Source organism: Peromyscus eremicus, chromosome 4 (assembly GCF_949786415.1).
Source record: "Peromyscus eremicus chromosome 4, PerEre_H2_v1, whole genome shotgun sequence".
Lineage (NCBI taxonomy): Eukaryota > Metazoa > Chordata > Mammalia > Rodentia > Cricetidae > Peromyscus > Peromyscus eremicus.
Window position 1 is genome coordinate 112,301,633 of NC_081419.1, and position 72,089 is coordinate 112,373,721.

General features: G+C 41.1%; 1 protein-coding gene across 1 annotated transcript; it reads left to right on the forward strand.

The window, feature by feature from the left end:
- The first annotated feature begins 31,272 nt into the window (after positions 1–31,272).
- Positions 31,273–37,691, forward strand: Btbd3 (BTB domain containing 3). The gene is made up of 4 exons (XM_059261509.1): positions 31,273–32,020; positions 32,509–32,599; positions 33,135–33,253; positions 36,225–37,691. Exons 1-4 carry the CDS (start codon positions 31,662–31,664, stop codon positions 37,255–37,257), a joined length of 1,602 nt encoding a protein of 533 aa, XP_059117492.1. The 5' UTR covers positions 31,273–31,661; the 3' UTR covers positions 37,258–37,691.
- The last annotated feature ends 34,398 nt before the right edge of the window (positions 37,692–72,089 follow it).

Here is a 72,089-nt window from a genome sequence, read left to right on the forward strand (position 1 = left end):
TCATTTTTATTATTTATCCACGTAATCATTTTAAGAAGAGGGTTTTTTAAGTATAAAAATGACTAAAATACAAAGAAAAATCCTTTTTTAAAGGGATACAAATAAAATTTGAAGGAGAGATGTAATTTTAAAAAATTGACATTGCAATAGTTATAGTAACATCACAGAGGGAGAGCAATGGAAAGGAACATGACAGAACTAATTAAAAATACACCATTCATATATACTGTACCTGTAGCCAGGATGCACTGATACCTGACTCCACACCCTTTGGATAGGCTCTTACTGGAATGCTGGTGTCACCCATGGACTAACTTTGGCCATGAATACAGTGGCAACTTGATGCAGAGTCTTTAATGTGTGCTTGTTCCTTTGTCTTAGATGGCCTCTTATTGTTAGCACTGTAGCCTAGCTGTGTTCTTGGTTCTGTGCTTGGATTTTAAGATAGACCACCCAGAGCAGAGCTGAGTGGTCTCATTTAAGGCTTTGCTAGAATCCCTGACCCCCAGCAACCCACCATCCAAGAGAAGTTGTTTGAAAAAGTCCAGAAGCTAGTGGCACCGGACTGACCAACAGACTAGGAAGTTAATAAAAGTTGAGAAAAGACTTCAAATGTTATAGCAATGAGGTCATAAATTCTTTAGCCTTGGGATAAATTGAAACATGGGGCCATGGTCACTCAGGTCATCCTGACCCAACAGAGTATGCATCTATGAACTCTGTGATGCCATAAAGATAATAAAGAACTTCGATGTGAAAGTCTTTTCCTGTTCATTACATTTCTAACCTGGAATGTGTAGCCTAAGTGACCAAGGATGTCCTGTGCTGTTCTTGCTGACCAATGCTCCTGTACTAAGTGTTTTTGCTGTACCATTCCTCCTCCTCCTCCTCCTCCTCCTCCTCCTCCTCCTCCTCTTCCTTTTCTTTCTCCTCCTCCCCCTCCTTCTTCTTTTAATCTATAAGATCCGGGAGCCTTTGGAGCCATTTTGGGAGCACTTATTCTAGACAATGAAAATATTGTTTTCTTCCTGATGGCATTTCTCATTTTTGCATGAATAAACGTTGTTCTTAGACTTGGTATTTTGGTATGTCTTAACTTGCTTATTAGGTTGACAGTGACTGATTTAAAACAAAAGAGTTTTGCCTTCATGAAGATATGAAAAAGACCACCTTCTTCTCTGTAAACAAAATAGTATCACAAACCTGTATTTCTTATTGGCCAGGCACAGTAACACATAGCTGTTATCCCAGTTATTTGAGAGGCTGACACAGAAGCATCACTTGAGCCCAAGAGTACAGCCTGGGAAACATGGCAGGACCCTGCCTCAATAATTAAATACTAATTAAAATAAGATTAAGAATAAATTGTGGTAGAGAAAGAGATTTTCCTTCTGGCCAGATCATCTACAGAAGTAGCACTGATCATCAGTTTACATCAAGTGCTAGGATTAAATTGCAACCTAGAATAGACCATGTTACATTTGAACCTGGCTGTGGGAGCCCGTTCTCAGGTTCCTCGTGGCTTTACCCAGCAGGTCCGCATAGAGGATGATTAGACCACGGGCCTGAGTGCAGGTGTCTGAGATGGTCTGCACTTGGCTGTGCTGGGGGAGGAGGTCTTTTGCTCCACCCCTTGGCGTCTCTATAAAAACCCTGGGGCAGAGACAGTAGGGGCCCGTTGGAATAGGTTCCAGGCCCTCTAGAGGCTATCCTTTATTTTCTATCTGTTTATCTCCGCGAGATTCTCCGCAATAAATCCTTCTATCTAATATTTCCTGCTGCTCGCACTCAAGAAAACTCTGGGGAACTGTGGGGGTGGTTGGGTAAACGCCCCACACCTGGCCACATAAACCAAGCATCGGACTTTATTAGCAAGTATTCTTAAAATATACTAGTGATGCTCATTTACAAAGGGTAATAAACATACTATATTCTTAATATATTTCAGCAATGTTTTATAATCTGATATTTTTGAATAAATATAAGTAAACTTAAGAACAATTGCTATGCATTTCATACTAATTAAAAATTTAAATTGCTTTCAAAATGCATGTAAATGAGATTTTTCTCAATTTTTTTCATATATTAATCACATGAAGAGTTTTTAAAGATCTAAATTCCCAGGTGACATCCAGACCAAATATCCATAATTGTGGGATTATGACACAGACATAAGAAAAATTTTAAATTTTTCAGCTGATAGCAATATGCTTCTGAAAATAGGAACAAAGAACTTAAGCCTGGATCTGTGTTGTGCAATATGATAGCCAAAAGTAACTAGGAAGAACTAGAGATATGGCTAACCTGAATTTAACTGAGCTGTTAAGGAAAGGAACACACCAGATTTCAAAGACATAATATGAAAAGAAGTAAAAATACATGTTTAAAATATTTCCTGCCTGGCTACTGGCCAATCAGCATTTTATTAAACCGATTTGAGTGACAAATCTTTACAGTGAACAAGAGGATTATTCCACAGCAGGTTAATTTTTTTAAAGGAACTGTAGCTCAATATATAACCTTTTCATTTTATCATTGCTCATACAAAGTAATTCACAAGAATTTAATTTTCATGATTATACTAAATTTAATATTTTAAATATGACACTGATACAAAGTAGCTTGGTTCAGGTTTCTATTGCTGTGAAGAGACACCATGGCAACTCTTATAAAGGAAAACATTTAACTGAGGCTGGCTTACAGTTCAGAGATTTAGTTCATTGTCATCATGACAGCACATAGGCAGACATGGTGCTGGAGAAGGAGTTGAGAGCTCTACATCTGGATTTGCAGGTGGCAAGAAGAGAGGGTGACACTAGGCCTGACTTGAGCTTCTGAAAACTCAAAGCCCAATCTCTCAGTGACATACTTCCTCCAATGAGGCCACATCTCCAACGAGGCCACACCTCCAATAATGCTACTCCCTGAGTCTATGGTGGCCATTTTCATTCAAACCACCACACGAATTTTAAGTGAAATTTGAGATACAGAAATAATTAAGACATACAAAAATCATCTTGCTGCTTTTGGGGTATTTTGTTTGTTTTTTTTGGGGGGGGGCTTGTTTTTCATTTTTTTGAGATGGAGGTTCTGCTATGTAGTCAAGTCTTGACTTTAAGTCTGGATCCTGTTTTCTCAGCCTCCCAAGTGGTGGGATTATAGGCATGTGTCCCCAATCCTGGTGTCACCTTGTTAAAATACTGCTTCAGTCACATTTATTTGTCAGTAGGATAAAATATTAAAAGAAAAGAGGAAGACTGAATTTGTAATTAATTATTACTACCATGTTAAATTCTTACCTTTTATTAAATTTTAATCATTTCAAGATCAAATACTCTCACATGAAGAAGCCTCTACAGTATCTTTGTCTGTTAAGTAAAAAGACAACATTTTACTGTAATATGGACCTAGATAATATATTATTTTAATAGAATTAAAATAAAGAAAGGCTGCATGGGAAAGAGATGCATTGGGAGCTAGCACATTGTCTAACTGTGTAAGATGCCATTCCAAGGTTCAAAATCTTTGAAAAACTCTGGCTTAGGATATTTATCTCCATCTATCTATCTGTCTATCTATCTATCTATATATCTATCTATCTATCTAATTTCATATATATTGTTTATATTTATTGTATATTATATATAATATTTCACAACTTCTATTATCATCAGCATTATTTATCAAATGAAAGTTTTCATCTATATTTTGAGGGCATTCCCATCAATTTTATTAAAACTCTTCCATTTTTTGGATAGATTGCCCAGATTAATTTATTTCACAGTTCCTATAATAAGCTCACAAAATGAAGATATTCACAAATTCTCATAATAAAACACCCCGATGATTTTAAGATTACTAAAATGCCATGTATTTTCTTCCTGATCATTTTTTGTTGTTGTTGTTAATTCTGGTGCTGAAGTACTTCACAATGGAGTATTGTACGCTTTGCCAAAAGGAAAAGAGTGTTATATCAGAATGGGGCTGGTCATAGAACTGAAACAGCAGTCATCATGCTGTTTCACATGCCAATAGCTTCCAACTTCTTGTCCCATTAGCAGCCCAAACCAAAAAATTTTGCTATGGAAGTTTTTATGTACTTTTGTTATAAATTTCCATTATTTCAGGAGAATTATTATTTTATATTTTTGTTGCACAAATCCTAATTGATCTTAATAAAAACCCAGAGTCAGATATCAGGGTGAAAGCTGAAAGATCAGAGAAGCAGAGCAAGCCACAGCCACCATCTCTTACCTCACCAACTCCTCAGCCAGCAAGAGCCAAAGTTCCTGTCTCCTCCCACCTCATATTCCTTTCTCTGCCCAGCCATATCACTTCCTGTTTTAACCTTCCTAGTGCAAGGATTAAAGATGTGTGATCCTAAGTGCTGGAATTAAAGGTGTGTACCACCACCTGGCTGTTTCTCTTTTAGATTGGAGTAATCTCATGTAGCCCACTGCGGCCTTGAACTCACAGAAATCCAGTTGGATCTCTGCTTCTGCTTCCTGAATGCTAGGATTAAAGGTGTGTGCCACCACTGCCTGACCTCTATGACTAACTCTGTGACTGGCTCTGTCCTCTGATCTTCAAGCAAGCTTTATTTCTTAGATTACAAATATATCGCCACATATTTTAATTTAAATTCTCCTTTAAATAAAATAACCAAGACAACGAAAAAAATAAGTAAGAGATTTAGGCCTAAAGGAACTGTACTTCTGACATGCCTCACCTTCCAGTGTCCTGTCATCCGAGAATCCAAGGATCAGTGGAATGAGAATGTTAAGTTATCTAATACTTACTAACCTCAAATGAAACCTATTTAAATGTTCTGTCATACCTCATTGGCTTTTACCAAACCAAAATGGAAAGTTAGGAACCATGGTGAGGCCACCATGAGGAAAGAAAGCCGCTGGCATTAACTATCTGATGAAGTATAATGGGCCAAATCATTCATTTCCTCTTAAGGTGCCTGTCACATTCTTCTAAATTATAGTCAGGATTCTTTTTCTTGGATGGTTTAATAAATTCCCTCAAGAGCGAGGCATTGCCTAGAATAACATATTGTGATATTTGTAGAATAAATGGAATATTTTAATCATTTTTGCATACTCCCCTCAGCTATTGGGTTCTCCAATAAAAGAAAGGAATCAAGAAAAATGCTAATATAGACTGAATGCTGCAGCATGCAGCTACTCTGGGAGGTTTAGATTTTTGTCAGAAGTAAGATCCTAGATTCCTCACATCCTGACAGCAAAGAGAATAAATAGAACCAGAACAGAAATTAGAATAAAATGTGCAGATGTGGTCTTGTATGTCTGCCTTTGTAAGTTTGGTGTTTTAGCATACACCTAGTATCTATTCCAAATTAATTTCTATTTAAGACATTTATTTATAAACAACTAAAATACATACATATGCCACCTTTTCTGTGTTGTAGCTATGGACATCAATTTTTTTCCTTTTACCTCATAAATCTGGTTTTTACATATTTATTACCCAGTGAACTGAGAAAAGTGCTTTCAAGGCACAAATATCACCCCTCCCTCTTTCTATTTTGCCTTTGGTATTCATTCACAGGTGATAATATTTGACATTTATGCAGTTTCTATTATGTACTGGAGATTTTCATACTTGAATTAGATTTTTTTGAAGGTAGCAAGTTAAAGATTATGTTGGGTTTTCCAATTGAGAATTAATTTACATTATATTCACAAAGTTACAAGGTATAGTAGTCAGAGTTGTTCCAAGAAACAAAACCAATAGGATGAATATTTTATATACAAACAAAAATTACATATATAAGTCCAAGCACAAAACTTCAAATGAATGTAAGATTCCATTGGCTCTTGTTAGTGGTCCATGTACTGAGATGTATCTAGTCTATGAAACAGAAAGTAGCTCCTATGAGTTAAATAGGGAGGGCAAGTTTTACAGAATAAATCGAGGAAAGAAGGGCCAAGGAACAAATACAGCTTAGTTGTTTTAAGATTACTTTCACTATGATATATATGTGGTGGTTTGAAAGAAAATGGCCCCCAAAGGGACTGGCACTAAGAGGAGGTGTGGCCTTGTTGGAGTAGGTATGGTCTTGTTGGAGGAAGTATGTCCCTGTGGAGGCCTGCTTTGAGGTCTTGTATATGCTCAAGTCATGCCCAGTGTCTCATACTACTTCTTGTTGCTTGTATATCAACATGTAGCAGCTCCTTCTCCAGCACCATGTCAGCCTGCATGCCACCTTGTTCCCTGCCATGATGATAATGGACTAAACCTCTGAAAGTTTAAGTGGCTACCTGTAGCTGATTGATTTCCTGTGCCCACCTAGCTCCCACGTCCTCACAGTCCAGCAGCTGCTCAGACCCAAATGAACACACAGAGGCTTATATTAATTATGAACTGTATGGCCTATTGGCTCAGGTTTCTTGCTAGCTAGACCTTACATCTTAAATTAACCCATTTCTATAAATCTATACTTTGCCACATGGCTCATGGCTTACCAGTATCTTTACATCTTGCTTCTCATGGCAGTGGCTGTCAGCATCCTGACTCAGCCTTCTGCTTCCCAGAATTCTCCTTGTCTGTTTATCCTGCCTATACTTCCTGCCTGGCTACTGGCCAATCAGCTTTTTATTTATCAACCAATCAGAGCAACACATTCACAGCATCCAGAACATCCCACAGCAGCCACCTCAGTTAAATGCTTTCCTTTATATGAGTTGCCATGGTCATGCATCTCTTCACAGCAATAAAACCCTAACTAAGATAACATATAACATTATTACATTTTTGTTAGTTTACTAGGATTTGGCCATTATTTTTATCCCTGTTTCTCAAAAGACGTGATCTTATATTTAAAGAACTCTATCTACTTTTGATTTAGTGATGTGGAATTTTTTATGAATAATTAAACTTTGAATATCCTGTTTTTCTTTAATGTATATGTATTCATCAATGTTACCTATGCAGCATATATATGTTCATGCTAAATAATGCACATATATACACACATACATATACTCAAGAGTATGATACAGAACAAAAGGAGAAAGAGAGAGAGAGAGGGATACTAAGCAGGGTTGTGGTGTCAGTCTGGAAGGTTCGAGAACTTGGGAAGAGTTGCCTAAGGCAGACTGATGGCAAAATTCTTTTTATCTATAGGAACTCAGACTACTTGCATTTATGTTTTCAGCTGATTGGGTAAGACTCACCAACATTGCAAAGTGCTCTTCTCAGAGTTACAGATGTGTTAATGACATCTCAAACATACCTTACCTGAACCATCTAGAATAAAAATCACCAACTAGAAATTATGCCAAGAAAGTCCACATTAAAACTAACCCCTTTCCAGGTAAATATTATGATTCTATATCACAGATGGGCATGGTAAGGCTCAGAGACATTAAGTGGGGCACTAGCAGGTTATTTATTATGGAACATGTTTATTGTATCTAAGGGGTTTTGATTTGGAAAGCTGAAGTGTTTTTCTCATATACATCATTTTTTCCTATTAATATTTTTTCAAACACACAGAAACACATTCTCACAGGGCCAAATCTACACTAAAATAAGCATTTAGTGCCTATGGCTGTATGTTTTATTGGTGTCTTTGTCTACTGATGAACTTTTACCAAGGATGATGGTCTAATGCCATGAGGAATATGCCTGCTATGATAAACATCTTTCTACTCCAAAGGAGTACTGAGCAAAGCTGGGAGATATTCTTTCTCTTACAAACTCTGGAATTTCTCAATTCATTCTTTACATTCCTTCTATTTATTTTTAATCCGATATTAATTATACATAATAATAGGCATGATATTTTCATATACATACAGAATGCCTTTTGATTATATTTGCAATCAAAACCCTTTCTTGGTTAATTGCTCCCCTTGACACACTCTTCCTCTTATCTTGTCTTCTACTGCCTGACTTTTTTCTTGTGATCTCTGAAGTTTAGTTAGTTGTTCACAGGAGTATGGGTGAGGGTTGTTATTTACTGGAACAACCTTGTACTGGTGACTAGATTGCTGAAGGAAAGATCTCTCCATTTCCTAGCAACCATAATTGCATTCATAACCTCAGGGAGGAGTAAGTCCTGTTGAGCCCTTTCCTGCTCTAAGACAGAAAGTTGATGGCCCCAATCTTGAGCAGGCCTTGTGCTGGTAATCATAGCAACTAGCAGTTCAAGAATGCAAGACTATGCCACATGCTGAAGGAAGGGTTCCACAAGTAATTTACTCCTTCCTCTTCCTCTTTCTGGCTTTACTTCACAATGTTCCCCAAGTCCTGTAGGGGATGATAGATGTTCCATTTAGAGCTCAGCTTTCAACAGTTATTCTCAATGCTTTGAACAGCCGAGTCTCTGCAGTAACTGCTACTCACTGAACAAAACGAACCCTTTGGACTAAAGCTGACAACAGCACTCATCTAGGGACATAAAGAAAGAATATTTAGAAAGCAACTTGACAGGTACATCATATCCAGTTAGCAAAATGACAGCTGTAGCTATCCCCTAAGGCCCATGACCTTCTAGCCATAGGTTTATGACTCGGTCTATAGTACCAGATGAAGATTTCTTCCTGGGAAGCAAGCCTCAATTTTTTTTTTTAAAAAAGGGTTGGTTATACCCATAACAGATTTGGCATTATTGCACCAGTAAGCTCCTCTTGCCTGGGCAATTAGTAATGTAGCATGCAGGGTCCACAACCAAGACTGTTGATAACAGTTCTCCCCCAGTAGCCTAAACAGCACCTTCTGGTATTGCACAACTTGATTTCTCTATGTTTTACAACCAAGGCAGGTGTGGTTTCTTTAGCAATAATGTCCCTAGTGAGAAAGCAACAGCAACAGCAATAGTCTGTACTGTTTTGTGGGCCACAGGGACCTCTCTGACCAGTATTCCATGGGCGTTGGCTCAACCCAAACTCTCTTAATATTCTTGGGGACTCTACTATTTCTTTCATAGCAGATAGCTAAGCATTTCAGATGTTGTGCCTCAAAAGGCCAACGTGGGATTCCTCTTTCTCCCGTTTTAAGCACTTCCCATTTGTTCACTAAATAGAGCTGGAACCTTGAGGAAAGCATGAAAGATTATTTACAGATGAGTTTCAACTACATTTCCAGCTGCCGTTTTAACCCTCCAAACAGCAACCAGGATATTCTTGCCTCTGAGCATTCAGGAGCTCATAGAATCCCTGAGAGCTTTGCTCTTGTGTTTTTCTTCTCCAACAGGTGAGTTTGTCTTCTGACTTCTGCTCTGCCTGGTTTTCCATTTCTCAACTAAGCTTTCATTAGCACTCCAGCCATTCTCCTTTCCTCTGTCACTGAAGAGTGTAATTAATGTTTGCTCTTTCAAATGCAGAATGATCTCTTATTTATGCATTCCTCTATCAGTCCAAAGGGAGTTCCAAAATCAAAGGCAAAATGTCTACTACCTCAGAAGGTTGCTCTGTATGTAGTCTGCAACATAGATGCTCAATAAATGTTTAATATCTGATGTAATGCGTGAACTAGAGCAGGAAGCCCCAGGTTCTGGGACAAGGACACAGAGGCTCACAGTCATACTCTACTCCTGGAGTTCCTCATCAGTCTTCCCAGCTTATCGTCCAGAATCCCCGCCCACTCCTCACGGGCCTGGGGAAGGGGAGGGCTCTGCGCATGCCCCGTATCCAGGGCAGCCTCCGGGAGCGCCTCCCGGCCCCTCCTGGCGCTCGGGCGTGCGTTCACAGTCCCGGGGAGCGTGCCCTGCGTGCGGGTGCTCGCCTAGCCCGCCGGGCTCTGGATCCTTGAGTGCCCCGGCCGGGCCTGCGGAGCGGGCGCCTGGTCGTAGCCGCGAGCGGCGGTAGCGTCGGAAGCCACGCAAAACGCGGACGGTGAGTGCAGGCGAGTGGCGGTGGCTGCGCGCGTGCGCGGCGTGGGCCCAGGCTGGGACTCGCGCCCGGAGGCGGGAGTGGCCGAGCTGGGGGCGCGGGCGGTGGCGGGCGCGGGGGGGGCCGCGAGCTCACGGAGCTCACGGAGCTCGGGGCGGGGTGCCTGGCCGAGGGCCAGGACCAGGGCGGCGGAGGCGACCCCGCTGAGGGCGAGGCGAGCCGGGCCGCGACCGGGCAGACGCCGTGGGCCACACGACCTCGGTGGGGGCGGAGGTCCGGGACAGGGTGGCGGCCACCTTGCACAGTGCATGGCCGAGTCTGCTCTGAGCGTACCGAGAGCACCGAGGGGCCCGAGCAAACTTCCCCCAAGAAACTTATTGGGGCGTGGCCGACGGGTCCCGGGCTAGGGATTCTGGGGGACCCACGCCTTGCCTTTTCGCCTTGGTCCCCTCAGGTGTGTCTTCGAAGGGGGTCCTGTCGCTGCTGCAGTGCGTCCTCCAAGTTTCGAGTGCCTTGCAGGGCCCATTTGTTCTAACGTAGATGTTGAAGTTTGGTGGCTTGGTTGTTTGCTGTCTTGGGAAGAAAAGACTCTTACTGCCTTTATCTCAAATAAAGTATTGCTAGGGTGTGCTGCATATTCTGTGTGTCAAGCAATCTATTGTTCCATGTGCTGGTGCAGAAGATTAGCTAATTCTTTTTTTTTCTTTTTTTTCTCTTTTTTTTTAAAGAAGGGCAATGGTATAATTAGGCGTTTTCTTTTTGAAATACTCCCGCCACCTCTGTAACTCCTGCTCTAGGACAGTTCTCAAACTTGTCTGTGCGGGAGATTGGCTGGCGAGTTTTAAAACTCTCCGTGCTCTCGTTGCACTCCAGACAAATTCAGACACAAGGCATTTATTTGTAAAAGGTCCGCATGTAATTCTAAGAGCTGTAGAATTCAGAGACACTCGGATAAGAGAAGGTCAAGACTGGTTTTAGAAAGTAGTAGCATTCGGTTTGTACTTCCTGGGCTGAAGCTCTGGTTTATTCTTCCTTGTCCGGAACACAAAACAGTGGTTTGTTTCCCACTGGAAAGTGGGGAAAGCGTCCCTAACGGTCAAACTTGAGCTAAACTTTATGACTCTGGTGTTTTGAATTCCTGTTGGAACTGCTATTGCACCCCTTTGGCTCCTTGTTACAGCCGTGAGTCTATCTCGTTTTAACCGTTCCTCTTCCAGGGCCCCATATTTAATGTACCTCAGTGTCTGGGAGAATATCCCTTGGGCTTACTGGTGTTGAACCTAAAGGGTTACTGTGGGTTCCCATAGCATTGGGTCCCCCAGGGGAAGTGGGCGGGACCTCTTACCCTCGGGTCTAAACAGGACTCTTCCGAAGGAAGATTTTAATTTACTTTTGTCAGTTCTTTGACCTCAGTGCAGGTGCAGGTTATCCTATTCTAGGCTTTCTTTCTAGGATAATTACAGATTGGCATAGAAGGATACATCTCAGGGCTACGTTTTCGTCACGCAGTACTCTAGCCCTCATTCCTTCCCCAAATCCTCCTCTGCCTACACTTGATTTGTTTAGCAAAGTTCCATGTTCCTGACTTTTTTCCTTCCACACACACAAATCTGTGAATTGTAAACCATGGTTTTTTTTTTAAAGAACTAAGACATTTAATGTTTAGCAGTTTATAAACATGAAATATCCTACAGCCATGCAAAGCAAAAAGGAAACGAAAAAAAGAAAAATAAATCAACATATTGTGAGGGGAAAAAATGCCGCTGTCAGCGTTTTAAGTTGTTTGATTCCTAGAAGGTATTTTCCCAGACTAGTTTCAAAAACTCAAACCCCTTGAGTAATGTCATCCTTTAGAAATGACAAAGGGAGAGACACAGAACTCCTTCCTTCTCCAACATTCAAAGGTCAATTAAAAAACAAACAAACAAAAAACCGTGTGAATACAGCAGGACAGAAATATGCTGCTTATGCTCTCTAGACTTGGTGTTTTGAAATCTTTTAAGCTTCATGGTAAGTAATGAGTGTAGTGGTTCCCAGTGTGTCATGAGGCTTGTATTGATTCTGAACATGAATTGGGCATCTTCTCTTGTTTCTGTGTGCAAATTCAGTTTCTGGTAACTTGCCTTCAACCCAATTCTGCAAATTCACCATTGAACTGTGAGAAGGAGTGATGTGAGGAATCTGTAATCTGGACCTGGGAACCTCATGGTGCTGAAACAAGAGGGTTCTTTTGTTTTTTTCTTTTTACCCATCACATCTTTTTTTCACCACACAGTGAAAACTACCACCCTAAGTTCAGTCTAGTTGTCCAGTAAAAGATCCTTGAGGATGGGTAGATGGGTATTCATGTGCTGTTATTGATAGATCCTTTTGAAAAGTTTTTTTTTGCAGCTATAGCTGAGAATTTCTGTTGTTTCCAGGGCTTTTTAAGCATCTTAAAGCAAACAACAGCATTTACCTTTATTTCAGATTTCTGGGGATTACTGCAACAAATATAAGGAAATTAAAATCATAGTCACATCCCCGGGCGGTCACCATCTGTTAATTGCTTTTCCCTTCCATTTGGCTTTTTATGTTTCCCTGCAGAAACAAAGTTGGCTTTTCAATGTTTCTGTTTGTCTGTGGAAATGGTCTCACTACATAGGCCAGGCCTGCCTGGAACTCATTGTGTATTTCAACTATCCTCCTGCCTCAGCTTCCTGAGTACTGAGATTATAGGCATGCACCATCATACCGGGCTTAAGTACTTTTAATTAGCATTATATCTCAAATGTCTCCTCTGCCATTAAATCATTTGAAAATAAGATTTTTATGATGGATTGCCCATTTGCTTGAGTTTTTTATTTGTTTTTAAATACTAAACTATTTTCATCATTGAGAATATGCTGTTAGATTCTCAGGTTGCAAAGCCTAGATTGCCCTTGCTAGGTGGCCTTAATTAGTGTTTAAATCTGCTTCCTTGGGATAAGGATAACTGTATTGTAGAGCTGCAGGAGATGGAATGGACCAAATAGAAGAAGGCCAGCAGGGTGGCAGAGGTCGTGGGCTCAGCAGTCCTAGGAAACAGGCACAGCGGAGGTCCAGGCCCTGTGTGAGAAAGTCTTAGTGGCTGTGATTGCTTGGGCTAGATTTACACCCAGGAAACAGGCGCACTCTTCCACGGTTGCCGAGGCTCGTTAGCTTGTTCCTTCTTTACCCACTCTGTGGTCAGGTGTTCCAGCACTCCAGTGTTTAATCCTCCCTGGGTTTTTGTAAAGATTTATTAAGTTGTAATATTGAAAATAGTAACTTATTGCTGTGGGAGTTGTCCATGCTAGTACCATTTCTACTTTACTTTTAAATGGTAATTTTCTTAAAAGTGAGCCAAATACATGTTTTTTAAAACTGCTGTGAGACTTTCATATGTATAGTTTTTAAATTGTTTTTTGTTTGGTTTGGATTGTTGAAGCCGAGGTGGTATTTATTAAGAACTGCGTATGTATTTTCAGAACGAGGTTTAAGAGCAGGGGTGCGCAAGATGGAAAGTTCTGTTTGGAAGTGTAAGTGTGAGCTCCTCACAGAAGGGTCACCTCAGTACTCATTAGTGATTTATGCTACAGTGTTTTCCCGACAACAAAATACTTCCATTTTTTTTTTAAGTAGATTTAACCCATTTTACTATATATTATATCGTACTGCACATTATTATCACAATTTTATATTTCCATGTTTTTAAGGCCAGTTGTCTCTCTTGTCCTTTGTGGTTGATTTTTCCGTATAAACAGTTGTGTTTGACAGGCCCAGCGGTGATGTACATAAAACAAAAATGTTGAAGATTCGAATGTTAGCTCTTCTTTATCTACACACCAATCCCAAAGCTTAATGCCACAGTCTTAGATTTAGAAGACATAGAAAAGTGATAGATCAGGTCACATGATTTAAGAAATGGTTTTATTTACCTGTCCTTTCAGATAAAGATGTTAGATTTAAGTTAATCTGTACAAATTTTTAAATGTCTCCCAGACGTGTAATGTCAGTGGCCTCTTATCCCAGTCCCCTTGTTTGTTTCCCGAGTGGTAACTGATGAAAATGAGGACATGACTGCTCCTAGGTGTCCTTGAGAAGGTTTATTGTAGATGTGAGGGAGAGCACAGCCTGGGACATCAGGAAGGGTCCACACTGAACGGGGCCATGAGAGGAGTGGGAGGGGAGAGTGAGAGAGGAAGAGAACAGAGAAGACCAGGAAAGCACATGGAGACCAAGAGTGCCAAGAAACGGTGTGGCTAAAATGGCTGAGGCTATATAGGGATCAGAGGCTAGGGGGAGTTGCCACAGTACTGAGTGAGACTTGTCCCAGATCTCTTTGAGACCTAGCATTAACCAGTGGGGGCTGTTGTTGTTCTCCTGTGGATTTCACTGACTACTTGTCAGGGTTTCTTCTTGGACTGGCAAAAATGGTCTTTCAATGTCCTCCACTGAGGGAGGGTCCGGAATTCACGGAGGAATTTGACTGGGTCTCATCATACTCTTTGTGTAGTTACTTGAACTTAGGTGTTTGGTTTACTTGTCCCTGGGTTCTGGAACTGTCAGTGTCATACAGTAAGAAGGTGGAGAGGGCATCTAGGGAGTTCAGGGTTTCTTAATCAGTCTTCAACTATTTGTCAGAGTGAATCACAGCACTTCTTGATGTTCCTCATTGCTGGTCCCTCTTAGGTTGGCTAAGATGGTTGGTTGTCCTGTCTCCATCTGCCTTCCACTGTGTTGATTTCATTTTTGGTCTCTGCTGCAGCCATTTTAAGTCTGTGGGTCTCTGTGCCATGTAGAAAGGTCTCTCTACTGTTACTTTAGTGGAATATATGGAAAGTTTGTGAATGGATATTAAAGACTGTGAACATAACTCTTAAGAATCACTGCTGCGTTTGGCAAGCACTACTCTCTTGTAGGGTGGTCAGTGTTCCTGTTGGGAGAGAGGAAATGTTCTTCAGACCTCCTGTCTGGCTCAGCAGCACTCACTTCCTTCAGCAAGGCCCTAACTTTGTCTGCTGGGGTTCTTCCTATGGATTTATGTTTTTGTTGCTTTTGTACTTTGTTTATCAGATTGACTTGCCAAGCTGAGGGATGGTGGTTTTGTGTATTTATTTTATGACTGCCTCTTACTCTAAGAGCATTGCAACCTACTGTCTTTGGTTTCCTACTTACATAAGCATTTGCAGATAATGATACTTATATTTACTTCCTTGTAGTAATTACATTTTAAATTTTGGCTTTATGGCAAGTTGCACTAGAGTTAGCTTTGCAATCATGTAAAATGCTTCTGGAACATTATCAATAAGAGTGTTACTGTAAGAACTTGTGTTTTATTTTGATAGACAAAAGAGGAGTACACATTGTCTTTTGGTTTGTCATGGTCCCATGTCAGGACAAGAGAAATTTATCCTTTCATTTACATATAAGACTAAGAATTTTTAATATTTTAGAGGATGATATTTGAATGTTAGCAAATGGCCATTGGCATCTGTCCCTTATCACTGGTCTTAAAGTAGCAAACTGATTTGAGTATCAGTTACCAGTTTGAATCAAGCTTGACTTTGGATAGTTCTTTAGAAGGTTAAATTCACCATAAGACTGAAATATAACATTTTCAATCACAATCTTGTTTTCTTTGATATGGGATATGAGTCAGTCACTGGGGGTTATTTGGAAGAAAACATTCCTAGTTAGTAAATTCTTGCCTTATCTATTGACAGCTTTTGAAACAATTGGTTATCTCTTCTTGAGTCAGTTCTGCAGTTGATTTATGTAGTTACTCCACATCTTCATTTCCTCTTATACCATTGGTCTTTTGGTTTTTCTCATTCAGATTTTTAATGTATGCTAGTTTTTTACTAACCTACTACTTTGGAATGGGCCAAGGCTCATTTCCTACCAGCCTCAATGCAAATACTCATAATGCTTTAATACATTACAGTGCACCTCTATGCCATTTCCAAATGTATGTTGTTTCCTGCTCAGACAGCTCCAAGTACTTTTTTGACTTAATTGCCTTAAATAAGACAGTCTTAACAAGTCCAGTATTAGAAAATCTTTCTCTATAAACCTGTTCTGTCCACATCTCATTTCTCTTCCAGGTCTATTCATTCTAAAACTATTGATGTTGAGTTTTCTTTCCTGCCCTATTCTGGGGTATCTACTGCTACTGTCTTCAAGATTCTGTTCAGAATTCTGCCGTTAACCAAAACCAGAATGGAGCTCCTTTTCTCCCCTCTCCTATCAGCATTTTTTCTCTCTCCTATCAAATCTTTTTTAAAAATTTTATTTTATTTAATTAACGTTTTTTCATTTATTTTACATAGCCACCACAGTTTCTCCTCCCTCTTCTTCTCCTGTCTCCCCCACACAATCCCATCTACCCCTCTCCCCATCCACTCCCCCTCTGTCTCCACTCAGAAAGGGGCAGGCCTCCCATGCACTCAACAAAGCATGACCCATCAAGTTGAGGCAGGATCAAGCTCCTCCCCCTGCATCAAGGCTGGGTGAGGTAATCCAGCATGGGGAACAGGTTCGAACCCAAAGCCAGCTAAGTGCCCAAGACAGGTCCTGATCTCACTGCTAGGAGCCTTACAAACAGCCCAGGCTACACAGCTGTCACATACATGCAGAGGGCTCTTGCTGGTACTATTGCAGTGGCTTTCCAAGGTCAGGTCCCCTTTTGTTAACTTGTCTTTATGAACATAACTACCAGAAGGATTTCTTCTGTCCTCTCTGCCCCTCATCTCCTCTACTTTTCCTCTTTGGTGAAGGTTGTATATAGGGCTTTGTACATGCTAGGAAACCGTTCCACCTCTGATCACAACCTGAACCCCAAAATGGTCTTTTACAAATTTGAATCAGCCTAGGCGTAAAAATCTCCAGAGGCCTCTGTGTCACGTAGGCCAGATTCTCTTATGATTGACGTTGCTTTCACAACCTGGTTCCCACTGACTCTGACCCCTTCTCCCGTTTCTCCTCTCACACTGTCCACTCCAGCTGTTCAGCCTTCTCTGCTAACCCTTGAACACAGTAGGCACATTCCTTTCCCTCTGCCTGTAATACTCTGCGCACCCTTGTCCAGAGGTTCCCAGACACGAGGGCCTTGCTGTCCGCCTTACTTTAGTCACCCTGGTTGTCATTTTAGTTTGTTAGATTGTACCTCAGTTTGGGTTCTCCAAATCTAAGACTGTCGTAAAAACTCTCCCTCTTTCCTTTTTATATGACAAGACAGTGTCCTCTGACCTTCACATTCATACTGTGAAACAAACACACACACACACACACACACACACACACACACACACATTTAATTAAATGTCATATAGATTTTAAATCATGACGTGGTGCTCTCTAGACATACATGAACCCAGTAGCTGTTATATAAATCCAAAGTTAAAGATTTTTTTTCTATTCTTTATTTTTTCCCTCAAGATGTATTTAATTCCTTATATGTATGAAGGCTTAATTTTTCTATGGATTTTATGGGTAAGAGTAATCTGCATATTCAAATAGATAACAAAAATATTTTAGCCATGATTTTTATGTACAGAAACAGCATGCTAGAGCAACATTGTTTTGATGAATTTGCCTTGTCTTTGAAACTCCGACCAGATCTACATTTTGTTATTAGGAAAACTTAACATGGTTACAACTCATTTTATATTGAGTTCTCAGTAGTCAGTACTATTGGCCAAAACGGACAGGAGAGATCTCTCTGATGATGACTCATGTTTCCTGTAGGTTCAGCAGTTAATGGGTCATTCATTTGGAAAATAGTCCTTGTTGTTCCAGGTCTATATTCTGTTAAGGGTCTCCTGCAGGTAATTGCTGCCCTTGTGGACAGTTGTATTTTTGTATTTTTTGGTACGGTGGGTGGGGGTGGGGGTGGGGTGCACTCTGCTACTGAGCACTCTTTTCAGCTTTGTGCACATTGTTGGCATTACTGTTTTTTATCTACTTACTTATTTTATTTTGTCTGTTTTGAATTGCCACCTCATTTCTCTGTATCTGCTGTTTTTGGTTTTTATAAGTAATGTTCTCATTCATTGGCCCTTGGCTGCTATTATATTTTAAATCTCTGCATAGAGAAGGGCTTCTGATGCCAACTACTACCTATTTTTCAAGTTTGTTAGTGGAAAATATAAGCAGTTTAAAGTCAAGATACATTTAATGTGACTTGGGATGATCTACATGCTCAATAGAAATCCATTAAGTTCTTAATTGGGAATACAGTGGACAACTCTCCCCAAAGCTTACTGTCAACATTAGAAATGCTGACAAGGTTCCCGGAAGCACCTTTAAAGAAGGAGGGTTCTCTGCTGGCAGCTGGCCGCATCTCATACAGGGTCCTTCCCGGTTTCCTGCTCTGTCTCTGTAGACTAGGAATTGTGCACAGTGCCTCCTCTTTCACTCACCCTCTCTGATAGCTTAGGGCTGTAAGACTCCTGAGTGCCTGAAGCTGGAGAGTGTGTTGGAAAGTGGACTGTTCTGAACATGGCCAGCAATGGAAAGAGTGTAGTCAAGGCACCCTAACAGTTCCTCCAGATGACACCCACAGATAATTAATAAATGTTTATAGCTCCTTTACTTGAATAGAAGTTCCAGTTAATTTACTACTTACCATTCAGTAAGTTTCTGTGGGATCCATTCTTGTATTCTTGAAGTTTTTAGCTCTTTTCTTTTATGGTGTCATGAAAATCCCCCTGCAGCTTGCATCAGCCCTGAGCTCCCATTAGCAAGTAGCTCAGGCTGGCTCTACCTGACTATGTGAAAGGGTCATTTTTTTTTTTTAATTGCCATGTAGAGTTCCAAAAAGTGTTGATGAACTTTTTGTACCTCTGTCATACTAAGTTATTAGATTTTCTTGTACTTCGGATGAATCTTTTATCAGTGTATGGTTTTGTTGATAGATATCCCTTTTTTAACCTGTACTTGTAGTTAGAAAACTGATTCACTGACTCATGTAAATCTTTTAGATGTTGGCACTTTTTATTATGTACTTTGTTGGCACTTTTTATTATGTACTTTTAAGAAATCAAGCTGGGCGGTGGTGGCGCACGCCTTTAATCCCAGCACTCGGGAGGCAGAGGCAGGTGGATCTTTGTGAGTTCGAGGCCAGCCTGGTCTACAGAGCGAGATCCAGGAAAAGGCGCAAAGCTACACAGAGAGACCCTGTCTCAAAAAAATCAAAAAAAAAAATCAAAAAAAAAAAAGAAATCATATAATACTACAGCTGCTTTCACTGTAATAGTGTTAAGTGCTGGGAAGTTTTCAGACTCTTGGTGCCATAATCATGGTTTCCAAAATTCTGATTTTTGCCCAGAGGCTTGAATTTTACCATCAACAATAAATATTGTCAGTTTTTTTTTCTTGCAATGCCAGGCTTACTTCTTTTGAGAAATTATCTCCCAGAGTCTTGATAAGCATACCTTACTTACTCCCAAGTGACACTGGCTAGCAAATGCTGCAGATTTGACTTACACAAGTTTCACAAATGCTTCACTCAAGGTAACCATTCTGGTTCGGTTTCATCAGCAATGCCTTGTGCAGGCTTTAAAAAGGTATATACTCAACCGTTGGATTTATTAAGTGGACTGTTTTTACCATGGCTTCTCTTGTGTTTCCCCATGAAACGTTACTTTGATGATAGCTAAGGAATGTAGAGTTGTGCTAATGTTCATTCACGCAGGCTGTTCACCAATTGCCCAAATACCCCATTATTGGTGTGGCTCGGGAGAAGGGGGAAGGTAAAGTGATTTACTATGTCCTTCTTCAGTGTATCTTCCCTTTTTCATTTTAGGGTCCACTGGGGTGACCTTCCTCAGGCTTTGCATGATAGTGAAAAGAGTCAGGCTGTAGACCAGTCCTCTTCTTTGGAGTTCTCTGTCCTTTCTGTCTGTGACAGATACTTCTGTGGAGACTTTCAGTTCTGCATCACTACTGCCAGATGTTGCTCTGGGACTCTGTTGCTGGTGGCCACTTCCGACACTTTCCTAAGCAGTGCAGCCCACAAGTCTTTAAGATACTTGGTACTTTTAATAAAACAGGTGCATTCAGAATATATTTACCTTCTACCACCTCCCAGAAATATATTTTTATAGCCAGGAGAACTCTCTGTTGGAAAGTTGAAATAGCATTACATTTCTTTTTTTGCCATACTAAAGTTCCTATTACCCCGGTATTGTGAGGGAATGTGTAGACGGGAGCTGAGCTGCACGCTGGCCTGCCTTCTCTTCCTTTCAAACCCCCTACTGCTTGACACCAGTGCTTAGAGCAAGACCCAGATGGGAGCACTGTCCTTTTCGGCTTGTGTTAGGAGGTCATCTGAGATGAGATCCTGTGAGGGGGCTTCTTTGCTGCGGAGGCCTGAGTTTTTGGACTGCCCTGTTCACACAGCCTATTTTATTGCTTTATTTGAAGATTTGTTTGAAGATTGGGTGTGTCTAATGTAGTGGAAATTCATCCATTCCGTGTTAAATACAGATGAAACACATTTCAGAGCCACAAAAAGTCTTTTTAATTATCATTTTTTGGGATTATTCATATGATTGCTTTCCTCCTTTCATGTGAATCACAGAATTTATCATCCTTTCCAGTTCATTAAATCACTAAAATTCTCTACTGGTGCTATAAATAAATATACTCGACCATGAATTGGGTTTGACTGAAAGCAGCTTGTCCCAGTAAGCGATCTTGCCCCTGGTTAACTCACATTTCTCTGTGAATGTCTACAGTGCATTAAAGTTGGGCTTCCAATGAACCAGAGCCTTACTTTAAGTGCATGTTGGGGCTTGCGTTAGGTTGAGCTTTATTATTTTCAGTTGCATTAGCTACAAGCTGAATGTAGTATTATAAGCTGCATTTGTGCTTGGACATGTTTGGGAGAGCCTCAGGATACATTTAATAGCTCTCTATTCTTTGCCACTGTGCCTAGTTTAAGCTTGCAACACAGACAGTTGGAAACACTTAGACCGAAGTCTGAGGCCATTTTACCGCAAGATCAGTTGCACTGCACCAATTTAATATGGAGTGCTAATTGACTTGGACATGTTAGGCATGAACTTTGCTCTTATGTAACCAGAGAATGCCAGGTGTGTAGGTGTGGCCTCTTAGCTCTAGATAGAGATGTGAGCTGCAGCCCTAGAGAATGAATTCTCTAATCTCAAGAGGGGAAATACCAAGGAGACCTGGACTTGAGGTGTCCTCTGGACCCCAAGGTGAAGGATGGGGTAAGTCTCTGATCTGTTCATAGAAAAATAGGGCTGTGGGGATGACAGGATGTAGCAGTCATTTGTACTGTGAAGAAGGAAAAGAACAAGTCAAAGGAGTTATAATGAGTGAGTCAGAGTTGTGTCATAGAGATCCAGAGCACAGTGCAAGTCGTGCGGCTTTTTCCTGATTGCGAGAAGCAGGATATGGTTTCCTTTGCCTGGCTAGATGCTTGCTGTGTTCTCCTGGTGTGCAGGAGAGTCCTTTCTCACTGTGTCTTTTTATGAAGACCATCTCAGTGCAGCTGAGATTTGGCCACCTGCCATTTAATAAACATCTCGTTTTGTCTCCATTGTTGATGTTATTTTAAATTTTACCAGAGGATATTAGTGTAAGCAAATAGCGAATCCTTAGTAGTTCCATGACGTGCCTACAGCTGCCTGAGCAAAGAGAGCTAGCTGACTTAAGATAGAAATTGTGTTCTGTCTTTAGAGCCTACGCTTGGCTTTGGTCTGATTCCAGTTGTCACTACACTGACATGAATCTCTTATGAGGCCATGCAGCTGTAAACTACGGTAAAATGTTTCTCCGTGTGTTATTAAGAAAAATTAAGAGTTGCCGTCTTTGAAGATGTACATTAACTTCAGTGGCAGTTAAGGGCCACAGTACATGCTTCTGCCTGAGGGTTTTGTCATGTAGATTGGGGAAACCCAGACTTAAGAACAGGTTCTTGACCTTTTACAGTGAGACGTATTTTAAGAGAATTAGATTGTTATCTTTAGCTCTGTGTAGTACAAGCACTGATTCACTTAAATAGTATCCTTATCACAAAAAACAAAACTTATTGAGTATATTATTAGAATTGAACTTTTGTTCCAAATACCTTATTTTCTTGTTCTAATGTATGAAATCGAGTTAAGTATAGAAGAAACTCCTCAGCAGTTTACAACAGCTAGTGAGTTGGGAGCCGTGAAGGGATGCTTTACCAGTGCCACCTTGTTTCCTGTGGCAAATGCAGGGTCTCTGAATGTTTCTTGGTGTTGGTGTCATTAAGGTTACACAAACATTTACAGTACACTGTCCCTTCATAACATACCTTTAACAACACACCTAAGGAATTGCACACTTTAAAGCTAATTAAAAAACCGTCAGGGCAGGGGAGATGCCTTAGCAGTTAAGTGAGGTCATTGCTTTTGCAGCTCTCTGCAACCACATGGTAACTTAGAACTAGCTGTGACTTCAGTTCCAGAAGATTCAGTGCCGCCTTCCGCAGTCTGTGGGTACTTGCATGCGTGTGGTACACATAAACTCATACAGGGGCCTGTGCCTTGCACACACACACACACACACACACACACACACACACACAGAGAGAGAGAGAGAGAGAGAGAGAGAGAGAGAGAGAAATCTTAAAAGTAATTAAAACTATTGTAAGCCACTTTTAATTTGAACTTAGAGGAGATTTTACTTTGAGCTTTTGCTGGAAGTTGGTTACTACAATATCCCCATCATAGGCTTCTTTTGGTAATGCATACATACATCTTCTTTATTTCATTTGAATGTGTGTATTTCAGCGAAGGTATGGTAGAACCATGCACAGGGGTGTAAGCCTCAGATCCTACTACACAGAAGACTGAGGCAAGAGGATTGCTCTGAATTTGAGGCCAACCAGAACCGTAGAGCAAGACACTGTTCATTTAAAAACAAAAACAAAAACACCCGCCCCCCAATAAAAACCAAAAATAAAACCAATAACAGGAAAGAAAACAGCCAAGGCTGTGAGGGTGCTTTTCCATCTCTGTTACTGTTGTTTTCTAGTCGTGTTTCCTGGACTTCCCCGAGTAACTGACATCTCCATTTTGTATCGTTATCATTTACCAGAAATGATATTTTATTCTGATCATATATATTATAAAAATGAAGGGAGAAACATCATTAAGTACTAGTTAATTGACACCATGTGGATGTGTGTGTAGTGGTGATCAAAACACAGAATTTTAACCAGTCCTTCCTATGTGGTTTGCTAAAAAATAAAATTTAAAAGGTCTTCCTGGCATTGTTTCAAATACTGTAAAGTTTAAGATAATTTTTATTGATCAGGTGTTTTTGAGTGACGGGAGAGGGTAAATTGAAGGGTTAGAATGCCCCTTATTTCTGTGCTTGAAGTGAGTAGGGGAACAGCACACATTCAGGTAGCTTTGTTTTTAGGATTCTCCTGTTTTAGGAGTTTTTCACTAAGAGTGAAATTTGTCTATGACAGATTTGGAATCCCACTATTAATCAAGACTAGCCCGAAATAAATATCCAGTGGTTCAGGAATCAGCTGCATTCCTTGTTACCATTCCATATGCTCAGTGGAGCAGGATGACTTTCCCAATGCAGTCAGATGTTCTTTGTTCAGGTTGTGAGTGACGTGGGCTTCAGTCACGATCAGATCTGGTTGTGATGTTCTTGGTGATTCTCCTCCTAATACAGGGTGGAGATTAAGTCAGCCAAAGTAAACAACCATCTTTGCAATATACTTTCCTTTTTTTTTTCTTTCTTTTTTTAATTGACCAAAACACATTATTTTCCTTCTCTGTCATCTAAAGCAAACAGGTGACCCGGAAAAGGCCACGAGTTTTTCCGTTGTGACCATTCCCAGTAGAGTTAGAGTTTTCTATTGGATCAGAGATTTTATAAGAGATCTCAGGCCCTGGAATCTCTTTGGATAAATTGTTTTCAAGTACGTAGTATGAGTTGGAAGGGGGAGGGGTGTATGGTCATTATAATGTTTCTCACTTTTAAATTAACTTGTTAATACAGAGTCTATTTATCTGAATATATACAGCATCTTTTAAGGACTCATTTCACCCCCAGTTTTTACTTTATACAGTTGTTAATCTTCGATTGATAAATATCTCTAGCAATTACTACCCAGTGCGTCATTGGTTTCTACTAATTTCTTACATGCAGGAATGCTTTACCATTCCTGGCGATGGAAGTTCTCACTTCAGGATTCCGTCTACGTTTTCCACTATATCAGCGGTTGTCATAGTAGCAGTCTCAATTGAGAGTTGTGATTATATACTTATCAAATGCCTGCATGATGAAAGCACAATTATTCTAAGCAGGTCAGCCAGAATTCTAAGCCCTCATCCTGTCTGTTTAAGGGCATAGTTAAGCAACCTAGAGAAAAGATTACTTTCTTTCTGTTGAGTTGTATAAATGTTATGTTATTTCACTGACTTCAGGGTACCATGAGTTATAAGATATGTTATTATTTGATCTAGTACAAGAAAAAAGGCCTAGTGGTTATAATCATTAGATGCTGTCTTATAATCATTAGAATCTAGATTAAAGTGTATATATGTTTGTGGAAAAACTTAATAAAACATTGCACATATATTTACACATAATTTTATTGTAATAAATAAGCAAAAAGGAAACTATAGTAAGTAAATAATTTCTGCCATATATAAACTTTTTACTTATGTGCATATCAATCTCTATCTATCTATCTATCTATCTATCTATCTATCTATCTATCTATCTATTTATCTATCTATCTATGCACATGTCTTTATAGGTTCCTGTAGATGCCAGAAATGGGTATCAGATCCCCTGGAACCACTCTAAAGTATGTGCTGGGAATCAAAATCTAGTCCTCTTCAAGAGCACTGCATGCTCTTAGCTGCTAAGCAATTTCTCAATAAGTTGATTTTTTTTTAAATTCTAGAAATCTAGAGAGGAAATTATCTATATAAAATCATTTAGAGTATGTAAAGCTTGGTGATAGATTACCTTTCTATCAAAATATCTTAACATTTACAAAATAATGAATGATGATATTCCTTTAAATAGCTATCTATAGAGTTATCATATAATGCATCTTAAATACTAGTTTTCAAGATTATTTCACTTCATGTATGACTAAGTAATTTCAGATTTAAATGAGTTGTTTAGTATTCTAAAGAAGGGGTGGACTGTGATACAGTATGTTTCAGGGCTGTAATTATCGGGTATGTTAAATGCTGTATAGGATTTTTAAATGAATTGTTTCTGTTTTCTGAGAATTGATGCATTCTAATTTGGATGCTTCCCCTTCAGATTTCAAGGTTAACTGGAGTTCTTTCTGGTAAATGAGGTGACTTAGTAAACTGACCATATGTCTGTCTCACTCTATAATTCTAGACAACTAAGGCATGCATCGTGCAAAGGCTTGTGTTAGGTATCATCTCCCTTGGTGCTGGTGTTCAAAGTGGCTCATTGAAGGAGTCCAGTTTGAGTTGGTTAGCGTGGGCATTGTCAGGTGGCTAATGGCTTCTTGCAGCTTCAGGCTTTGTTGTAGATACAGTAGGGCACTAGCCACCACTTGCCTCCTGAATGTTTGAAGTCCAGCAGACATGTGGCCTGCAGTGTTGGCTCCAGGTGCAGATTTGGCAATAACAGTGCAGGATTCTGACATTGCTGTGGCTCTGTTTAAGCTGCATGGTTCAGAGATTTGAAGAATCAGCAAGCTGCAAAGTAACTTGGGACTTGTGTGGTCCACGGATGGGGGCAGAGCATGCCTGGAGAGGTGCAGTGTCAGCAGCCATGCTGCTGGAAGATGGTGCGAGGATGGGAAGGCAGAGTGCCATTGCCTTTGTGTTTTGGTTGAGTTCGTCATAAATGATGTTTTCTGCTTGAGTCCAATTGCTACTCATAGTGAGAGCTTACCTTTGTAGACCATTTTCAACATTTATCAAAGTGCTCTCACAAACATATAATTTTGACTTCACAGTGAACGTGAGAGGGCTGAGCTGTATGTAATTATTCTGTTTGGCAGATGAGGAAAATGAGGCTCTCAGAAGCTAAGAAACCAACCTTGAAGTCACCTGCCTTTTTCACTATACATGCTGTGCTGTTCACCTCTTCATTTATCTCCAAATTTAGAAAGCATGTAGCGTGTTTTCCAGCAGCTGCTGCTGTCTTTAGGGACTGCCAGCATTTTGTCACCTATCTCTCTACCTCCCAGGTCACAAGCATAACATTTGCTTGATGCTGAAATGAAAAATAAGCAAAACCTAAACAGCATTGTATCCCAGTTCATCAGGTTGAACTGTTTTCCTGTTATGTTCTGTGACTTGGGGTTAGAAGTGACTCTTTCAGTCTACCTTGCTGCCATGGTTTTTTAGGTGTCTTGTAGTAAGCCATATACAAGTCCAGACAAGGAGACTAGAGATAGAACAAGCTAAACAAGAGTTGCCAGCATTGTTGTTGCAGCCACAGAACTCCATGTTAACCAGGAATAGCTGGTTTTCTGACTTCAGATTTACTTGGAGAGCCTCCTGGATTGCAGCAACCTCTCAATGGCTGTTCCTTCCCATCAGAGTACTTTCTAGATCCTGTCCTCTGAGCATTCTTTCCTGAAATGCCTCAGCAGGGGTGTGGACCATGTATGTTCATGGCTGTTGTCTTTGTGAACTCTGCACATATATTTTTCTTTTATAGTAGATTAGAAATATAAATAGAGGATTGTGGGTGGTGTGAGTGTTGTGATTGATACACTAGATTGAGTAGGATGAATAGAACTGGCAAGCAGACCTGCCTCCCAGTTCATGTGTCATCCTGCTGTTTTACTGTGGACTTTTCTTCATAAACCCCTTACGCTTCTGACAAGTAGCCTCGAAATGAGGCTACTGGTTTTCAGACTTCCAGGATTTCCTTCCTCACACTGCCTGTATACGTTGTGATGCAACTTTCTGACAATTATAAAATCAATAGAAACACACTGTTACTAGCTAGCTTTTGGACCGTGGTTCCTGCTCCTCCCTGTTGCATGCCCAGCACCTAGCACACCGCAGGCTCTGCACAGTGTATTTGGGGAATGCTGTCTTTAAAGGTTGAAGGCCTTCTTGGCCCAGTTACCTCATTCAAAAAGCTCTGAAGTTGAGGAAGTCTAGGAGCAAGTGAGAAAATGCTAGTTGGGAGGAGGTTTTAGATGATTTCCCAAACAGTAGGTGCATTGTCTAGATTGGAGAGTGAGTAGATGAGATTCTGTTTATATTTAAATAAAGGGGGAGCATACTGTATTTAATGTAGTAAAGTAGAAACAAAAACAGAGAATAAATACATTAATTACTTAAATTAATACCAGGTTTGTTTATTTTCCATAGTATTTACTCTAAGCAGTTTTCAACCTGTGTAGCAAGACCCTTTTTGGGGGTCAAATGACCCTTTCACAGAGGTCACTCACCTAAGACCCTCAGAAAACACAGATGTTTATTTTACAATTCCTAACAGTAGCAAAATTACTATTATAAAGTAGCAACAAAAAAATGTTATGATTGGGGGTCACCACAACATGAGGAACTGGATTAAAGAGTAGCAGCATTAGGAAGGTTGAGAACCACTGCTTTACTGTGTTCTGGATAATGTATTACTCAGAGAGACAGACGGAAGCTATTGTTACTCTTTCCAGAAACATCATTGCACACTGCCAGTTGTGCATACAATTCGAGGGATTTCATGTGCACTCTGTAAGTAAGGGGGGTCTTACCTTTTCATCTGATAGTCCCTAGTCGAAGTTCTTGATGGAAAAGAACCTTGGATGTTAAACTTTTGGTGCCTTACAAAATAATCAGTTGTTTCTTAAGCTAGTCATCAGTACAATTGACTGTATCAAGAGCAACATCAAAATAAATAGAAAACATCAGCTTGAGCTTTATGTTTATACTTTTCAAAGTCAGACTATAAAATATGATTTTAACTGGATTAAGCGTCAGTTGGAGAAATGCCCTTCCAAACAACTTCACTGTTGCGCCGAGAAAACTGAGTCCCTTAAAGACTGACTTGATTTCAGAGCCCCACCCACCCACCACTTAGTTGAGTGACTTAACTGAAAGGGAACTGATACATGGTTATTGATGTTGACAATGTACTCATCTAGCTTTCTTAGATTGTGGAATTGATTGGTTAAGGTTTGGCTGGTTCATCTGCTTGGTATTTTTGAATCCTTGCTGTTGACTTCTGAGAATCTGGACTAGAGCTGCGTTCCCAGAGAACCACACATCTTAGGCATTTTGATTTGCCTGGCTGCTCACCTGGATCCTAGAATCACACCATTAATCAGAACAGAATTTCAGAACAAGATATAAGAGGTTAAGTTCTTGATCCAAACTAAATTAAATTATCTTGAGTTGTTTGCTCATTCAATTGAATTGAAGGGAACATGTGCTGGTGGATGTTGAACCTGGATCTTTGGGGAAGGAAGTTTTTCTCAAACTTCAATGCCATACACCCTGTGGGAAAGTCCTTGTTAAAATTCTGGTTTGATCCAGTTGAGATTCTGCATTCCCTAAAGGCTCCTGGCGCCTGCTGCTGGCCCAAGGACTTCAGGTTTAGCAGCAGGGTTTGGCCTGCCTTGTCACTAGAGCAGGAAAGGCAGCTGTGTGTGCCTTTCCCATTGTCTGCCTTTTAACAGCCACTTGAGCGGCCTCTGTGCCTGAGTGACAGAATGGCCTTCTGCAGCAAGCGCTGTGCTAGCGAGTCTACACTCAGTCCTCCTTCACTTAGCTTGAATTTTTCAAGCTTTTCTACAAAGCTTGATTTTCCAAATACCTGGGATCTTTAATTTCAAAAAGAGTATTTTCTAAAACGTTACATACTCTCCTTTCTCAAACTGCGATTGCATGCACTTTTCCTCTTCTTGAGGTCAAAGCCGTGGTTTTGGAGGCTTTCTTTGGGATGGATGTTGAGCTAGCTGTATGTACAATGAATAATGACCACAAAGCCTCCCATGTTGTTCTTTTGTTTCGCCTCTTTTCTCTTTTTCAGTTGACAACTAATAATGATCGTCTCAAAGCGGCTGGTTTCTCTTTCCATTTTAATTGATTAGTTCTGACCTGAGAAGCCAGATACTGGGTTTGTTAGAAGTATGTTTGGGCTTTATGCTCAGAAGGACCTGCCCTTCAGAAGGGCTTTCTAGGCAGATGTGAATGAGAAGTTAGTAGCTGCAGTAGAGAAACATTCTTGTTTCAACCTACTCCTGATAGGCAGCTCATGCAGGAGCTACTTGTTTGCCTAGTGCCTTTTCCTTAGTGTCCTGTGAGTGTGTGAGTGTGTCTGTGGGTGCGTGTGTATGTATATTGTGTGGTGAGTATGTATGGTATGAGATACCTGTGTGTCTGTGGTGTGGTGGTTATGGGTATTGGTATGTGTATTCTTTGTATGTTTTGTGATATGTGTGTTGCAAATGTGTATAATGTGTGGGATGTTTTGTGTGTCTGTTGTATGATGTGTATGGTGGGTATGGGTGTTTGTGTGTGTTGTGATGAGTGAGCATGATATATGGAGTGTTGTGTGTTTAGTAGGTGTAGGTGTTTTTGTGTCTATGTATAGTGGGTGTGAGTGTTTGTGTGTGGTATATGTTTGTGTGGTGATATGTGTGTGGTGTATATTATGTGTATGTTTGTTTGTGTGTGTTTATCTGTGTAGGCCAGAGGTTGGCACAGCATGTCTCCTATCGCTCTCTGTCTTATTTTTTGAGAGAGTTTGTTCATTTAACTGTTGCTCACCAATTGGCTAGGCTAGCTGGCTGGTGAGGCCTCACTTAACCCCCTCACCCCACTGCTAGAGCTAGTGATACAGGTGCATGCTATTGTGCATAGCTTTGCTTTTCTTCCCCGCCCCCCGCCTCTGTGTGTGTGTGTGTGTGTGTACGTGTACTGCAGATCCACACTCAGGTGTCCATACATGGCAGGTACTTTTCTCCCCAGCCCTTCTAGATACTTTTCAACAGGTTGTTATATCTCTAACATTATGCTTAAAGTACAGCTGAAATAAGGTACTGACACATGGTGTTTTAGCCCTGATAATACAATAGTTGTGATAAATTAACATCTCTCAGGCTCCACCTAGAATGGGGATAGGTAACCTTGTCTGTCTCTTACACACTGTGCCTGCAGTGGATTTGCAAATGAGTTTTAATAATAATGACAACGCCAAGGATGGTCTTTGGACTGACTTAAGTGATGAGGATGCTAGGGATTGAAAGACCCATTCCTGGTGTGTAATACTATCAGTTACGGTAGCAACTAGTTCTCCTTTGCTGAGCCCTCACCTTGCCCAGGAGTCACTGTGCACGCAGGACTATGGCCCTGAAGCATACTTTATGGAGGGACAGCAAATAGCTGCTGTGCTTTGAGCAAATGAGAGTAATCCTGCAGATAGGAGTGAAAGTCACTCTACTCACTAGTCCCTCTGTACAAATAAGCAAGCGTGTGTAGCAGCTCCAGTAGATGCTGTTTACTAGAAGCTGCTGGGGGAGCCTTCTTCCCGTCTGAAGCAGAGAGCCCTTTTGCCGTTTAACTAGGTAAAAGCAGACTTGGATCATTTTAAATGGCCCTATTACTGGTACTGTGTTAGAGCTTGTGGATTATTTTATTTAAAATTTGTATGACAAGATTAAGTTTAGTTGTAAGAGTTGAGTGGATTTTGAGATCTGAACAGGGCCCCCTCTGACATACTTTTAGTGAATTACAGTGTCTAACTGATTACCAGATATGTCTCATTTGAATGCTATTTCGTATCTAGAATTTGTCCTATGCTTCAGCTCAGCTAAGTGTGCTGGTATAAGCTCGTTGTAATTAACAGTGTTTTGTGACCTGGGACTCCTGTCCAAGATCATGGCAGAGCTAGAAAACGTTGGAAAGTAAGCTAAATGCATGGCCTTAGTAAAACATTCAGAAAGACTGGAAAAAGACCTCCCCATGCCTGCAAAACTATACTTAAATGTGTTTGCTTTGGTTTTAGTACATTGATTCCCGTTGGCTTTAGACACCGGAGGATCCTGTTCAAAATAGTTGCAAGTAAATGCTGCTAGGAGGAAGATTTTTTTGCCAGAAAGAGGGATTAGACATATGTGTTCCCATTCTTTGTTAATGGGTTTTGCTTGTTTGGGCTGAAATGAAAATATTCCCGTACTAAAGAAAAATAAATCCCTCCCTTCCTGTTTGCAAATGTATTTCATTTGCTGTTTGTCTTACTTAAATATACAGTAGGAAAGAGAATGTGACTGCTGTTCCTTTAATATCAGAGCTGTGCATGCTACAATAGGTGTCACTGTTTGGCTTGGTCCAATCCTGATTGGTGGCTTCAGCTATTGGCTCGGAGCGCTGGCTGTCTGACTCCGTCTGCAGGGCTGTAATACCTACTCTCCTCTCTCCGATCCATTCACCACACAACTTCGCCGGCTGAACAGACTCGCTGGGCTCGGCAAATCTTGCTAACCTAATTCAGAAAGCAAGCGCCACAGCACTCTGCCTGCCTCCTTTGCTCAGCATAGCCTTTTCAGGTGAACCAGAAAACGGCTGTTTTTATGAGCAAATAAGAAAAACAGGAATCATGATGGGAATGTATTTAACAGATCCGGTCCTGGATAAAACTTAAAGCCAGTTCCTCTTCAACATAGTGAAAAGGTCACCTTGCCTGGCTGAGAAAAGCAGCAAAATACCAGCGTGTCGGTTTCTGTTAACATCCTAGCCCTGGCTAGCCTCTCTGCCTAGATGTTCGAGCAAATTTGGGATATCTAGCTCTAAAGAGAGACATCCTGTACTCATGGTAGATGATAAAGAAAAGAACATGAAATGTCTCACCTTCTTCTTGATGCTTCCAGAGACAGTAAAGAACAGGTCCAAGAAAGGTTCAAAGAAAACAAACAGCAGCAGCGGCGGCGGCAGCGGCGGTGGCGGTGGTGGCGGTGGCGGCGGCGGCAGTAAGTTGCCCCCAGTTTGTTATGAAATAATTACCTTGAAGACTAAAAAAAAGAAAAAGATGGCTGCTGATATATTCCCCCGCAAGAAACCAGCCAGCTCCAGCAGCACCACTGTCCAGCAACACCATCAGCACAATCTCTGTAACAACAACCTCATCCCGGCCCCCAACTGGCAGGGTCTTTATCCCACCATCAGAGAAAGGTAAGTGCCCCTGGCCAGTATTTACTTTCAAAGTTTGTCAGGCAGTGCTGAAGTTTCCTTTTGCATGACCTTTAATGCATTTGAACGTGAATCTCTGTTTCCTCTTTTCCCAGAAGCTTTACTGGTAATGGAAAGCCACCTTGTATCTTTTCCAAAACAGTCCAGCTGTTTTCCTCTTAGATAAAAAATATTTTTGCAAGCTGTAACGTTTAAGCGGCAGGGTTGTGTCTGTGGAGCCCAGAAGAGAAACCCTTCATTTGTCCTAAGCCATGTGAAAGTTTGGCTAACTTTTAAAACTTTACTGTTTCCCGTGTGTCTGCAGTGATTTCAGACAGTTGTGTAGTTGGACCCTTTATTTGCTCTTTCGCTGTGAAGTCACTGAACTGTTGTTGCTTAGCTTGAATAGCTTCTTTTAAGTTTTGCATGTTGGGGAAGGGGGTGGTAAGAATACAGGCTGCTGTGAATTAATGAATTGCCTCTGTTTGTAGAAATGCAGTGATGTTCAATAATGACTTGATGGCAGATGTCCATTTTGTGGTTGGGCCACCAGGTGGGACTCAGCGGTTGCCAGGACACAAAGTAAGCAACAGCTGCATTACCGGTTTAGTCTTGAGATTTATATAGAGGGACCCTCTCAGCCCGGAGCTTGGTGTGGGCAGCTTGCCGATGGCAGGCAGTGCATGTTTCACCGGATTACAGAGAAAGCAGACCCTTTCCAAGGGCTTTGGCCACACTTAATTTTGTCTTTGTTTCCTTCTACACGCTTGTATGTACCACACAGAAACATGCCCTCTTCACTCCCCAGTGATAGGAAGCATTGTAACAGGTTTGGAAAGTCCACTGTTTACTGTTCTTAAAGAAATCAGATAAATAAGCTTTGGTTTACTTATATCACAGTGGGGGGTGTTAAAGCTTAGTGATATTGATAGAGATCATGTCTTATGTGACAGTCTTATGCTCCCCTGTCAGAGTACACTGTACCCTGGCTGTTTCAAAGAAGCAGGTTAGGTACTTTACATCCCCCTGCCCCTGATTTGCTAGTTGTTTTTCGGGATCGACTTGCTGAAAATGCTTTCAGTTTAGTGCGTGAAATGAGATTTCCCTTTCTCCACAGTACGTCTTAGCTGTTGGGAGCTCAGTGTTCCATGCAATGTTTTATGGAGAACTTGCTGAGGACAAAGATGAAATCCGAATACCAGACGTTGAACCTGCTGCTTTCCTCGCCATGCTGAAGTAAGCATTGTTCGTGTGTTTGGAAAGAGTTCGCTTGTGCTGTATTTGTTTGTGCTCTGCTGGTTTCCAAGTCAGATGTAAGTTCTGTGTCAGAGGAAAGATTCTAAAGAGAGAGGGTGCTGCCTGCCTTGTAAATGGTTTTGGAGGAAATTACTCTTTATCTTTCCTTGGAAGTTGTATGGAATGTTGCAGGCATTCAGAGTCCTGCCTTAGCCTAGAGCCTAGGGGCAAATAGCTTATGTAGTGAGCTCCTTTTTAGCGACATTTCAGAATAAAAATAGCTTCCTTGTATAGGTGTTATTTAATAGGCATGTTCTCCTGAAAGCAGTGTGTGTTAAGAAGGCTTCAGAGAAATGCCCCTTCACTTCACAATTGTAGAAATTATGTACCTTATTTAGTTAGCAACACTGGGAAGACCCATGTCTTCTGAGTTGTCTCGTGCCGCCAGAAGTGGAACTTATCTGATCTTTGCCCACATATATTTCACCCACAAAATTGGACATGCTTATGGTGATGAGGTGATTTTTGATGGTAGTTTCCTATAGATTTATGTAAGCCGTCTTCAGTTAGTAATATAGAAGTGTAAATGGATTAGAGAGGCTAGTTACATAGTTAATGTAAAAAGTTTCTTATCTTATAGGTCCTTTGCAGACTCTGTTGCCTGTTAATCAGGTACCAATGTCTCATGCTAGACAATGGATAGTCTACCACATGATTAAGCCCAGTTACTGTAAGCTGTATTTAGAAGGTTTTTCTTAAACTGTATTTTCAACACTAACCTAGGGGCTCAAGGTTATCTGCTGCTCCAGGGATTTAAGTTCACTGAAATAAATTAAAAAATACTTTTTGAAGAAAAACTGCCCAGTGACAATATTCTCACAAATTGTTAAACAATTATTATTTACTGATTACTGAAAAATAAGTTATAGTCAGTTCTAAAGTTTGTAAGTATTTAATTCCTTGTTCCTGTTATAGCTTTGAAATCTGATTGAACTAGAACTTTTCCAGTGGGAAGCAGGGGGATTAAAGGCAAGTGAGCATGTGAAGTACCATAATATTAACTGCTTCATCACTTTTGAACCTGCAGAATCCATTAGTACAATCATCCAGAAACCTTTCACCTGCTCGAATCCTTGCCCTTCATCACTGCATGTGAAGCCAGCTCTATGTATGTGACAGGGCCATCTGTTGTCGAGTGGAATGCCACCCTAGTTAACATTTTGGCCTCACTGAAGTCAAGGAAGAGTGTTGTATCCTAGACACATGCACAGTCAGGAACATGAGCAAGAATGGCAGAAAGTTACATCCTTCCCAAGTCATTTGAGTTATCATTGGCCAAGTGTCTTCCCTTATAGTTGTATCGCCTAGAGCATACTAGTACAGTTTTTTAAAATGATCCATGGAATCAGGTGGAGTGGTAAGAATAGACTGCGGTGAGGTTCATTTGCCTTGCTGCTGTGCTGTAGTTGAGGCAAGGACTGAGGTTTCCTTCTCCTGCATCCTGGGTGAGTAGCTGTCCATTGAGAAAAGGAGTGTTAGCTCCCAGGAGTTCCAGGGTGAGACTACAAATCCAGCCCATGTTCTGGATGCTTCCCTAGTCCTAGCCTCTGGGCAAAGTGCAACTGTACTACAGCTGTGTTGTTGAGTGGTCTTGCCAGTGTAACCAGCTTAGCCTATTAGAGAAGAGTTTCCTGGAAGCGGAAGGCCCTTCTGTGTGTGACTGTGGAAACTTTGGTTTGCATGTGTGTTTACATCTTTTTCTTGCAAAAGCTATTCTTGATTTCTTAACTTAGGTATGCTTTACAAACAAGGAAAAAAATAACTATAAAAAAAATCAGATAAAGTACTCTGTGCTTTAGCTGGAAAAGTTGAAAGGATAAATTTTTTCGGTGTTGTTCGCTAGTAGAGTTCTCACTGGCTGTTCTTTTGTCCTGGAATACAAGATAGCAGGTGGTTTGCACCTTTCTATACTGTTTGGAGAAATTGCCACCATCCTGTAAACACCATGAAGTATTTCATCTCTTAAGATAGGTACAGCTCACAGAAGCTCAGAATCAATGTGCATTTAAGCTCTTTGCTTTGTCTTTTAATAGATGCATGTGAAAATAATGTACTCTTCAGTTCTGAAAGTAGGAGGAATATGTGGGGGACACATACAAGTTTAGAAATTTAGAACTTCACAAAAGATTTTGTGAAGTTAACTGAAAAGGTGGTGTTGAAGTTTGAATTTGATGATGTACTGAACTTGGAACCACTTCAGAAATATTTAATATCAGGTTTTATTTTACATTTAAAAAAAGTCCAAAATCATTAAAATGTAAGTTTTGACCTTAATGTCAAAAGACATTTGAATATGCAGAAGCTAATTGGAATAAAGCGGTGTGCTGTACTTTCAACATTGCTGGGGCTGAAGAGGGAGCTCGGCGGTTAAGAGTGCTGCTCTTGCTGGGGACCAGAGTTTAGGTTCTAGACCCTGTCGGATAGCTCCCCACTGCCTGTGACTCCAGTTTCAGGGGATCTAGTGCCCTCTTCTGGTCTCCAGAAGTATTCAGGTGCACAAATACACACATGTGCACACACATGAATATATCATAAATACTGTTTTAAACTGTGGGATTGGGAATATCAGTGCTTTAACTTAATAGAGTATAATAGAATTTTGCTGTGTTTTCATAATCTTATCTCTGATATACAGTCATCTTTTAGATAATTGCAGTATGTCCTGTTTTGTTGAAAATGTATAGGATAGAGGATGAATGATAACACAGTTAATCCCTTTAATTATATAAGCTTACTGCTGAGCTGAAATATTAGCACCTCATGAATATATTTCAGATGTTTTTCTGACATGTTTGTAGTAACTGTCACATGAAATTATATTCTTGGACCGGCTTGAAGGCAGTGGCTTCCTTCCTTGCTGCACATGCTCATTTTGTGGAAATCCGCTTACATGTTGGATGCTTTCTTTCAGATACATCTATTGTGATGAAATTGACTTGGCTGCGGACACAGTGCTGGCCACGCTGTATGCTGCCAAAAAGTACATAGTTCCTCACCTTGCCAGAGCCTGTGTCAATTTCCTGGAGACCAGCCTGAGCGCCAAGAACGCCTGTGTGCTCCTGTCTCAGAGCTGCCTGTTTGAGGAGCCGGACCTCACACAGCGTTGCTGGGAGGTGATTGATGCTCAAGCCGAGTTAGCACTCAAGTCCGAGGGGTTCTGCGACATCGACTTCCAGACGCTCGAAAGTATCCTACGCAGGGAAACGCTGAATGCCAAAGAAATAGTGGTTTTTGAGGCAGCCCTGAACTGGGCTGAAGTAGAATGCCAGCGGCAGGATCTGGCCTTGAGCATTGAAAATAAGCGCAAGGTCCTAGGAAAGGCCCTGTACTTGATCCGCATCCCCACCATGGCCCTGGATGACTTTGCAAATGGTGCTGCGCAGTCTGGGGTATTAACTCTCAACGAGACTAATGACATCTTCCTCTGGTACACTGCGTCCAAAAAACCAGAACTGCAGTTTGTGAGTAAAGCCCGAAAGGGCCTAGTCCCCCAGCGCTGTCACCGGTTCCAGTCATGTGCCTATCGGAGCAACCAGTGGCGCTATCGGGGTCGCTGTGACAGCATCCAGTTTGCAGTTGATAAGAGGGTGTTCATCGCAGGCTTTGGGCTGTATGGCTCCAGCTGTGGCTCTGCAGAATACAGTGCCAAGATTGAACTCAAACGGCAGGGCGTTGTCCTGGGCCAGAACTTGAGCAAGTACTTTTCAGACGGATCCAGCAATACCTTCCCTGTGTGGTTTGAATATCCGGTGCAGATTGAGCCAGACACCTTCTATACAGCCAGTGTGGTGCTGGATGGCAATGAACTCAGCTACTTCGGACAAGAAGGCATGACCGAAGTTCAGTGTGGCAAGGTGACTGTCCAGTTTCAGTGCTCCTCGGATAGCACCAATGGCACTGGGGTACAGGGAGGGCAGATCCCAGAACTCATATTCTATGCTTGAACCTTCCTTTGCTTACGCATCATGAGGCACCCACATGGGCCATCCTTGCCTGACGCTTAGCTCGTCTCCAGATATGTGGTCAGCACAGGTAATTTGTAATGAATGAAGCAGTAGGCAGTTTCTAATGTCTTTGAACCTTTTAATTATGTACAGGCTAAAATGCAACATTCCGCTTTTAACTATATGCTTAGAAGAGCCAAGTTCTTACTCAGGCTTTGTGGTTTTAGAGTTGCGTCTGTATGCCTACGGAGATCACGTGCTTTTCCAAGTGCCCACCAACCTCCCACTTTTGTACCTCTGAAGAAGATTTTGAATTGACTTGAATTTCCTTTGATGAATGGAAGTATGTATCCTAAAGTAATATCAAGTTATTTTTCAACGGAACCCCTCCTTTCCTCTCAAAATAAATAAAAACAAAAAACAGGTGAACCTCAGTGTACAATTTTGAAAGAATATTTGCTTTGTAAAAAGTAAACTTAGAAAGTAAACAGTAGGCCAGTCGTCATGTTTGACTCTTCTTTTACATTTGTTGCTTCTGGGCCTTGCTTTTATATTCTTTGTATCTTAAGTTCATATCTGTGTTTACTACTAAACAATTCATACTGTGGTGTAAGGAATTGGATGTTTGTTTATGCCACGACTTCTGCTACAAAGCAGACTTATGTTCTTTCAGTTTAGAAGACAAGATACCAGAGTGCAGATACTTCTTTCAGAATTGGTAAAGTTAGAAAATTTTATTGTCAATAGAAAAAAAGTTGCAAACCTGCTAATTTATACTACAACAGGTAAAAGGGAAGTCTGAAAAATGCCCTATACAATGAATCGTTCAATTTATCAGTGAGAAGCATACACAATTTGGAAAAGCCACTCTTGCTGGTAGTTTTGGACACCCCCGCCCCAACTCTCTCTCTCTGTCTCTCTCTCTCTCTCTTTCTGGCTCTCTCTGCCTCTCTCTTTCTCTCTGCTTGTTCTTAAGTCTTACTGCATAGGACTTGAGTTCCCACCCCACTCCCCTGTTAGCAGAGGACCAAACAGTGGAGGTATGGAGTAATGGTAGCACTACTTGTCAATGTGATAACGTACTTTTTATGCTTTTTTTTTTAATTGAACCATTCTTTATCTGATCTTTGACCATAGACGATCTTATTTGTTGATTATGAACAAGTTTCTGGACTGCTAGAACCTGGCCTCTGGCCATCTTAAAGTGCCAATATATGCCTGCAGGGTTTTTGAAAAATGGTTCGGAGTGACACTGGGTTATACTGAGTATTCACCTCATCAGCATCACATGCAGCTCTCATTTGTCCATGGTAGCATAAGCAAAGAGGGAAAAGCTCACAGACAACTTCTCCTTCCATGATGGCTCGTGTTGGCTTAGTGCCTGTGACCCTGGTAATGTCCAGTGTGGTCACTTGAAACTGAAATATCCATGTGTTTCTGGGCAGCTTTTCTGCCCAGTGTGATCCTGAGATGGCTCCCCGCCACCCAGAGTGTGGTCCCTGGCCGCCTCCTTCTCCTGCTCTGTAAGCCAAAGTTGGCTTCCCTGGAGCAGGGGCTAGTCCTGGGGTGTGTGTGTCTGTGTGCGCAATATGCGCATGAGAGAGTGCTTGCCAACTCAGGAACTGCCTCCTCCCTGCCTGGCTACTGGTGGGTGTGTCAGAAAGGCCTCCCACCCCCCTGCTGGTGCCAGCAAGGCCCACTGAGTGACTGCTTCCACTCACTGTGCTTCTGGGCCACTTCTTCCCCTACAGATATGGGCTTGTGGCCTTTGGCCAGCATCCCTGGTGGAGGAGAGCACTGGATTATGGGAAATGTTTTAATCATTTTGCCATTACTTACATCTGTTAACATAAGTGACCAAAAGCTCTTATTGGTGACTAGAACAACTTTAAAAATAATCTCTCAATTGCTTCTTAATAAAGAAGATGACAGGTTACAGTTTTGGCAAAGCATACATAAAATAAAGGTACATTGTCAATTAAAATTACTTCTGCAAAGGCTTTTGTTTTAAAATTATGGTTAAACATTTCAGTAACTCATAGCTACCATACAAATTGGTAAGCTTGACTAGAAGGCACTTACTTTTAAGCCAGAGGAGAAGGAATTTTGTTTAGCACTGATTGAGTCCTGTCAGATAGTCGGGATGGGTGTGATAGCCTTAAAGGGGCAGCATCCACCCCCTACTCATTCTTATTGTGACTTAGCTGCCCTCTATGTGGCTAGGCAAGTGCAGTTCACTGAGGATGGGATAACATAACTTTATATTAATTATTACTATATTTCAAAAAAAAGATGCACCCACTTTCTGATTGGCCTATACCAAGAACTGTGGGTAAGATTGGAAAGCTGTACCTAAAATAAGAAATTTTATGTTCTGAACCTATTCTCTCTGCATTTTCAGCAAAACAAAAGATAATGTGCTTGCTTTGGTTTCCTTTGGTAGTTTTGAACTTTGTAGCTTGTAAGAATAGAAACCATTGTTCTGACAGGGCTGACAGCTCTAGTGTATAAACACAACTTTATTAAGCAGAAAACGCTGTAGATGCTTTTCCCAGCATACCTGGCAATCTTCATCATTGTTCATACTGGGGATAAGGGTAACTAGGCTAGCAGTTCTAATGCAACATTCTTAATCTTATCGTAAGATAGTATTTAAGTAAATGGTCTCATTTCTACATAATTATTGCACTGAACTGTTTTTTTTTAAGGTGTTTAAATAAGCTCAGCTAATTCAGCACACTGTAGGCAACTATGCATCAGTGTGCTTGACTTTAGCAGCTTACAGCATTATTTATGAAGGAAAATATATAAATATGAAGTACCTCATGTTGAATGTTATTGTACTGTATTTTTAATGTAACAGTGCAGATCTTGTTAGACACATGAATGTGTAATCATGTTAAATGCAAATAAAATAAAACTGGTTCATAGATTTGCTTTCTTAGCATTTTTGTTGCTCCCTTGAAATAGTAACAAGTTAATTCTGTCACTTTTGGTGCCACTGCGTTTTAGAATGATGATTTCACAGGGGCATTTATTTGTGAAGTATTCAGTATCTTTGATTCCTAAAGAAGGTGAAATTTGAGGTAAAAGCCTAAGAGAACAATGAATATGTTAATCATTTGCATTGTTCAAAGCCTGACTGTTCACTTAATGAGAGTGAGTGAATGGATGCATTTATATTCCTGTTATGGAATTTGTGGTTGGCTGGCATTCCAAGCTATAGTTGCCATAGTTGCTTAAATGTCTCCATCTTCCTGTACTAAGTGGATGTTGTACTGAACAGCATCTGGCTTCTAATGGGACCTGTATTGCTGTTTCCCAAGGTCTTAATTGGACCCAGAAATAAAATAAACTGCCAATATAACAACTACACTAAAATTCTTACTTGGCAGAATTTTAGTGTAGTTGTTATATAATCAGTTCATTTCCCATTCTGTTCCCAGTGTTACTTCTTCTTGGTCTTTTGGATAGCAATCAGGTGTATCTCTCAGTGTCACGTACATATTGCACATGACATGCTCATGTACTCATTTATAATTAGGTATACATAGTTATGCATACATACATGATTTTTCTCTGCATCTCTCCAATACTTCTCTACTAGACTTCATTGTGGATGCTTTATATGTCTTTAACCACTTCACCTATCCAGGTTCAGACTCTACTGTTTACTTGCTCAAAAGATTTTTAGAATTACTCCTAAGCTTGAGAACTGGAATCTCCTACCTCTGTCCTCATCAGCTTAACCACAGTTACAACCTGCATTGCAAAGATCTTTAATCCACTGAAGTCTCAGCTTGTGTATCTTCTTGGCTTCTATTTAAAGTTAATCCGCATGTTTGTTTTCATTATCCCAAGACAGTTGGGAATGATCCAACTCCATTGTTGAGACCAAAGATTAACATGTCACTGAAATTATACCTTTCTGGTTGACTGGCTTGCCTGGGAAGACTGTGGACCAAAACTTGAGAGAAAACTGGAAAGTAGAAACTAACTGGGATAAAATGTAGGGGGCCCAAAGAAGTAAGTGAGCTGAAAGTATATGTTGAGTCTTGGAGAAGCTTCAGTAGAATTTCCAGGTGATACGTTCGAACATTTTGTCCACAGTAAGTGCCTTCCTCTTACTAACCAATTGTTTTTCTTGTTCTAAACTTTACTCTCTACTTGCTAGAACATATATTCCAATAAAACCACTTCTGGAGAATTTTCTTTCAAAATAGAGTTTATGCATTTATATCCATAACATTGATGGGTGGAAAGTTTCCCAGTTGAGAATTTGACATGCTCAGGTGAAATGAAATGTTTATAAAAATGGATAGATGCCACTGAGGATGTCACAGTGATGAGCATTCAACTCTGACCGCCATTGTCTGCCTTCTGCGGAACATTTGGCCACAGTTTGTTCATGTCAACCTTTTCTCCTCGATTGTCTTCTCTAACCCTTTCTAGGGCAGTAGAGATGGTTTCCATTCTGCAGGCTCTGTCCTTGTGGTTACTGTTTAGTTGCCAGTCTACTGAAATGTCCAGTGGAAAGCATGTTTGCTAGCAGATACTATTTTATACTCTTCATGTCTATAAAGCCCCTAACCTCAAGATAAGTCCAACAGCTGTGCCACATCTGTAGGACAGTTACTCATTACACACCTCTTTAAGCGCTGGTGACAAGCAGAGTAGTTGTATGTTAAAGGTTTCTGTGAGGCAGTCTTTCTTTACTAAGGCCATAGCAGTATAAAAAATTGCTCAAATAAGGACATACTTTGGTTTTTATTACTTTGGGAGCGGTTTTACATTTAATAGACTGTTTCTTTTATGCCCATTATTTCATTTGTTATTATAGAAGAAAAAGCTAACAAAATAAGTCATATGAGTGACCTTGTTAATTTTAACATGACATTTTGTGTGAAACTAGAATAATCTGAGATGTTTTGGTATGTGGCAATCTTCACTAGGGCTGTAAAGTTTGCATTTTCTTCACTATCAGAAGAATGGTAATGACTATTTAAAAGAGCATGAGTAATATTTCAAAGCTTGAAGTAGAGAGTACCACCTTCTGTTATACTGTAGAATGCATGAAAATGTTCTTTTGAGATGTTCTGTACATCTTAGGGAATTCTCATTTTAGTGCTTCCCAAACTGTAAACTTTAAATTACTTCAGCATCTCTTATTATAGTGTTGAAACTGCATGAACCCTTAACTAATTCAAAATTGAAAGTTGTCATCCATCTTTACTCTTAAAGAAAAATTTCATTTCTTTTTTAAGGAATTTTTTACTCATTTTACATACCGATCACAGATCCCCCTCTCTTCCCTCATCTCTCCGCCCCCAACCCACCCCCCATTATCTCCTCTAAAAAAGGGAAGGCCTCACATGGGGAGTCAGCAGAGCCTGGTACATTCAGTGGAGGCAGGACCAAGCCTCTTCTGCTGCATGTAGATAGTAGTGGACTGGAGATCAATGTCTTTCTGGCTCCAACATGACCCAGAAGGTTTGTTTAATGAGACATTCAAAGGATTAACCCACTGCTCATTCATTCATTGATCTTTTATTGGTGCTTTGCTTCATCGCAAGCATTCAGCGGTGCAGGGAGGCAGGCAAGGAAGGTGTATGCTCTAGTCATGGGAGAATGTGGTCAAGGTCAAGGATGCTCTAATGTTAGGTACAGAAGAATCATAGATGACTTAGCCCTATTCCCCAGAAGTTCTGAGGTAGGTCTTAAATGGAGCCTGAGTGACAGGCTTCCTTGTGATGTCAGTCCTGCTGTTTGCAGATCACACCAAGTACCACTGACCCAGAAAGAGTAGAGGAGGGGCTTTGTGAGAGATAGGAGAGGAAGACTGGAGTTTCTGGCAGATCATTAGCAACACGTAGATCAGCTTCAAGATGGAAGAGGAAGTAATTGCAGGCCTAAATGGGCAAATCATAGTATGGAGCCCCGAAGAAGATCCCAGAACAAATATATTGAGGCATCCCAATGTGGCCACAGTAAAGGGTCCATGTAGAATGAAGCCACATCCTGTGTGCTGGTTTTGGAATAAGACACTGACTTAGCAGGAGCAGGAAGCAAGCATTCCATGTATCAGCCATTTATCCAGCTTTTAGACACAAAATAAGGCAGAAATTTCAAAACAAGACAAATTTGTATTTTAGGCACTGAACTCTGGGCAGGATAGACTGGATCAGGCTGGAGGCCAGGAGAACATTGGAGTGGGAGAATAATGTACATGAAGACTAAAGCAGCTAGGAGGTGGTTAAGAGGATGCAGATTTTAGAAGTTTAGAGAAGAGATCCCCAGGGTATGGTTAAGTTTTGGAATATCCCATTATAAAAGGACTTACCAAAAATGGTAAAACCTCTTGCCTTACTGTTTATTCCTGAGTTTTGCCTGAATTAAGTAGTTGTGTTACAGAAACCCTTCAAAATTCTCCCCTTACATTCTTTAAAAAATAAGCTAAAATAAAATGTAGACATGGTGTAGTGGCTATCAGTTTGGAGCTGGACTGTCATCTACTTTTAAACCTTGGCTCAATCTACATGTGACCTGAAGCAATTTGCTCTACCTCTGAACCGCCCATCTCTCCAGGAAAGTGGTGAAAATGCCTTCCTAGAAGAGTTAGGTGATGACAATTAATATACCAAAGCACCTGTGATGGTGCTTGGTGAACAGAAAATGCACCTATAAGTGCTTAGTGAAACCAGAGATGGAGAGTCACAAAGTAAACCATAAACGTTCCTCACCTATGCATGCACACCTTCAATTTACACATTCTTTTTGCAAGTTGTCAATGTAGACAGTTGGAAAAGGCCCTGGTGCTGTTCTTTTAAATCCTCACACTCAATAGCCATCTAGATTGTAAAGCTACAAAGGCCTGTATTGTTGAGGAATTCTCATACTTTAATTAGATTTCTAATAAGAGCTTTAATTTTATCATGATAATGAGATACAGAAATGATTTATTATGGTGTGGATGTTTCTGGCACATCAGATGCCTACTCTGCTAGGGTTTTTCATGACTGTAAAAGCTGTAGGAGGGTGCAATGCAGGATTCTTCAGACATTTTTCCAACAGAAGTCTATTTTGAAGGTTTTAAGAAATTCTGTTTTATTAATTTCAATGTTAAAGTAACCTCTTATTGTACGGTGGTCTTAGGTGATTTAGGATTGAATGCCTGCAAATACTTTGTGATTAAAACTAGTTGTAGCATTGAAATTGTTCCTGTTGTTGGCAGTACGTTTGACCTTTACTGTGAGTGATGTGAATCGGACGGGGAATTTTTTTTTTTTTTTTTTTTTTTCAAGACAGGGTTTCTCTGTGTAGCTTTGCGCCTTTCCTGAATCTCGCTTTGTAAACCAGGCTGGCCTCGAACTCACAGAGATCCGCCTGCCTCTGCCTCCCGATTGCTGGGATTAAAGGTGTGCGCCACCACTGCCCAACAGGACGGGGAATGTTTGAATGGTGGGTTCCAGCTATTTAAGTAAGCACTGGTGTTTCAGTAGTACTGATGCTTTTGGCCTGGCCCCACAGTTGTTGGCAATCACCTCTGCCTTGCCTGGGAGTGCCTCCATCCTTCTACATCTCACCTGGCCCTCCAGCCAGGGTCAGAACCTTTTTCCCAGGGCTGCTAACATCTGGAAATGAATCCCCCTCCCCCTGTTGTTTCTTGAGGATTAGATTCTCTGCTCTCTTGTAGAAGAACCCTCTGAGGAATTCATTCTCCAGAGATTGACATTTAGGCAGTGGAAAGAGGGAATCTGATTTAGAGGGATCTGAGAGGCGTGGTCAGAATTCCAAAAGCTCCTGACAAGTTGAGAGCCCCCAATGTGGCTTAAGGCAGTTCTGCTTTATTTCTCATCCTCCTAAAGTCCACCCCAGATCATTCTCATGGCTCAAGAAAATGACCCACAACAGCAGGAAACATGCCTCATCTCTCAAGACTTGGGCTCACAACTTACACATCATCACTTCTACCGCATTCCATTGGTCAAAGCTGGTTACAAGGCCATTGAGATGCATGTGGGGAATTAAGTGCCCTACTCCTTGCTGAGGAATGCTGCCTCAGAGTCACAAGACCAGGGTTGTGGATTAAGAACAGGCTGACTTGTTGGGCCATGGGAATAGTCAGTGGGACTCAGCATTTGACCTAGGTCTTAAAGAAACCTATCAATGTATTCTGTGGTCCTTCTGATCACATAACACATAGAACTACTTACACAGACATTATTTGCACTAAAATTTTCAGTAGTCATGAAGAATGGATAGGGGAAAGGTAAAGTTTCCACCACACTCATGGAATCAGTTCTCCAAACACCAGTGTGGCATGTTTTCCTCTCTGGGTGGCTAGTTGGCTCTGCTAAGAAGAGACTCTTCTCAGTCCTTGCCCGCCAGGTGAAGTTTTCCATCACAGTCAGATCCCTGTTTCACCTGTCAATGCACGCCTTAGAGGTATTATTTTTTTTTCTAGTCACAACTTCACTTTCAACTGTGGCCCTGTTGATCTCACTGTTCAGTCTTATTCAAGAAGCCAGACCCTAGCAAAGCAAGGCATTGTGAAGACAAATAGGACTTCTGTTGTGTTTCTCTGTCCATCTTTATTTATAGCATTGTTCCCTGAAGACCGCAGGTGTTCCCTGGTCTTCATCCCGGTGCAGGATGATGGGGACACTCTGAGTTCTGACTCAGAGTCAGAAGGAAAGGTGTGGTACTTCAGTCTAACAGCCCACCCAGTCATTGCCCTAAGAGGGAATGGATAAAGGCTTGGCATGGGGAGGGAGAAGTTAGGGACTCAGTTGCCAAGACACCTTCGATAGCTACTTACCTGGGGCTTCTTGTACTCATTACTTGATTTCCTCAGGATGCCCTGCCTAACCCACAGTGTCTAACATAGAAAGCTCAGTGGGTGGGTCATATTCAACACCAGAATAGAACAATGATGTAGAGTTAAAATTTGTTCCCATTTAATTAGTGCTGTTCCTCTTTGTCAGAAGTCCATGGCTATAGGTGTTACTTAGATTGGTAATGGCATTTGGTATGAAAAAGAACCACATAGCTAGTGGCTTCCTAAAGTTATTCACTGGTGACAGAGACCCTGGGGCTGCAGCTGAACACTTTCCAGGTTGAACCTCCTCCTAGTTGTGGACTGTTAAAGCCCCCATCTCCTTTTTCCCTCCTTGTTCTTTACACAGGAAGAAAATGTTTCCTCATAAAGACAATGCCCCAAGAAAGTCTAGTCAAGCAAAGGGAGCTATATCTATTCTCATAGATTTTCTTTCTTTCTTTCTTTCTTTCTTTCTTTCTTTCTTTCTTTCTTTCTTTCTTTATTTATTTGTTTATTTATTTATTTTAAGGCAGGGTCTCACTATGTAACTCTGGTTGTCCTGGAACTCACTATGTAGACCAGCCTGCCTCTGCCTTCTGAGTGCTGGGTTTAAAGGCATGCACCCTTACACCAGGCTCTGATGGGTATTCTAATATTCCAAATTAATTAGAAAACTAGTTAAGTGTGATTTGTTTGTTGGGCCATTTGTAGTAGGTTTTCTCACCATTCCTTAATGTTTCATTTTGGAGGCAGGGTGCATAAAAACAGTACAAGTGAACTAAGCTGTTCCACAGAGCTCCAAAGAAATGCCCACTTTTCCAGGTGAACAATGACTAGTTCCATATATTCAAATCATCCAAATAAGCAAATTTCTTTGGTCTCTGATGCAACAAAGTTCCAAACTAACACGAAGTGTGAATCAGAAAAAGTGGGGAAGTAGCAGAAAAGTGGAAGGGGGAAAGAGAGCAGATGGCAGGGCACACAGTTTCCTCCAAGGTGAGAAGCCTTCGGAAGCTTGAAAGAAAAGACTTGGCTTGCTTTGGGGGCAGGGAGGGTATGGCATAGAGCCCTGCTTTGAAGGTTAGCAGAAGTGGCGCTATTAGGTCTTCTTGCCCTGGCACCCAAACCCTGTACAGATTTTTTTGTGTGTGTCTGTGTGGGTTTGCCAAGCCTTTTGCTTAGAGTGCTCTGAATGACCTGTTCAGGACTTGATTGGTGGTTTTCATCTTCTGGACTTCCAAAGGGAAGTCTAAAGTGCTAGTCAGGCAAGAAATCAGGCCATTTCTGACAGGTTCCAACAGAACACTGCCCTGAAGACATGCTGAGGCTGAAAAGGTACGTGAGCTTCACCAGGTATGATGTTCACCGGGAAGAGCCAGGTCTTGCTCCTGACAGCCTCAAATGAACCCCGAGGCCAAAGGATACTTGAAATAGCTTACTGCTTGCACACACTCTACCCCGGGCTGAGTGAAGTCAGCCTCACATAAGAGGTCCTTTTGTGTCCCCACATCTTCTATCATAACTTTTCTTCTTGCCTCAATGATTTTGTCTCAAGCCACCTCTGACGTCCAGCTCTAATTCTTTTTTTTTTTTTTTTTTTTTTTGGTTTTTCGAGGCAGGGTTTCTCTGTGTAGCTTTGCGCCTTTCCTGGGACTCACTTGGTAGCCCAGGCTGGCCTCGAACTCACAGAGATCTGCCTGGCTCTGCCTCCCGAGTGCTGGGATTAAAGGCGTGTGCCACCACCGCCTGGCTCAGCTCTAATTCTTGAACGTGGCCAGCCAATGCCACATCCTGCTTGACCGTCACCTCACTCATCAGCAAAGATTCAAGATGAGGGAAACTTCATCCTGTAGAAAAGCATTGGTATCTATCTCAAAACCAAGTGACCGCTTCAAGAGGTAGAAGAATATGGAAGGGTCAGGTTGGTGGTAAAGTTTATGGTGTCCCTGTGGTACAGTGCTAGAAATTAGGGTGTAGGGTTGTGAATGTCACCAGATCCCTACCAAATGGCTTCTTAGAGCTTAAATGGAATGAGTTAGTTTCTGGGTTTTGTCATATGGCTTCTGTTTACACGAGGGACAGTACTGTCCCAGTCTCCTGCCTCAGTGCCCTGGTTAGGCAGACATATCGCTGTGTGTGGCCAGAACACACTCCCTCATTGGTCATTATTCGAGGTTGTCTTGTCAACATCATGCCTGATTGTGAACAGCTCTCAGAATCATTTGGAAAGCCATTTGACCATTTCCTGCTGCCCTATCATTTGTGCTACCCCCAAAAGTGTATGTTAAATTGATGTCACCCTTCCCATTTCTTCCCCAAACACTTTCTTTTCTGGTTAACAATGAAAACACTTGTACAGTCATCGGTGGACCATAGTAACCGACATGAATCGTGAAACCAATAACTGGGATGAATGCTTTTATTATCTAGAGTTTTCCATCAAGAGAGCACATTTCCATCATTCAGGATGAGAGAACCATGCATCTCCTTCAGATAACAACACAAAGGACATGGATACACAAATAAAAAGTAAGAGATGCACTCCCTGGCTTCTTCCAGTGCAGAGAAAGATGCTTCTCAAGCCCAAATGAAAGCAAAGATTTATAGGCTGAACTTCCCGAAGAGGATACGGACTTCATTGTAAAATCTAACATTGTGTGTTTGGAAATTTCCATTCCAAGAAATTACTTAAAACAGATAGGTATAGGACTTCAGAGCTAATAAATAAGATGCAGTTCCTGGACAGAAGTAACCTAACCGTTACATTTAATTTGTGATTCTAATAGGACCCGCTCTAAACACTTAAGCTGAAGACACAATTTCAAAGTGAACCTGGTTTGTTTTGGACTCTTGTATGGACAAAGGGGCCTCTGTAGTCAACTCTACTGTGGCATTGTGTGACATAGACTAGATTTTCATGAGCCTGAATTTTAAAGCTTAAATAATATATCCTCCTAAATTTATGGATTGATCCTTATGTTCATCTGCTTAAATGAGGGTTCCCAGTTCATAAAGTTCCTAATTAAATAGAGACACATTCTAAATTCTTGATCTTTGTTAATCATATTTAGGAGAAGCCTGGAAGTTTAGATCATGACTTCATTAGGGCATTCACACAGTTCCCCTGATGGCAACATAATCTAATTTTAGCAAATTTTAATTGCAAGTGCAGCAAGGGTTTAGGAGCAATGGAGATGAGTCTCAGATAGTCTGGTTTTTGAATGCAGTGCTCTGTGCCTTCCAGCACAGACTCTATTTAGCCATACCTCACAGTTACAGTGCTCAAGACAGTCATATGAATGCCTGTCTATAAACTATACATGTAAATATTATGAGTTCTAAATTAAGCTTACAAACTACTCTATCCGGTATGTTCTGCTGTCTTAGTCATGTTAATAAAACTGCTGAGCAAAATATGCCTTATAATTCTACTTTGATTATTCTTTGTAACAGCCTAGAAGCCAGGTTTCAAATTCTTGGCCCCACAGAGCTCTATACCTGAGAATGTGGTTAATGGATACTGGGCCCATGTACTGAGCTCACAACCTTTCCTTTTCTACCCCAGTTTTTATCTAAAACAACAAGATGTCTCTACTTATGCATGGTTTCCACTACCCATACATTCAAATTGATTCACTGTAGCCCAATACCCAAGAATTGTCTTTGATATCTATGTGAGAGCATCCTGGTGCCATGGTCTGTGCATAGGAGGAAGGGAACTCGGTACCATTGGGACCAAGAAAGCTGCGTCCACATACTACATGATACAGAGGTTGAAACGTGAGTTCTGGGTGATCATGTTCCCTAATTAAGGGGCTCAGGGGCACCATGCGGAAAATATTGTTACCTTTTCCTTTACTACCCTAAATCAGTGGTTCTCAACCTTCCTAATGTTGTGCCCCATTAATACAGTTCCTTGTGTTGTGATGATTCTCAACCATAGAATTATTTCATTGCTACTTTGTAATTAATTTTGCTAGTGTTGTGATTCGTAACATAAACATCTGATATGTGATCTCCAAAGGGGTTACAACCCACAGGTTGAGAACCACTGCTCTAAATGATGGATAGTCCAGCAAACTTGTGATTGAGCTCTGTAACCTTATTCTCTTACTTTATGCCTAATAATTTTTCATGGTTGTATAGCCTTTGTGTGTTTCTCATTCAGTAAATACACATCTTTCTTGGTACCAAGGTATGATGGATAATTTCATGTATCAACTTGACGAGATTAAGGGATACCCAGTTACCTGGTAAGTCATTGTTTCTAGGTAGGTCTGTGAGAGTATTTCTGGAAGATCTTATCATTGAAATAGTAGATTGAATGATTAAAAACAAAACAAAGACAAACAAAAAAAGCAACCCTCTACCCATCTGCCCTCACTAATGTGGCTCATTTAATATACTGAAAGCTCTAAAAGGAAAAGGAAGAGGAGAAAGGCAAAATCTATTTCTCTTCTTGAACTAAGATGTCCAAATTCTTCTGCTCTTGAATATTGAAGCCATGGTCATCCCTGCCCCCACTATCCTCATGTCTTCACATTGTGCACATGTGATATTTATACCAAAGTCCCATGTTCTCAGCCTTAAGACCTGGACTGAATTATACCAATGGATTTCTTGGTCTTCAGCTTGCACATGGGTCATTCTAAGACTTTTTGGCCACTAATATCACATAGTTCAATTTCAATATTAAACCCTTCTGTTCTATTTATCTGAAAAACAGTGTCTAATGCATGGAGATATAGTAGAAGACAAGACAGACAAAAAATCTGTTTTTCACAGAACTTACTTTCTAGTAAGAGAGAGAGTGATGAATGAGGTGTGACAGTTTTAAACATGATCCTGAATTATTTGCTACTCTGTCAATATGAAGCAGGTTCAATGCCTACTCCTTTGAACTTTGCTAGTTTGTAGTATCCAACAGAAGTGATGGTGATGCACTATGACTTTAAAGGCTGTATCAAAGGTCATGATCACTCTTGACCTCAGACACTCCTGGAGCTATTAGTGATAATGGGGTAGACAGCTACCATGAGACCCTTGTGTATCCTAGTGGTCACATGTTGTATTCTGGTCAGCATACCCAGCTCAATCCATCCTTTAGTGTAGTAAGAAGACATAGAATGGGAGGACGGATTGAAAGTGGACCCTCTAGGCCCAGATGTCTCTGCCCAACCCATTCAAGTTACTTCCTAGCTGTATTATCAGATATGAGGAAACAGAGATCATCACATATCTTCATCCAATACTAATTCACAGAATTGTGAGCAGAATGAAGACATTGCCATTCATGACACAAAGTTTTTTTTTTGACACATTGAATAATAACCCCTACTTTTATGCTGAGCACAGCCTGGTAATTCAAATTTGTATGTTCAGATGCCTCTTGCTACTTCATTTGAGTGTTCAAATGGTCATCTCAAAAGCTATTTTAATTTTTAAATGTCCAGAGGGTCAACTCAAAAATCTACTTTTTTTTTTTTCAAGACAGGGTTTCTCTGTGCAGCTTTGTGCCTTTCCTGGAACTCACTTTGTAGACCAGGCTGGCCTCCAACTCACAGAGATCTGCCTGCCTCTGTCTCCCAAGTGCTAGGATTAAAGGCATGCGCCACCACTGCCCGGCTCTCAAAATCTATTTTCAAGGGAATTTTTGATTAATTCTACTCCTGACCAAACAAAAGAAACCACCACCAATAACAACAGAATGTACCTGCTTCTGTGTAGACTCTAAATAAAGGTCATGACTCCTGATCTAGCTGCAAGACTTTTTTTTTTCATCAATTCCCATATCTAATCTATTAGTAAATCTTTCTGTTTTAGTATTCAAAATAGATCTTCAATCTGTGCATTTCTCTACCTCTCCTCTTGCTGCACCGTAGCCCTCCCTGCGTTATCTCTTAGCTGAAACAACTCTCCTGGTATCCAGACATGCTTTTCACTCAGCACCCAAGAAATGTACTCCAGGATCATCATTAGGTCAGGACAATGCAGTGCAGTGAATGGGTATACATGCAATTGCTTCATACCTCCCCAGTTCTCGAGTAGTAGCAAATGTTATGCATGGAACTAGAAAAACTAAAAGGGCAAACCTGTGATCAAATACAAAATATGTATTTCCAGGAAAAAGAAATGGAGTCATGTGCACACAAATACACACACACACAGAGGCAAGTGCACATACACATGTACAAACATACGTGCATACACATATGCACACACATACACAAATGCACATGCATATTCAAATGCACATATGTGGATTCATGTGCACACACGTACACACACACACACCATTTTAGTGTGTGTTTCCTCTAGGCTTAATATCATGTTGCCATTTTGGAGCTGTAATGACTTACAGGAAACTGTGGTCTGCTGTTGTGACAGCAAAATAAGCAATATATAGCAGGTAGTTCTATATGTGACAATGGAAATGACACTATTGGCATTGCCTTGTGGATGGAGAGAAGGGGAACTAAGCCCATCACCTGGAGACTTAAGTTACCACTCTGTCCTGCCCAGTTATGTATAATCCTAGAAATGCTGGAGTGCATAAGAGAGTGAAATTTGGCTGAGTTTGGGATCTGTCAGCAGTGCTGCTGTTGGGGAGTCACCCATGTTTCTGTGAGGAGCCCAGGAGGCTCCTTCATTTGCCAGGCTGAACTCAATGAAATTCTTTGGTCTTTCAGCTTTTTCTCTAGTTGAGGTGATGCCACAGCCTTGCATGGCTGCAAGGGTCCTGGAACCCTGACTAGGAGCAGTGAGAGACTGAAGAAATAGCAGATGTTAAGAAGCCACAGAAACACGGACACAGAAAAGCTGGGATCAAGTGGACTGGGCTCTCTGATGGAGAAGCCACAAAACCCCAAAACGTCAGTGTGTGTGTTATATACAGTTGACCAGGGAGGTGGGGTTATTGCAAAAATTTGAGGAAGGGGGCAGGATTTACAGTATACAGCTGGATCAAGGAGGGAGGTCTAGCTAATCTCAGTGGAAGCAGTCTCTATAGGGGAGCAGTCTCTCTCTGTAGGGGAGCAGTCTCTCTCTGTAGGGGAGCAGTCTCTCTCTGTAGGAGAGCAGTCTTTAGGCCTTAAATATCTGCCAGGTTGAGCGGCCTTGAGGAAACAACAGTGGACATTTTCAGCACACACTATCAACATTCGCACTCAGGCTGGAGGAAGGTTTTGGCACGGCCAGCTCCTGTCAACACTACACACACACTCAGGACTTCACACATTCAAGGATTCCTTTTCTTCTCATAGGGTGAATAGATGCTTTTTTGTTTTTATGTCTTCCTAGGAAAGTAAATCAACAAGAACAGCATACAGACAAACACACACGTACACAGACACACACATGCACACACAGAGACACACACATAGACATGTACATAGACACACAGATACACACACACTTACACAGACACAGACACACACCCACACAGACACACGTGTACACAGACACACACATGCACACACAAAGACACACACATAGACACGTACATAGACACACAGATACACACAGACAGACACAGGTACACACATACATAGACACATACATGCACACACACACACACACACACACACACACAGGTGAGGAAATATTCCTTTCATTTGGCTAGATAGATGGCATTAGAGCTTAGAGAAGAAATTAGGCAGTGACAGAATGAGCCCTTTCGCCACTTGAGTCCTGTTGGGGTGGAGTGCAGCTACCAATGGAGCAGCATCAGCGGAAAGAAGAGCCCACGGAAGGGCTATCCAGAAATAGCCATGTGAACCTGTGAGGCAAGAGAGGCAACTGTTGCAGACCAAGAAGTTGCCAAGAACTTAACATTGAGACAGAGGCTTCTGACAAAGCTAGTGGGTGCCAGAGAGATGGAAGAAAGGGAAGGTCTGAATCCTGTTATTTGCTTGTAGTAGCCACTGGGTCTGGAACTTCAGAACCAGGTGTCAAAGTAGCAGTCCTTGAGAAATAAAACCTAGTAAGGTCTGGCACATATTCAAGTAATATTGGAGACTGACATAGAAGGAAACACAAAGTTCTCATGTTTTATTTGCAGATCAAATCTACAAGGTATTCTAGCAGCCTCCTCTCCCAGATGGCCTGCAGGGGTGATCCCCGTGCCTTTAGATTCATACTGCTATGTGATTTCCTGCACAGTGAATGTTCTAACTTGGGAAATTAATAGGCTATCATGTGATAATTATGTGTTACTTTAACAATTGTCAAACAAGATACCATAACTTGTGCTTTGCATTTTTGGGCTTATTCACACTTATGGAAAGCCAGCAGCCATCCTCACAAAAGGACTAAGGTAATTTTCCCATGAAAAGATGTAAATAGTGTGTGGAATTGAGACCTCTGCCAACAGCCAAAAAATGCATGAGGGTGTTGGCCAGGCAAGGCATCCAGGGATTGGGAGAGAAGTCGGATTCTCAAAGACACAGTGTAAAACTTTGAAATGCTAATATTTTGGCAAACAGTTTTTAAACTGCTTATTACTGCTCAGTTAAAATTAAACCAAAGCAGCAGGTCAGGTTCCTAAACTAGCCTCCGAACTTAAGAGTAAACCAACTACAGGAAATCAAACTAGCTGTGCCATCCTAACTCAAAGCTGAATAAAACTGAAAGATAAATTCATGGTGATAAATATATTGCAGACATTCATTTTGAGTTTGTGGCCACATAGAACTCGTAATCGATTGCAAAGTTTAGGCCAACGGTGATAGAATGCATTCGACCATTTCTTCCATGATTGGTTGGAAGAGTGAAGCACAGTTTTCTTGCCCAAGGCTCAGGTCATCCAGGGAAGTATACAGTCTTTATGTCCACTTCAATAAAAGGTTCTGGCCATGAAGACTTGTTACAACCAGCTCTATTTTCTTTTCTTTTTTTTTTTTTTAATTTTTATTTTGCAATACAATTAAGTTCTTCATACAGGCACAGATTCCCTTGTTCTCCCCCCTCCCGCCCCCCTCACCTTCCCCCCAGCCCGCCTCCCATTCCAATCTCCTCCAGGGCAAAGCCTTCCCCACAGACTGAGATCAACCTGGTGGACTCAGTCCAGGTAGGTCCAGTCCCCTCCTCCCAGGCCGAGCCATGCGACCCTGCATAGGCCCCAGGTTTCAAACAGCCGACTCATGCAATGAGCACAGGACCCGGTCCCACTGCCTGGATGCCTCCCAAACAGATCAGGCCAATCAACTGTCTCACCCACTCAGAGGGCCTGATCCAGTTGGTGACCCCTCAGCCATTGGTTCATATTTCATGTGTTTCCGTTTGTTTGGCTATTTGTCTCTGTGCTTTATCCGACCTTGGTCTCAACAATTCTCTCTCATATAAACCCTCCTCATTCTCGTACAACCAGCTCTATTTTCTTTTCCTGGTCTAAACTGCCTTACGCTCTGTATGGTACTCTAACTTCTTACTGTATTTTCCTTTCATTAAAGCTTGCTTAACCTGTCTTCTAGTCTATCTCTGATTCTTTATCAGAAAAGGTGCTCTGGGGGCAAGTATCCATATAACCTTAGGGTATCTCGCTAAATGACCAAGGTGACTTTCTAGTTATCAGGTCACAACGTTTGGTACTAGCATTTGGGTGAGTCATCTTAGAAACAGATCATTCTACCCTAGTCAGACCTTCAGCTGACACCCTGACTACATCTTAATGAGAGACCCCAAAAGAACCTCCCTGCTAAGCCTGATCCAGATTTGTGACCTATCATATAAATTGTATGGGTTAATAAATGTGTAGTTTTTAAGCCCCTGCACATTAAAGCAATCTGCTGTGAAGTTGGAGACAACCAATACAGACTTTTGTACCCAAAATAAACTCAGACAGAATATGTCCTCTCCCACATTCTATGGATTCTATATTTTTATTGGTTTAAATCCCACTAGGTTGAGATGACTGAGTTCTTCATGTGACTGTAACAGGCTAGCCTATGCACATAAATATGGTGACAGGAATCTAAGACAGTAAGAGAAAACATGTGCACACTTTTCAAGACTCTCCTTGTATCAAATGTATTGCTGTTCTATTGTCCAAAGGAAAAGACCAAATACAGTCACCTGGTAAAGGTAAGGTAAAAATAGATATGCAAGGGCATAGTGCAGGCAGTTGTGACACTGTAGGGCCTTTGGTGGTGTTACTGCACTTCATAGAGAAATGTTGAGAATGGCAAAACATTTGCTTGACTTCCCCCATTGTTTAATCCAATATTCCTTGTTCTCTTATTTTTAATTTTTAAAATCTATTTATTTTTTATGTGTATTTGTGTTTTGTCTGCATGGATGTCTATGCACCTCATGTTTGAATTGCTTGTAGAGGTTGGAAGAGGGCTTTGGGGTCCCTGGAACTAGAGTTACAGATAGTTGTGAGCCACCATGTGGGTTCTGGGAATTGAACCCAGGTCCTCAGGAAAAGAAACCAATGCTCTTAACTGCTGAACCATATCTCCATCCTCAATTTTCCTTAATTTTTAATGAGTATGTCTGTGAATGTACATATAATCTTTAAAGTTAAGCCCATATAATTTTTAAAGTTAAGTCCTTTATAGTACGTCAGGTCAATATTCATATCAAAATCCCTTGGCATTATTTTCTTCCCAAGCTCTCCATAAGTTTTGAAAATCTGACTAATTACAAATATGATTTTTTAAATTCCATTAAATTGTTCTTCTAGATCATAATCAATTTCTCGTACACACACATTCCTTCCTGCTCTGCTTCTAAGAGCAGCACGGAAAAAACAAAAAGAAAAAAACTTGCTACTAGAAAGCTATGATTATTTCTCCCTGTACTAGAAGGGTGACACTGTTTCTTTTCAGCCATGGTCAATATCTGTTATTTGAAGTGGAACATCCAGTATTTTTTTTTTTTTTGGTTTTTCTAGACAGGGTTTCTCTGTGTAGCTTTGCGCCTTTCCTGGAACTCACTTGGTAGCCCAGGCTGGCCTCGAACTCACAGAGATCCGCCTGGCTCTGCCTCCCGAGTGCTGGGATTAAAGGCGTGCACCACCACTGCCCGGCTCCAGTAGTGATTTTATACTGAGGGGTGCTTTTACAACACTTTATACTTGAGATAGAATGAACCTAATGTGTATTCTTACTTTTTCTATTTCTATTTAATTGTGCTAAAATTATTTTAATCCTTGTATAGTGTATTTAAAGAAAAAAGTAGTAGTACATAAATTTTAGGAAACAGACTGAAGCAACACTTGACAGTGTTTCCAAATAAAATTGGCTAGAGGTTTCTTTGCATTGCTAGGCATTGCAGGAGGATTTTCTGGTACAGAACCTTCCAGAGAAAAGTACTGTGGGTATTATTGGCCTGTATGCTGTTGAATACTCATAGGACATATGGCAACTTTCTTCTTTGAAGTCTTTATGAGCTCAAAAGCCATGGGATTTGGTATGTTTTCATGTGTATTATAGAAACTGTCAGTATTTAAAAAATGGTACCAGTAGTAATATTAGACAAGAATTTTCAGTAACTTGAGCCTTCAGAACAGCCAGTAATTGGCAGTTTTGTTGAAGCAAGCATCTCATCTGAGATGTTTGTGATGCCCTGTTTTGGGTTAGGGTCCCTCAGTCCGTTGGAGCTCTTCAGGCACATTCATCCCATCCCATCCTCATACACTTGGGAACTCTGGGGAAGCAATGATGGAGAACAGATTGTATGCCTTCAAAGATTGCATAACCTCCTCTCTTCACATTTCTGCCATACCCTGCCTAGTGTTCTTTGCTGTTCTTTAAGGTTTCCATTTCTGCTTCCATGTACACCTCCAAGGAGACATTAACTGGATCAGGTCCACTGTCATAATAGTTTCAGGAGAGCCTGTGATTTAACATACAGTCAACACTATCAAAGAAAATCTATGGGTCAGTTACCTGTTGCCATGTAATGAACTACCACAGTCCTCAGATGTTAAAAACCAGTGCTTCTCAACCTTCCTAATGCTGCAGCCCTTTAATACAGTTCCTCATGATGTGATGACCCCAATCATAAAATTATTTCATTGCTACTTCATAACTGTAATTTTGCTACTATTATGAATAAAAATGTAAATATCTGATATACAGAATATCTGATATGTGACCCTCAAAGGGGTCATGACCTACAGGTTGAGAACCACTGTTTTAAAACAGTAAGAGTTTGTTAACTCAGAGGTCCATATTGATTATGCAGCTCTTTTCAGCTGCCCTTGCCTGTGGATCTGTGGCCAGCAGTCCATGAAGGACTCTTGTATTTGAGGCTTGGATATCTGTAGGTTGGTCTGGGTTGGGCCCAGCTGATGTGACTATCTCTGTATCATGCCTTCTCTCATTCCCCATCAGGATAGCTAGGGTTTGTCCTCATGTATAAGGCAGAACTTCAAGCCAGTGACTATAAAGTTCTCTTGAATTTGAGGCTCAGAACAAGCATTTTATCATTTCTACTATACTCTGTTGGCTAATGTAAGCCATAATACCAGACAGCTTCCAGAGGTAGGGAAAGATGCTGCATTTTACACTGAGAGAAAACAGAAGCTCATATTTAATAGGTTATGATTTCACAGAGGGGTTGGGAATTGGAGCCATTTTGTAAGCAGTCTACCAGAGTCAAGATGAAGATTGATTTTCTTTGTCTCACTGCTTGATACGAAGAAAGTAGATGGAACCCCTCGGAGATGCTGGCAGTTTCCTTACTGCTATGAGGGAAGCCAACCCAAGGACTAAGCCAACCCAAGAACCAAGCCAACCCACAGTGAGAAATAGGACAAGAATCACAAGAGGAAAGTACCACAGCTCTCCTGATAATGTGGACCTCTTAGTGTTGGCCAGCAACCAGCATTCCCCCTTGGATCTTACAGATACACCAGTAAATTCTGACATTATCCAAGCCTGTGTGACTGGCATTTTATCTTTGGAACATAGAGATCCAAATGGCCCTGTAATTCAATGAAGGAATACTTTACTTCTCTTTAAAGTAGTGTCTCCTCACACAAGAAAACCAAAATCTTCTGGTTAAGTAAAGCGAGTGTGGAGAATTGCAGAAGGCAGTAACTAGTGAGAAAGTCAGTCTTAGGACTAAAGAGCGGGAGATCTTACTACAAAGAAGCTCATGTCTGCAACTCTAATCCTGTATTTATGAAATATTTAACAGTCTGGAAGGGTCACTTAAATTTTCAGATATAATTTACTGTCTCTTATGGGAGAAATTACATGTTTCAGTAGACAGTTACTCAGGATCTTTTTAATTTATGGCTTCTGAAATGTTCCCTCAGTTTATTTTCTCCATCTTCCCACCAGTCTGGATTTTTGTTGAATATATATTTACATCCACACCATGAGTATGATTTCCATGAACTTACACAACCCTTTAAGATTCTAAAATACTTTTTTAATAACAATTAAACTCACACACACACACACACACACACACACACACACACACACCAGCATAATTTTAGCAGTTAAACTTCTCATTTGTTTTGAGACAGTCCTGGGTAGCCTGGAACTTGCTGTGCAGACTAAGTTGACTTCAAACACAGAGATCTGCCTGTATCTGCCTCTTGAGTGCTAGAATTAACAGTGTGTGCCACTACATCCAGCCCTGATAGTCAAATATTAAATGTTGTAGATTCACAAAGAAGAATGAAACACATCTTTGCAAAGTGTCCATGGCTTTCATAAGCCACTCTTTACTAATTTTAACAATAAATAAATGTACCAAGTTTCAAAATACAACAATAACATAAATAGTAGTAATAATACCATGTGGTTTAGCTCTGAAGACAAGAGAATTATTCTCACTCTACTGTAATGAGAAGTCAGACATGGATGGAAATATAATGATAGAATATGGAAAGTCATATATAATTTCAGATCAGCCCTAAGCGTCAGGAAGAAAACTTGAGTTAGAAAAAGCATACACAAGTTTTAATCAAGTTTCAGTTAGGTCTAGTCTAGGGAAAGTTGTGAATATTTTGCATATAAAGGCTAAGATCAAAAGATGTCTGTGAATTTCCTTCTCAGCTTAATGATGTAAAAAGTTTGGCTTAAGCAGAGCAACCATGTATTTTCCTGTATTGCACATTGGTGTTGTATATACATTGCACAATATCAAAAGCACTGGTCGTGTAGACTGCAATGTAAATGAATCTCCCTGCACTTGTACAGGCACAATATACAACTTGTGCATGTGTGGTAGCTGGGCATTAAAATTCTAGTGTTATTTGTTGAATAATGTTACAAATGCTGTCCAATTTCCTAAGCTCTGTGTATCTTACTCTTCAGTCTTTTGTTCTAAGCTTGTGATAGTTTGGATGAGAAATGTCCTCCATATGCTCAAATATTTGAACACTTGGTTCCCTGTTGGTTGGGCTGTTTGGGTAGGTTTTGTGGCCTTGCTGGAGGATGTACATCATTGAGGGAGGCTTTGAGAGTTCATAGCCTCCTCCATTTCCAGTTCTCTTATCTCTGCTTTGTGTTTGTGGTTGGAGATGTGATCTCTCAGCTTCCTGCTCCAGCTGCCGGCTGCCATACCTTCCCCTCCCAATATGGATTCTGTCTGGAAATCTAAGCCAAATAAACTCTTTTTTCATAATAATAGTTTTTGGTCATTTTTTTAATCATAGCAACAGAAAAGTAACTAATACAAGGTGTTTCCTACTAAGAAAAGAAGTGGGGCTAGAGTCATGTAGTGACAGTTAGTTCCCCTGCTCTTTTTTCATCAAGCCTCTCCTAGGAGAATGACTAGGGCTGGAAAAGAAAGGTAGCATTCACCTCACGTCAGCCAATCGCTTGTTTCTCAGGAGCTGTCTTCAGCCAAACATGATACTTCTTCCCAAGAAATGCTTCTTCATCGTAGTAACAGCTTTTCTACTGTCCAGGAAGGGGCTCTATGGACACCTGTCACTGTAATGAAGCCTCCACTTATGCCTTCCTCACACTGTCAACTCTTAGGGAGCGTCTGTGTTGTCCTCCAATAAATAAAATGATAAATACTCTAACTTATTATTTACCTTCTGCCACACTGTGCTAAAGGCCTTAGTATATTCATTGTCTTTTCAAGGTGGGTATAAACTTTCCTGGCTTCCACATTGTGAAGACATTGAACCTGAAAACATTAAATGGGTTAGGTCAGAACTGGCCCAGAACCTAAGCCACATTGTCTTCCACAAAACAAACAAACAAACAAACAAACAAACAAGCAAACAAACAAAAATTCTCTCAGTCATATCACAGGCGATTTCAGCAGAGCCAGCTCTGGACTAGGATACTAGGATATGTAAGCGTTGGAGCAGACTCTTAGTGTCTTACTCCATAATCATATTCTTTAACTGTGAGGTCCACATTGACTAAAGGGGATTGGGGACTGTGTTACAGAGAAAGGGCAGAGAGGGAGCCCAGTGGTGTTGTAACTCTGTCTCTTGTTGGCTGTCTCAACAAGAGTCATGGAAGGAGACTTGTGGCAGAGTCTATCCCATTATGCAATACCAGGACACAGAGAATGTGACAAGAACCAAAGACTAGGCTATGCACTTCAGAGACACACCACTGCTGACTGACTTCTCCCAGAAGTCCCCACCTTCACCTACCAGCATGGTGGCCTCATGCCTCCTACCTTCATGTCTGTTGATGGGACCCACCTCCTAAAGGTTCCATAGTTTCTGACAGTAGTGCCAACTTGGGGACCAATTCTTTGAAATACGAGTTAATGTAGGGTATTTCAAATCCAAACTTTAAGAAGACACAGGCAGAAACTTGAAATGAACTTGTCAACTTCTACTTATGCTTTGTAATGCCTATTATGAAAATAAGCCCAGGCCACCTTGTTGGAGGGATCCAAAAGACATGAAATTAAGAGACAAGTCACCCAAGTCTTTCTGGTTGTCAGATTAACATCTGGAAGCATGAGCAAGTCCTGTCCTGATCAACTGACTTGACTCCAGACACAGAATAGTTCATTCAACTTATAGACTCATAGAAAACAGTAAGCAGTGATTTGAAGCGATGAAGCTTCTACATTTGTTATATAACAACAGATAACCTGTACTGTGACCATGGGTCGTTTCTGGATGACAGCCAGTGAAGCATCCATTGCCAAGTGGCACTTGGATTCATGCTGATGGCAGCACAGATGTTCTGTGAGAACAAGCTGTAGCATCTGGCACCATATGACCTTCAGATTGACTAAGGCCACCCACAGAGTTCATGCCATTACTGGACCTGCTCATTGCTAAGGCTGTGTGCTTTGGTTTTAATGTGTCCCTTTCAAAATTCCTGTGTTCAAACATAATGGCAATGTGATAGTATTAAAAAGGGGACCATTAAAAACTTATTAGGTCATGAGGGCTCCTCCCTCATTAGTGGGATTTTGGTCCTCATTAAAGATGTGTTACTTAGCCTTTGGCCCTCTTGTCCTTCTGCCATGAGAACACATGTCATTGCTCCTCTCTGGGTACCTTTTCAAAGTTCCAGGCAGTCTTCTGGATTTTCCAGTGCCTTGATCCTACATTTCACAGCCTCCAGATTCACTTAGAAAAGCTATGCTATTAGAGTAATAGAGCTTCACATTGCCTGTTGGGACGCTTGCCTTTGGAACTTGGAGTCAACAGGCATGAAGGTAGGAGGCATGAGGCCACCATGCTGGTAGGAAGCCCAAGACATGTGGAGGTATTCCAGTCAGCACTCAATGCATGTCACAGGTGACAGCAAACATTACCAGCAAGTTCCTTCAGGTAGCTGCAGCCCCCGACAGTCAAGCCCGGCAGCCTAGAACTGAAGTCCTGTATAATACTCTCGGGACAGTATTCCACTAGTGTGTCTTGTCCAAATACTTCATCTATGGAATCTATAACAAAGGGTTTTTTTTTTAATATCATTATGGAGTGGTTTGTTGTGATGAAGTAGCAATGGAAATACTGTTTATTTTCTGTTATTTAATACTGTCAAATTGCGTTGTCTACTGATTGATTGATTGATTGATTGATTGATTTTCTCAAATCCTATTCTCCCTGTTAAAGATTAGGCTAGCTCTGCTACTGCAGGTACTTACCCATATTGACCAATATAAGATTGCTCTTTGTTGAAGGGATAAGAGAATGGATGTTTACTTTATAGAACTAAAATAGAAGTTTCTAGAAGAGTGTTTTTCTTTTCATCCTTGGGCCCTGGGCAACAAAATTGGGGACTGTTTGTGTGAAATAGACTGTTTTTCACAATATGTGTGTGAGCTTTTCTGTTAAACATTCAATTGTTCATTCAATAAACATGCACAGAACATCTGTTCCACATCACAAGTCAGCCTCTGTAGGTCTCACTAGGAGCCCTGTCTGAGTGGTGCACTGATAACTAAAATATGGAGCATCATAGGTACAATGCGGCCACAGAAGTGAGCCCCTTAAAGACAGAGACAGTGACAATGTCTACATAATGTGGATTTTTTTCCGGGTTCTTTTCAGAGCCCCAGATGAAACAGGTGCACCATAAATACATATTGGCTTGTAAGCAAGTAAACACTTTTTTTTTTCAGTCAGACAGAAAGCAAAGGAGTATATGAGAAGGGTGAGTAACTATGTAAAAAGGGGGGCTCCTATTAAATATCTAAGAGGCATGGGGTCCCAGTCTGCTTACTGTGTAATCATAAAGAGCCATCACAGAGCCCAGTATAAAGTGTCCAGGAACCCAGCACAAACACATTACTGTTTTTCAAAAGCAGGCCCATTAAAATGACATGAAAAAATAATGGCATCTCCCTCAGGTTTCTGCTTTAAGGTGGATCCATGCAATCTCAGCATTTTATCCTGGCAACTCCCCTGAGAAGGTACACTGGGGAAGCAATTTGTATCTCTTTTAACTAAGACAGGAAGCCTTGAAGTCTGTGGGTCATCCACTTCCCTCAGTCTCCCATCCAATTGCTGAGAAACGTGTCAGATCTGAAGATTTTGTGGGCTGTTAACTGCATGTGATTTTTCCCCTGGCATTTACATCTGAGGCAAATGAAAAGCCTTGGGTTTTACAGCCAAGTTAGGATGCTGAGAACGTTCTTATATAGAGTGTGTCGGAAATTAATTAAGATAGTAGAAAGTTTATGTATATGACCAAGAAAACAGGATACATTACATTATTGTTTATTAAATAAATGAGAACGACTGAAAGATTGATGTATGCTTTCTAAGGTGTTACGCATTTTAAGCACATTCTCTCCCTGCCCCCATTCTCTGGAGGTGGGGTTAGGTAGCTCTGTCAGTGCTACTTGGTAGGGGGAGGAAATGAGTTTTAAAACTGCAACAAATAGAATAGAAAGGCAGGTATATGCAAGTTCCTGATTCACTGAGTCCTTATTTTTAATGCTTTAACCAATACTTTGGAGGCTTGTATGGACCTTTCTGAGCCCCCAAACATCACATGCCGTCAAAGAAGTCAAAGATGAGACTGGTAGGATGGTTCAGTGGGTGGAAGCATTTGCTAAGTAAGCCTAGTGACCTAAGTTAGATCTCCAGAATCCCTGTAAGTTAGATGGAAGGGTAAAATTGACCCCATAAAGGGGCTCACTCACTTATACATGCATGTCATGTCATGCACAATGCCCCCATCTGTCATATACCATACACACACACAAATGATGATGATGGTTTGTTTAATGCAGAAGAAGATGAGGATGAGGCTCATCAGACCACAGACAGAAATGGATGATTCTGTGCAGAGAATGGGCTGGGTAAAGCATGAATGTGATATTGAAATAGCCATCTTTGTCAACATGTAAAGATTTCTCTTTTGTGTTATGTGTTCTTCACTAGTTTGAGAGTTCTTATGTATTTAAATAACCTCTCCTGTAGGAAGCAGTATAATGTGCTGAAAGTCAAAGACATTTAAGTTAAAAGTCCTGTCTCATAGATATCATGAGCTTCAGGTTTCTCATTTGTCATTACAGGTTGTATCATCTATATTGTAAAATTGACATGATGGTTAACTGATATGCTGTATGTGAAATAACTTATATATGGCCTGCCACACAGTAAGGCAAATAAACCTTACTTGTCTGTCCTTATATTTAAGCCACCAGGTAAGATCCTTGAAGGCAGAAATCTGGCACAGTGCCTTATAGATGAGAGCTTCATAAATATTTATCAAATGCATGGATGGATGAATAACCATAGGGTGAAAACATATTAATCACTATAAAGCTACCAGTGAAACCAAATATATTTCAGCAACTTTTTCAAATAGGATACTATTGGTTTACCACCTAGGATTCACATTTGGGTCTTCCCATGAGCAGATGGTTTTCCACCACATGTCAATTTCTGGAATCAGGCTCTGTCCTTCCAACATCCCTAGGATGCTGGTGTCTTTGTAGATCAATAGCAGCAGCAATTGTTTCTTCACCTCAGACCCACAATAGCCACCCAACCTTCCACTAACTTTCAACTAGAGAAACTTGATCACATGGTCACACCTGGAAACCAGCTAGCATCTCTCTCTCTCTACTGGTGGTCATCTGAAAGGCTGTATGGGAGCTGCCTGCTCTAGAGGTAGCTCAGGTGGAGGCTCATTCTGCTCCATGTGGAAGCTCATCCTTCAGGAAACTAGCTGGCTCAGCGTTGTTCGGATGGTGACTGGACAATGAGGAAGGGGATAGGAAGCATGTTTGGCCTTTGAGGCTTATGTCTAGAATAATTAGAACGTCACTTTTGCAATGTTCTATTAATGGAAACAAGTCAGAAGCTGGACTCAGAGTCAAGGAACAGTGAAAGAGATTGTGCCTTTCTCTGCAAAGCGTATTGCAAAGCAGAAGAGAATGGAGATGTGCTTTTGCAGTCAATGTATCACATAGTGGGTACCACAAGCTACCTGAAGATCTAGTAACACAGAAACATAAGGCAGGAAAAGGAGACTGCATAGCACTCATCCAATAACATCCTTATCACTTCTCAAGTCTTCTAAGATCAAGTGTAATCTTTCTCAATCAGTGTATGGGTGTTTGTCAGGTGCAATGAGCCTATGTTGAGTTGGAAAGAAGACAAAGAAGGTTTTGTCATCTTGGCTTTGAACAGCTTGAAGCCAAATGCACCAGCAATGCCAAGGAAGGCAAAGCCGGGAGGGAATTAGCATGAGTCACTAGATAGGGAAAGCTGTGAGATGAAAAGAGACTGAAAGGGAACAGTGGCAAAGGCCAGCCTGAGCCTACACACAGAGCCCTCTAGAGTGCATTTACTTCCGTCTTGGTCTTTCTGAAGGCAGGAGCACTGGGCTTTGGGGCCCCTTTACCATTAGTAGCCGGCTGCATGGATAACAGCTTGGACCCCTGTTCCTGCAGGTGAAATGGGTGGTCTCAGGATAGGCTTGGAGGCTGTAGGTACATCTTTTAGTAACACAGATCAGAGGAACTGAGGATGGACGTGGAAAATCAGACTGTAAAGACCTGGATGAGGCATTAGCTTGCCATTTGGAACTCTCATTTAGTAGAATGCTTGTTCTGTCCTGTGCAGGCACTGTTTCTGATGCTTCCCTTATTTCCAGTCATCAAATCCTTATTGGCATTGAAAGTTGTCATGCAATAAATGCAAACTCCAAGGCACAGCCACAGGAAAGTTAAGTTATTAGACCAAGTGGTGAAGGTGGCTGGGCTGGGATCTGAGAACTGTAGTTCCCTTTCTACTGTTTCATGGACTGTCCCCTGCCTGCTTTCTGCTTGCCTGATGCTCCTTCCAAGGACTGTAAGTTTTTATGGCACAGTAAGAGGACAATATTCTAGGTCCCCTGTTTCAGGAAATCAGAATGAGGCTGGGGAAGAAAAGGGAATATTTCATCAGCTAAGAGAAAATTTCAATCGATGTGCTTAATTAGGTCAGATACCCATTTTCCTCTGAGTCTTTTCTAGTTCTTTGAAGTCAAAGGACACATTGGAGTGGGAGAGGGAAAAATAGTGGAAAGAGAATTGGAAAGAAGCAGCCTACATACTTAAAAAAAATTCTATTGGTCCTTGTAGAGGGTTGAATTCAAATAAAGTTAGCTATCAACCTTATCGACATAAAAATGCTTAAAATAAAATGTAGGCCAAACCCTGAAGGAGGGAAACCTTCAGCATGAAGAAGACTTTCCCAACTCGTTAAAAACCACACTTCCACTCTCTCCCTGCAGCACGGATAGAGTTTACAGCCAGTCCAAACACTCCTCAGTGACTTAGTTATTTTAGGTAACATAGAAGATTCAATGTAGATTTGAAAGTTTCCAAGGAGGAAGCATCATGAAGTCGTGACACTGCAGGTCTGAGCCGCAGTCTCTGAGGCTGGTTCTCCTAGTGGCTCTAGGACAAGGTCTTGGTTTGCTTCTAGGATCGCCCTTGTACCTGTGCTATTCTGTGCAGTTGTTAGTGGTACGTGTGATAGGTGTGAACTTGAATCATCATTACTATGACTAAAGTTCATAGGTTTCCTGTGTGTGTGTGTGTGTATTTATGTATGTTTATATATGTTTGATGTTTGTATATGTGTTTATATGAGTGTGCCTATGTGTGTATGATGGTGGGTGGATGCCAGAGGTCAGATTTAGGCGTTTTCTTCAATTTCTCTTCAGCTTAGTTTTTGAAACAGAGTCTTCCACTGAACCTTGAGCTCCCTGGTTCAGCTAGGCTGCTTGGTTAGTACACTCCAGATTTCGGCCTGCTTCTGCCTTCCCAGTACAGGGGTTACAGGCATGCACCCCTGCAACAAACATTTTTACATAATTGCTGGGATCCAAACTCAGGACCTCTTGCTTGCAGAGCAAGTGGTTTACTCACTGAGCCATTTCCCCAGCCCCAAGAACGCAACTCCAACTTGACTTCATTTCAATAATTAAGTTTATGCAGCTAGTGGCTACCCAGTAGAAACTCAGGAGGTTTTTAACCTTCTGTGAATGTGGTTCTTTCAAATAGTCCTGAAAATCAGAGACCTATGCTTCCTCCCTTTTTCAAATTGATGAAGGAACCTAGTATGTCAGCAAAATTTGGCTCCATAACAAACCACCCCATGACACGGACTTGAAATAACAGTGATTTACTTAGCCCATAATACTGTGGCTAACAAATTTAGGATGGGTGTAGCCGGACAGCTTTGCCTCTCTGTGCTAAATTTGGGCATTTGTGGGCAGATCCTGGTCAGTTGAGAGTGGCTAGCATAGGGTGACCTCAGCAACACGGTTGATCCTCCCAGCACGTGGAACCTACCTCTGACGGAGCAGGTTTCAACAAAAGTATCTTTCCCATGCAAGCCTCTGAGGCCAGCTCTGAGGGTAGTCGGTGGTACTTCTGCTATATGCTGTTGGTCAAAGCAAGTTAAAAAAGGCTGCCTAAGAGGAAAGTGCCAGAAAATGCAGTCTAGCTTCTGATGGAACACATAGTGGAGTTCATTGCAGAACATGAATAAAGGGAGACACGCACAGATGTGGACGTTTTTTAACCTCCATAATTCTGAATGTCAAAAGATTAAGAAATAGGCCTGAAGAAAATGAGCAAACTTTTAAGACAATCCGACACCCTTCTTGGGATCCCGGCTCTTGGTTTATTCCTTGGATTCTCTGTATAAGATAGGCTTTCCTAGGTTTCAGTGTCCTTGTCTACAGAAAGACAAAGAGATGATTCAACTTCCTCCACTTTGACCAGCTCCCAACTGGTGTTTAGTGTTGAACTTCTTGGCTATCCTCAAGTAGGAAATCAGCAAAGGAGCAGAAATGGTTGGCCAGACCTCTGTGGGCCTTGTCAAGTACCTGAAAGCTGCCTCTTTGGCAAAGGGCTCTTGAAATACCAGAAGAAATTACTCAAAAAAAAATTTTTTTTTTTTTTATACAGTAGTGCTCAGCTTTTTGGAAGAAGGTTCATAAAAGACTGGATTTGGAAAGGATGGAGTTTCTCTTGTAGGCTTTTCTAATTTATAATCTAACCACTTCCTTTTCCTTTCATAACGATGATGTCCACGAACGGAGGAATCTAAATATCCTCCCAGTCTCGGGAGCTTGACAGTATTTTTACATTGATCTTCCATCCGCTAAATCAAGCCTTGCAGATCTGTGAGCAGCACTGCCAATAAAATTCCTCTGCTAGAAAAAGGCCGCTGTTTCTGTTTCCCGTTTCACAGGCCATGAATCTCTGGGATGGCATTCTTGCTGATGGAAACGCCTCTGAGCAGGCAGCTCACGACTGTCAGTTCGAATTTGTGTATTTTGCCAAATTGCTAGCTCACAAGTCTTCACTTGCGAAATAAACAGAAAATGAGTATGAGGAAAAAAGATTCGGGGGGAACGAGGCTGTGGGTAAGACTCGTGAAGAGATGATAAAGACAGGAAGAGGAAGGAGGAAGAGGCTGGAGGGAAGGAGAGGGGCAGAAGATGGTGAAAGGCCCGGAGGGAGCAAAGAAAAGGAAGATAGGAAGGGAAGGAGAAGAGAAGGGATACAGATGGGAGGAGGGGGTGAGAGAGGGAGCAAGGAGCAAAAGCAAGTGGTGGGGGGAGAAGAGAGAGGGAGTGATGGGGAAAAGGAGATCCGTGGAAGTCCCACTCAGTACCACAGCCAGTCTTTGCAAACTGTTGCCACGGCTCTTTCCTCCCGCAAGCTTTCCTGAGGTGGCGGATTCTTAGAGGAGCCCAGTTGCTCTTCGTGACTGAACTGAATGGAAGTTAAAATGGAGGAATTCTTGAGTTTGTTCTGGCCTCCTTGGCTGTGTAACTGCTAACCAGTGGCTTCACATCTCTGTATGTTTGTCTTTTTCCATGCGAAGCCATGGGAGGCTGTTGTTTGTTCTTAAGGCAAACCTTTTGGGGTTTGGAAGTTCTTCTTTGTATGATTTTGTTGTTTTGTGTTGGTGTTGTTTATGTTTCTTGTTTTGTTTTTGTTTTGAGATAGGGTCTTGCTACAGCACCCAGGCTGGCCTGGAACTCATGAAACTCTTGCCTCCTAAGAGCTGGGATTATTAGTGTGTGTTTCCATGCCCAGCTTTGCATGAGATTTTATTCTTAAAAAAAAAAAAGACAAAACAGTATGCATTTATCACAGATTATCAAATCTGCTCTTGGAAACATCTGGGATAGACAATCTTCCTTAGCTTAGAATGACTGAAATCAGGCTTGAAGATGAATGCCTTCCAGCAAATGGTCTATTAGAAACAAGCGCTCAGAAGGAGTGGGAAAGACAGAATGCTTGAGGGCTTAAGGTTGAACAAAAGGCCAATTTGAGAAAATCCCTAGCTTCAGCCTGACCTGTTATTGTGTCTGGGACATTAATTATCCACCAAAAATTATCCCCACCAAAGTAAGAGACCTAGGTTTTCATAATCTTGTCTAGAGGTAAGCCACTTCTAACTCTAAATACTGGAAAGGTCCAGGATTGACCATAGGGGTCACCAAAGCAGCAAAATTCATTAAATTGGGGGTAACAGAGGGATGTTAAAGGGTCTGGGGTGCAGACAGTGCCTATCACAATTTAACAGGGAACTTTTAAACTTAGGGTCTAGGTAGGTAACTGGTCAACAGAAAGAGAAGTCACTCTATGCTGGTTAGACATTAGCCGGTCACAGGCTGGTTAGCACCTGTACATCACAACAGACACTTAGTGGAAGCCCACGGTTAGAAATGGTTGCTGTCACTGTGTGCTGGATGCTCTGCTCATAGCAGTAGTTATGTCATACAACAGAAAGGAGGTTATATGAACCCTGGGTCTAATTTTAGCCTAAAAATATCTCCAGGCAGAGTGTCAGTGCAGGTTTATCACTGGGCTAAGAAATGGCTTCCTTCAATTTTTATTTTATTTTCCCTTGTCCTGGCAATGATCTTCATGGGAGTCCAGATCATTCTGCTTGGAAAGAAACAATAAGAATAATACCTTTTCAGTTATAACTGAATTAATATTGGACATTCAACCCTTCTTTCAAATCATAATCAGTATTTTAAGCTGCTTCTAGGCTTTAATCTTCAGCCCTATGTCCTTGAGGACTCTGCCTCAATGGGATTTGTTCTTGGAAGATAACTCAGCTGCTTTCTAAAGAAGGAAGTAAATATCATAAAATAGGAAAAGGTGAAATTACATTTAAATAAGCAAAAGCTGAGAAGGAATAAAAGAAGAAAGAATGATTAAATTAAATGAGCTGTACTTTGAAGGTTTGGCTTTCTGGGAAGTTTCTTATATAACTCAGACAACAGTAGGGCAAATACACACACACACACACACACAATATATATATATATATATATATATATATATATATATATATATATATATATATAAAATATAGCTGATGACTTAAATTGAAGTTATTTTTAAGCTTCTGGGAGCCCACATACCAAGACTTAGTTCAATGTGGTGTTTCTGGATATTTTATAGATTTCCTGTTAAGGATGCATCCTATGCTGACTTGAGTTAGGTACTTTACCCCCCCCCCCCACTTGACATTGTTCCTTCCCAGAATCACCATATTTGCATAGAAATTTAATATGAAAAGTGTGGTGAGCCTCCAGGCAAATGGAGGTCTTTGACTAATTATCTGTGAATAGTGACAACTTGGGGATATGCTTCCGAACAGATTTAGTGCTGACGAAGCTCTGCAACTACAGGGACACAGTGTCACTCTCTAGAGGGCTGGGATGGGAGGAGACCACAGGCTGGAGAGTCTGATGTCTTGGCTTTAGAACAGGAGCAAAGATGATGAGCAGGACCCTCAGAGCATCTCAGGGACCAGGCCTGTGTGCATTACTCCCAAAGGCCTTCCTGTATTGTATCTGTACCTTTGTCTTTCCTCTTCCTTACCCTGAGGACTAGAGACCTTTCTGTCCATTAGCCACAGCTGCATTCCAGATCCTCATGGTTCAGACTTTGCATATCTACTCCTTTTTGCTTCTGGGACAGTCTTATCTTGGTATGGATAAGAATCACCTGAAGGGCTTGATAACCCAGATACCTGGGTCACACTCCCTGTGACTCAGATCCTGTAACCTGACCAGCTCCCTGGTGATGAGGATGTCCATAAGGTAAGGGCCTCCCTTGTTGTAATCCTACA

Coding starts and splice junctions, on each gene's coding strand:
- Btbd3 (XM_059261509.1), top strand. CDS start 31,662: ATGGTAGATGATAAAGAAAAGAACATGAAATGTCTCACCTTCTTCTTG. Junction 32,600..33,134: donor AGCGGTTGCCAGGACACAAA/GTAAGCAACAGC, acceptor CTTTCTCCACAG/TACGTCTTAGCTGTTGGGAG. Junction 33,254..36,224: donor GCTTTCCTCGCCATGCTGAA/GTAAGCATTGTT, acceptor GCTTTCTTTCAG/ATACATCTATTGTGATGAAA.